The sequence below is a fragment of the Neomonachus schauinslandi genome, chromosome 12 (assembly GCF_002201575.2).
Source record: "Neomonachus schauinslandi chromosome 12, ASM220157v2, whole genome shotgun sequence".
Taxonomy (NCBI): domain Eukaryota; kingdom Metazoa; phylum Chordata; class Mammalia; order Carnivora; family Phocidae; genus Neomonachus; species Neomonachus schauinslandi.
This window is the reverse complement of record NC_058414.1, coordinates 64,978,313-65,050,401: the sequence shown is the minus strand read 5'-3', so window position 1 is coordinate 65,050,401 and position 72,089 is coordinate 64,978,313. Positions and strand designations below refer to the sequence as shown.

Genomic DNA, 72,089 nt, shown 5'->3' with positions numbered 1-72,089 from the left:
CTTGTCAACAATAATAACTTATCACATATGGTATAAGAAAGGAAACTGTATAGTGTGTAAAGAGAATGCTATCAGTCCCTTAGCTTTCTCCTTATGTGTCTGTCAATTTCAACCAAAAGTCGTGTCTCAAAAACCATCTGAAATTATCTGAGACTTGGAAATAGACAAAAGATTACAGGGTGCCTGTGAGGTGTGCCACGCTGGGCTTACCTTCCTATTGAATGAGCCGTTTCACTAATCTCTCGGGGCAGAGGTTAATTTGTAGATTTTTGTCTAGTGGAGATGTAAATAATTTATGTTTAGTAGAACAGATAACCCCAAGGGTTATAGTTTATTGCCCTGTTGGACATTAACCAGTTTTGTATCTAACCCAGCAACCTTACCCAAACACTGGGTCTAAATACCTTACTCCCTGAGTGCTCTTTAAACTGGTTTTTGTACGGTACCAGTTCCCTCATTAATTAGTGAGTTACAGAAAACCTTTGACACGTGCTTATTTTATAGTCATGAGAAAGTCATGGTTTTACTTCTTTGGAAAATATACTTTATCAGTCCCCGTGTGGAAAGTGGGAGAAAATCAGTAGAATGACCACTGACTGGGGAGCTGAAACACCTATATTCTATCACTTGCTAGCTACGTGATCTTCAGCAAACCACTTAAGCTCCTTGAGACTCAGCTTCTTCCCCTGGTAAGTGGAAATAATAGGAGGGCCTTCTCGAGGTGCCGTTGAGAGTCACACCAGGCCTGGAACAGACTCGGCGAGGGAATCGCCTTGTCCCCAGGTGAGTGTTTACTGCCAGCTCTTCAGCTTTCGTAACAAAAGCTGCTGGATTCAGGGAAGGGGGGAATGGTAATAGGATTCCACAGAGGTGTTGAATTTGAAAACTGAAGCTGAGAACCAACCTTTCACCCGCAGAAATAAGTCCCACCCAAAAGAAGCAGGATGCACAGTAGCTCCGGGGAAGTAAACATGTGCAGCTTCATACTCCACATTTCTGTATAGGAGTTTGTGTGTGCATGCTTGTCTTCTGGCTAAACAAGAGAACGGTAATCTTTGCATTGTTTTCTTTTAAGATTTTATTTATTTATTTAAGAGAGAGAGCACGAGCGGTGGAAGGTGGGGGGGAGAAGCAGAAGGAGAGGGAGAAGCAGACACCCTGCTGAGCAGGGAGTCCACCCTGAGATCATGACCCAAGCTGGGGGCAGACACTTAACCAACTGAACCACCAGGTGCCCCATAATCTTTGCATCTTAAGTAATTTGTACGGAAGCCTAGGGAAGTCAGAGCAGAAGACAAATCCAACAGGATTCGCCATGAATTCCCTACAATTTCTCCAGCCTGCCACGGTTCCATACTGTAATTAAAATGTTTGTCTTGTACTTTTCAGATCATACTTTACACTTAGTAAGATGATCTGAATTCTTTTTTTTTTTTTTTTTTCCACTTTCTCATCCAAATCTGTTAGCTAAACAACTACCATGAGACCTCTCTCAGCCAGATCCTGAGCTGGAGCCAGAAGCAGGCATGAAGAAGCCCAACATCTGGCCTTCAGGAACCTCCAGCCAGCGGTCAGGCACTGTTCAGTATTTTAGAACACAGATGTGGTGCTGCTAACACTTCTCTGCCTCCAAATTGGCACCATTTCATAAAGAAGCTCAGAGCTACGAGGCGGGAAAGCCCAGAATAGGGTAACTGTGATACTGTCCCCTCCGACCGGGACAGAGACATTGATTCTCAGCCATAAGCACCACCTGCCAGGAATCTGTCATCAGCTTTCTTTTGCAAATGGACTCCTAGGCTGTGAAAAGCCATCAGGTTTTATTTCAAAAGGCACTGGACAACAGAATAGTGTGAGGGCTCTCGGGAGGGAGACAGTGGCCACAGTGACTCTTCCTCCATAACTTTTCTATGTTGAGGACCCATAGCTGGAGATACAAGGTAAAGAAAGCTCAATTGCCCCACAATTGGATGAAGCATGTTTCGGTATCCAGATGATTCTCTCATTCCTTCTTCTACATGTGACTCTGAAGAGAAAAGAAATTTCAATTCTGAAACACAGACGTCTGTCTTTAACTACCTGAGGCGAAGGTAGAGGATTGGGTGCATCCTTGCAGAGCTAAGACCCTGTCGTAGTCCATAGCACATCGCCAGCCCAGGGCCCACATCTCCCAGCTGTTCAGTAAGAGTTTGTTAAAGTGAATGAAGAAACAACTATCAACTCTTTCCCCAGGGTGGTTGAGTCAGAGAATGATTTTAAGTAGGATAACCAACGACCCAGTTTTGCCCAGGACAAGGATTCCCCAGGATGTTTAATGCTACAACAAGGGAAGTCCCAGGTAAACCGGGACAAATCAGTGATCCTACTTGAGGCTTTCCAGGAATATCCAGGAAGTCAACATTATGGCTCAGATGTTTTTGAACTGACTTGGTGGAATTTAGTTAAATTTGCAATATTTTGGAAACAAAGTAAATATGTCCCTACATTAAGTCAACAAAGTCCAGATAGCCTTGCTATTCACTTCGTAACACTGCTCTCTGGTGTTTTTCCTTTCATACCTGCCCCACACCAATGCTAAAGCTTCCTTCTAAGCCACACGCACTCTTGGGCTGAAAACACTTAGGAAATGTCTTGACCGTGGTGCTCTCTGGACCATGTAAAACACAACTTGGAAATTCAGAATAGATCAAGATGGAAAAAGGATGTCTGCAATTCACTTTCAAATGGTCACACAAGGGGAGCCTGGGTGGCTCAGTCGTTAAGTGTCTGCCTTCGGCTCAGGTCATGTCCCAGGGTCCTGGGATTGAGCCCTGCATCGGACTCGCTACTCAGCGGGAAGCCTGCTTCTCCCTCTCCCACTCCCCCTGCTTGTGTTCCCTCTCTTGCTGTGTCTCTCTCTGTCAAAAAAATAAATAAAGTCTCAAATGGTCACACAAAATATGTTGTTCTAGATACAGACTTAATCTTTAAAAATCAAGAGGTAGATAGATAAAGCAATATGGCAAAATGTTTACTGAATCTCAGTGGCAGGGATAGGAGTACAATTCATTGTGATGTTTTGAACTTTTCTGCATGTTTGAAATTTTTTTTATTAAAAAGTTGGAGGCTGGGGAAGGAGTGAACCTGGACAACAGGCCATTTTCAGCAAACACTAAGAATTCCCATTAAAGGTCTTACTCTCCTACATTGACTTTGATAAAATGATTTCAAATCTTTGCTTAGATGCCAAGATTGTGTGCACATTTTCCAAGCAGGAAACACTTCCACAAGTAAAGGGTAGAGTTAATGAGTGGTACTTGGGTATTTTTGGTAGATGCCAACGGGTTGAGTATGTGGGGTTTGGAGTCTACAGCCATGGATATTATTATAACCTTTAACGAAACAATGGGCTGTACTTCTGCTTCAACAGCAGAGATGGCAGCAATCCTGGGGCTATATCACCATCAATACGGGCGCTCCTCTCCCTTTCAGAGGTGGCAACGGCAAGATAAAAGTAAGGGAAGGGAAGCTGTTGGTATATGTTTGGGTTGGGTTTGGCGACATATAACAAAACCCAAGGAGACAATGGCCTAAACCCACAAAGGTTTATCATCTCCCACAAAAAAGTCCAGAGATAGTCTAAGAATGTGTGTTGGCATCATTAAACTATCAGAGACCTATGTTTATTTTATATTTATGCTTTACTATGCTCAGGACATGGTGCCTATCCTCTTGATGCAGTATGGCTGCTGTAGCTCCAATCATCATGCCTTTATTCCAAGGAGCTGGAAAAAGAAAAACAGTTCCCTGGTTGTAAGTCCTTTTTGAGTCTTCCTTACATGTCATTGATCAGAACTAAGTCATATGGCCATATCTAGATACAAGGGACATTAGGAAATGCAGTCTTAAATTTAAGCACATTGCCCTGCCCTTCTGACTCCCATACCTTGCCCAGTTATATAGTGATTCTGATGTAAAAAAAAGAGAGAGAGAGAGAGAGAATAAATATTGGTAGGCATCTATCAGTGTAGACCACCATGGGTTCAGCTGCCAGGAAGATAAGCCAATGGTCCCTCAGACAGACTCTCTAAGCATTAAGCTGCATGCAGCGTGTTCTACGTGGCTGGGGGTCTGGTGTGTCTCCTGGCCTGGCTTCGCCTGCTGCCCGGGCCCCACTCAGAAGGCCTGGGGAAGTCAAAATAGGAGGCCAAGTGAAACTAGGAAGGATGCTCACCTGAGGCAGCTTAGCCAGAGTAGAAAAAGTCAGAATTACAGCCCATAGAAGCCAAATAGAGCCAAGTACTATACCCAAAGAGGAGGCAAGATGCAACAGGAAGAAAAAGCAGCAAAAACAGCATTTGGGAAGGTTGGCTACGGGACAGAATATGGAGTTAGGAGGTGGTCAAAGGTGATTCATAATGTAAATGGCAAATCCACCCTGGAGCTTAGCTTCATGTGGTCTAAGGTATTTCCCAAGCAAATGGTGCCACTTAAAGGAATGACGCGGGACCAGGAATTTGGGAGAGGGGGTCTACAATATTCATGTCAAAGACAATAGGAAATAGTTACTGGTGCTGGATGCTCTTCTCTGGGCTGTTAACCAAAAATCCATCCTATACATGCCATGTGTGTGGCTGCAAGTATAGATCTTTACTAAAGTCCAAAACTCCCTGAGAAATAATAGGTTTTTCTGCTGTTATCAAGCACTATTTCATGGGATGTAGGGAAGAGATTATGAGGACACTGAGCACTTGGGAAGGAAGGTAGCAAATGCAGAAGATGAAGGCAGAACTAGATTGAGGGGCGAGCCATTCTGGCACCTGCTCAGGGTGCCAACTCATAATGGGCACCCAGATATCACTGGAGTCAGAGGAAATGTGCCAGTTAGCTCAGATTTTCACCCGTAGTTCCTTGCTTTATTGGGAAACTATGATGGGTCCTGCTCTCACCGACTCCCTGAGAGTAGAAGTGGACGTTTGAAAAGCAATCCTTCTGTAAGCCAACCACACAGAGCCCGCCGCTTTCGGCCTCTCTGTCAGTGATGGAATGTGAACGGGCTCACAGTCGTCTGACGAGGACAAAGTGAGGTGGAGTTCTGGCACCTGCTTTATTCTATCTGTTGTAACCCTCTAATACACCACCCAAAACACTGTCTGATTCAGAAAAAAATTAACACCGAGGGAATACAGGATCTACCCAAAAAATGGAAAACATTTGCCAATTATGAAAGTCACAAAAAGCTTTTTAACATATTTTAATAACACTTTACGACTACCTTCGTTTGTGATCCTTTATCCTGAGGAAGCGTGAAGAATGTTATAGAGTTATGTGGTGGGAAGATTGTGAAATAAAAGACATTTCTAAGAAAGTTAAAATATTATATTTCATTTAGACTAAATAATAAGCCCTTAATTTGGAAGAAAGGGACATACAATTTTTTTAAGAGAAAATCCATCTCTTTTCTTCAGCCACCAACTAACTGAATGTGGAGCAAACATGGGCAGTCCATTGGTTTGGAGGAGAGCCGCATTCCTAACCTGCCTTGGGCACCACATGTTTGCATGCCCCCCTGGCTTACAATACGTACTCCCAGTATTGTTTAGTTCTGGGTGAATGCATTTTATTCCTTCATTCAACAAGCATATCAGGTGAATGTCAACTGCATGCCAGGTGCAGTCCTAGGCACTCTCAAATATCATCACATTGTGGTCCTATTCAGATTTTTACAAATGAGAAAATGGAAGTCATTTTGGAAGCTAAGTAACTTCCCAGACTCCCAGTCACAATTTAATTAATTTATTTAATGAGGTGATTTTTTTTTCTTCCTCGCCACATTCCAAAAGGGGTTTAAGGCTTTTCATTTAAAAATAAAACCCAGGGGCGCCTGGGTGGCTCAGTCGGTTAAGCATCTGCCTTTGGCTCAGGTCATGATCTCAAGGTCCTGGAATAGAGCTCCACATCAGGCTCCCTGCTCACTGGGGAGCTTGCTTCTTCCTCTCCCCCTTGTTCGTGCTCTCTCTCTCTCTCTCTAATAAATAAATAAGATCTTAAAAATAAATAAAAGTAAAACCCAGGGAGCCTGACTGGCTCAGTCGGTAGAGCATGCGACTCTTGATCTCTGGAGTCATGAGTTCAAGCCCCACATTGGGAGTGGATTCTGTTAAATAAGTAAATCAGGGGTGCCTGGGTAGCTCAGTTGGTTAAGTGCCCAACTCTTGATTTCAGCTCCATTCATGGTCTCAGGGTTGTGAGATCAAGCCCTGCATTGGGCTCTGTGCTAGGCAGGAAGTCTGCTTGGGATTCCCCCTCTCCTTTTGCCCCTCCGCCCACACGTGTGCTCTCTCTTTCTCTCTAGAATAAATAAATCTTAAAAGAAAATAAGTAAATGCATGAATAAATAAATAACCCTACATATGATGGTGAAGCTTCTGATTCATGATGGTGCATTATGCCAATGTGTTTCCCTTGGCTGTCTTCTGGAAGCCCACAAAATGACAGCAATGAAGTTGTAGTAAAGAGACAGGTAGTTACAGAGTCAAAGTGAATGAGAGAAGAAATAGCAGCAATGGCACGTGGAGAATAAAGTAGAACAGCAGTTGACTTGGCCAACCCAAACCAGCAGAGAGGAAGCCCAGAAGCATCCTGAGTTGCCTCACAGAACTTCACAAAATCTCAGACACAAGCAGAGCCAGGTACCTTAAAATTGAGGGTAGGGCGCCTGGGTGGCTCAGTCGTTAAGTGTCTGCCTTCGGCTCAGGTCATGATCCCGGGGTCCCGGGATCGAGTCCCACATCGGGCTCCCTGCTCAGCGGGAAGCCTGCTTCTCCCTCTCCCACTCCCCCTGCTTGTGTTCCTGCTCTCGCTGTCTCTCTCTCTGTCAAATAAATAAAATCTTTAAAAAAAAAAATTGAGGGTAAAATCAGAATTGAAAACAAGATGGGGGCTTGAAAATCTAGTAAGAAATGGTAGATCCCCAGATCCCCTCCCCAACCTCAGCAAAATGGTATAGGTTTATTTTCAGAGAATGGTAAGCCAAGGGATTCTGCCCCAGAACACTGGGCAGAGCGGAAGTTTGAGAGGCATGCTGCAAACAGGAGGATTTGGGAAGGTGGTCCATTGAATCTGGAGATGCCCCAACAGCCCCTCCATCTTTGGCAGCCGGGTCTTCCACCAAGAGACTGAGACTTTCTAGGGATTCCAAATGGTCCTAGAAAGAAAATTCCACATGTACTAACATCGTAGGTTCCCCAGTGAAATGCCCCACCTGATGATGCCTCAGTGGAGCCCGCCGTGCAGAGTTTGCATTCAGCAGTGAGTTCGTCGTTATAAGCATGGACACATAGCCACGGATTGACATTGAACACTTGGGCAAAGCCTTTACCCCTGCAAAAGGGAGCCCCATGCTAACAGACCAAAGGAAGAAACCTAGGGGAAACAGGAAATGCAGAGGGAAGAAACCTTTTGAAAAAACTCACTAAGACTCTCAAAGGAAGAGAAGATATTGTCTACAAGTCCCAAGAACAGAACACTATAAAAAGAAATATTCAGGAAACAAGAGTGTTGCAATGTAGAGCTGAGGAGTGTGATGAACAGACTTCCAAAAAGTGTCCTAAGATCCCCATCCCCTAGGGATGCAAATGCAAACCTAGGTGCCTTGGAGGGATTTCAGGTTACTAAATAATCAACTGGTCTTAAAAGAGGGAGGTGATCCCAGATTATCAAGTAGGGCCCAGTGTAATCACATGAGCCTGTAATTGCAGAAGAATGAAAAAGACAGAGTAAGAGATTTGAGGTGTAAGAGGGTCTGCACTACAGGGGCCTCGGGCAAGGATGCTACCTGAGAAAGGCCTCTAGGTGCTCATGGAAAGCATGGGAAGGAATACCGGCAGCTTCTAGGAATGAAGATCGGCCCGTGGCTGACAGCCAGCAAGGAAACCAGGACTTTGACCCTACAGCCACAAAAACTGGATTCTGCCACCAACCAGAACGAGCTTAGAAGTAGGTTCTTCCCCACGCCTTCCCCAAGTTCAACACCTTGATTTTCGCCTTATGAGACTCTAAGCAAAGACCCAACTGTGCTACGTTGTGCCCAGACTTCTGACTCCTAGAAACTGTGAGGTAATAAATGGGTAGTGTCTTAAGCTCCTCAGTTTGTGATAATTTGTTATGACAGCAATAGAAAACTCATACATAATTCAAGAAACAGAATTAAAGAGAAAAGAGAAGGAAAACCAGGATCAAGAGATGCCATGAGAGGACTGAACCAGAAGATCCAGAACCTAAATAAAGTCATTCAAGAAACAGGGGACTTAGAAAATGCAGGAGAGGAGATTATCCAAAAAAACAACTCATTTGAAGGACATGAATTCCCACATTACAAATGCCCAACTCAGTGGATGTAAAAAGACCCCACAAAGGTGCATCATCTGGATCAAAGGATCTAGAATCAATCAGAATGGCTTTGGACTTCACAAGTGAAATGCTGGAACCCAGAAGCCAATGGAGCCAAGTCTTCAAAAGTCTATGTCTACGTAAAACTATGTCTAGTCTAGAATTCTGTAACTGGCCAAATCACCAGTTGAGCATGACGGTAATGACCTTGTCAGACAAGTTAGCTCCATGAATGTGTTTCCCAGCATCTTTCCCAGATGGGCCACCAAAATGGAGCTCACACCGAGGGTGAGGGAGAGACAGGGTTCGGGGGCCATGGGAAGGGGGAGGTGGGGGCAGGGAAGTGTTGGTTTTGTAATAAGTTTTATTAAAATGTCAGACCCTTAAAATTTGATTAAAATAATTTTAATACATACATTGCAAAAATAAAAAAAAAGAAATGTGGAAATGAAGAAAATAACCTGGTGTAAATTTGGTACCCTCAGATGCACACTGTCTGGCCTCAATTAATTCTAAGAGCTGGATCACAAATGTGGCTCCATTCTTCCAAAATGCTGAGACAATAGAAATATACAATCAGTTATAAGATTTATCGTGTCCATAGGACAAACACACCACAGATGTTCAGCTGGAATGCAGCTTTTCCTGATACCTGAGACAAATTTCTCCCGTGGGCCCTCAAAAAAAGGACACTGCCTAATGTCACAGTCGGTGTCCTTGAAACTATCCCAACGATGTTTACAACAGTAAATTTCACATTCCTTTTTCTTATCGTGTCCATCGAAATAGGCAGATGGCAAAAAATGGAAACACAATTTAGTACAAGTCCCAGAGCCAAAAGTACACATTCCAAGAGTAACATTTAGAAATGGGTGTCCTTCAGTCTGTCCTCGATGAGCATTGCTTCTCACAACCTGGGCTTTTTTTTTTCCCCCTTGCATCTCCATATTTACCCCACGTGGCGGTTAGAACCAAGAGGCAGATCAGACCAACTCAGGTAGGTAAAGGGGCTGAGATTTGTCCTACTGTCAGGCTCCCCAAGTGGCCTGCCACAGTTTCATGGATGCTGACGGAAGATACAAGACTTCTGGGTCAGAGACGAAGGACTGTATTACTCACAGCAATAGCAGTAGTCAAAGTATCAGCGTGTGTGCTGGTTCCCTGGGCAAAGCAAAGAGGGCTGGGTGATGCCTGCGAGTGCTCGGCAGTACGTTACAAGAGACAAGCCCTTGGCTGAAGAAAACTGCATCTTTGGTAAGGAGCAGTACGTCTGCCTTGTGCACTTGAGAAACATTGTCTCTGTCTTCCAAGGTTGTAAGCAAACTTGCTCTTTGCTCCAGAGACACTTTATCTTCCAAGGCTGTTCACTATATAACATCCCTGAAAGGAAAGTCTAGAACAAAGGTAGTCAGTGCCTCTCCAAAATTAGTGCAAGTTGTGCAGAAATGCAAGAGAACCGTGGAAACCGCCTCCCAGCAGTGGGTGGGACAGAGCAAGGCCAGAAGGCAGTTTCCAGAAGAAGTCCCAAGGGAAAACTTTGGAATCCCAAAGAGAAGATGCATCCCAGGCCTCAACAGGACATGAAGTTCAGATCATAACAACAGTTGCCACTGGTAGACACAGCTGGAGCAGAAAGGGTGCACGGTGAGGAATGAGCCTAGGGTGGCCACATGTATCCAAGGAATCATGTTCCGGTCACCACCGGAGGAAATCCCAGGAAATCTACGTAGGGATCGGTAAACCTTGCCATTAAACGATACAGGGCCCCATGTAGCAAAGGGCTGCAGTTTCAGAGTCATGGAGAAGAGGAAGATGGCATTGCTGGTCACCTCATTTATTAAAGATGAGGTTACATTTGTGAACATAAAAGAAACCTCACTCAAAACGGAGTCAGCAAGGCCTGAAGGGGGCGCTCACACGCACGTACCACTCCCTGCAGCCTGCCTAGCCAATAGAAGAAAGAACCGCTTGAACAAGGGAGGGCACTTTTCACACAGGAATTCGTCTCCTGCCCTTAAGAAAAGTAAGGAAGATCCCTCCCTGCCTCAGCATCAAAGCACCACCCACCACCCGTTGCCAATGAGAAACCATCACCACCTGGAACTCTCGTTCTTCAATGACCTTTTGTTCGGAACAGCCCTCCCCAGGTTCCTCCTAGAACCTAATAAAAGCTCACCTTCCCTTTGTCTCATTCGACTTGCTCAAGGTTCGCCACAGCTTGCTTGTCCCGAATTGCAATTTCTCTGCTGTTCCCAAGTAAACTCATTTTGCTGATAAAATAGGCTATTTTATTTTTAAGGTTGGCACGTTTCAGTTAGGCAGAAAAGTGACCCCCTAATGTCTACATCTGGGGTGCCAGAAACCACCAGGTCAAACTGAGCAAATAATCGTGGAATTTTCTAGGAATCAACATGTTTTCTGCACAGGTCTCCAGTCTGTTCTGTCTTCAGTATCACTTATGAGCGGGTCAGGCCTCCACCTCATTTCCATTAGGTCCAGAGGTTCTTTATTGAATATCTTCCATGGCAGCAGGCTTGGTATTCCATTCAAACCACTTCCCTGCCTCTGGAATGGCAACCTCCCAGCTAAAAAAAAAATCTCCTTTCTGGCCTGATCCTGGCTCCCAGTATTCCTTCTCCCATGGTAACAACAAAATGAATTTCGAAGGAAGGTACAGCAACCTTAAATGACTGTCCATCAAGAGTAGAGGTAAGTCCAATGGTGTGTTGGTACATTATGGGAGGGGGCTGGGGACTTGATTTTTTATTTTTAGTGTTCTTCCATTCCCCTGGTATGAATACCCCCACCATGCTGGGTTTCAAGCTACGAGTTGGACATCATTGAACATGGACTTGGGAACAAATGCATGCAATTTCCAATAAGAATTGGCTCCAGCACATTACAAGTATACCCCCTAAACTCCTCACGTCCAGACCGACCCTCATTATTCAGGGGTTGTGCGATTTGACAGTGCTAGAGTGAGTTTGAGGGAGAAAAAGAGAGGCGGCAGGAAAAAAAAGCCTAATTCTAAAAAGCCAATTTGTGATTAAGTGGAAGAAAAGTCTCTCTCTCTTCTTCTGAGCCTTTTTTCCCCCCGTGGAAGTTGTTTTCTCTTCAATTTCTCCCCGCGCCCTCTCGCTCCTGGTTTGTGTTGATATTCTAAGAATCACTCAGGTTGAACTCAAGACTCTGAGAGTGGTAATGATGGCATGGAAGCTCAGTGGTCAGCAATAGTTTGCAGGTCATGTACAACTGAGATAAATTTGGCTTCATTCACGTGTCTCTGGTGCCTCCAATGCTCTCAAGATTTCTGCATATTTCCAAGGGCTTCCGTTTTCTGGGCACCCGTGGCAATTTCCTGTTCTTGCTGGACTCTCAATTTTCCTTTCTTTGCACGTGAATTCTGTTTGCTGTTCTCCTAGTTGACCTGGATGCAGAATTCAGTCCCTTTTTCTTAATTCCTACCTAATTCACAGAAGGAGAGGAGGAAGGAAAAAAAAAAAGAAAAAAGAAGGAAGGGAGGATGTGAGCCACTGCTAAACACATTTTTTGAACCTTGCTACACTAGAATTCCGTGTAAAGACCCTTAGAGGTCTGGTGTTATCTGCTAATTTCCTAAACTGCCTATATGAAGCCTATAGAATGTGATTTATCCAAGACTGCATTCAAATTAGTGATAGATTGTAATTGGTTTACTGCACCTTCATTTGGTAAACATTTACTAAGCACCAATGTATGTATCACATGCCATGATGAGTGTGATTCTCTCCTCACTTAATGAGCAATACCTCGTTCTTTCCATTAAGGGGCTCACAGCTGCATGCCCCAGGTCAAGAAGCAACACAAAGGATTTTTCACATCACAAAACCTCCAGAGCTTTTTTTCCATTTTACAAATCAGAAAGCCGGAGTTTCAGAGCAACAGAGTAGTTTGAAAAAAGTTAAGCACAGAATTAAGCCATAGAAAAGGAGCTCATACCCAAGTCTTTCTTTACATTCCTCGTTTGGTGTTCTGAGCCAACGTGTGCTCTTTCGTTATGCTATTCCGTCCTCAACTGAGTAACCAAAAAGTGGATGAATGATTGGATCAACTTCTATTTTTCCGTTGGTTTTTATTCTCAGAAGAGTTCTTATATAAGATTTCCTGCATTTCTACAAGTTTTTGTTTGGTACAGTTAAAGCTCTTTGCCCTTCTTTCTCATCAACTTTTATATTTGCTTTGATTTAGACAACACTGTTTGGGGTTTCATATTCTAAGATTTCATCACAAATCTTCTACTACAGTCTGAAACCAGAAGGGAAAATGCTCTCCCTATAATGCTTATTCCAAATGCACTGTGGGAAATGGAGTAAAGCAAACTGGACCTTGTGTATCAGTCTCAAGGGGCACATAACATTTCTAAATGTTATGAGCAAAACCATAGGGAATATGGAACATCTATAGTATGCGCATAATAACAAATTTTCTATCCCCTCCTAGTCTTCCTCTTTCCAGCCTGGAGCCTCACGTTTTGTTAAATCTCCTATACTACACCCAAACCTCAGAATCTTGTGAAGTGACTGTTATTTTTAAAAATTACTTCACCCATGCAAAAAATTAACTTTATTGGAAGAAAAAAAATTAAGTCTTTTTTACACATCCTTCTATAGAAGTAAAAGTTGTTTTAACTTCTCAAGGAAGTCTTGAAAACATACACAAAAGCATTATACTGCATGTAGGCAATTCTAAAGTTGTAGTATTACAGTTATCGATAAATGCCACAAAGTGTTATTCTTTGCCAAGTGAATTTCTAGCCACTTTCAAATTCCCAGTAATCTCTAACTTCAGATGGAGTAGAAAGCTTGGTGTTGGGAAGACAGCTAGCCCAACCAGATTTATATCTGCCTCTGTCCAGATTTTCTTGGGCAGCTAATTCCACAATGAACAATCAGGGTCACTTACTAGGAATTTACTCTTTGCCTTTTTACTGGTCTGAGACCTTAACATTGCTTGTCTTATTTAATGTGCCCAACAGATTTTGTGGTAGGTACTAGGATCTCCAATTTGTAGCTGAAGAATGCACAGCTAATAAAGGAGTTGATTACAGATCCAGCTACATATAACCAAGCATTAATATCCCTAACATATAACCTTATAAATCAGTTAATAAGGACAACTGAAAAATAAACAAAAGACACAACATGAAATTAACAAACGAGGGACACCTGCGTGGCTCAGTCGGTTAAGTGTCTGCCTTTGGCTCAGGTCATGATACCGGTGTCCTGGGATCAAGCCTTGCATCAGGCTCCCTGCTCAGCAGGGAGTCTGCTTCTCTCTCTGCCCCTCCCCATTCCTCGTTTTTTTTTCTCTCTCTCTCAAATAAATAAAATCTTAAAAAAAAAAAAAAAGAAATTCACAAATGAATAGGACCAATAAACACATGTAGTTTGAAAAAAGATAGAAAGATATTCAACCTCACTAGAATCTACCAAAATTGCCTAAGTAATTAAAAAGAACTCATCAGCTTTGGGACACTTCTTGATAGAATTGATTAAAGAAAAAAATTTATTCCATAATAGAGAGGATCATTTAAATTAACATAATTAAACCCCACAAGATGTGCTTGAGAACTCTGGAAATTACAGACCGTTAAAACTCAATCAGTGGCACCAAGATGGAGTAGATGTATTTCTCCCTATTCTTCCCTCTATGTGCAGCCAAAGCCCTGGGCATTATATGAAACAAACATCAGAAGACTCTGAGAGGTGGAAAGAAAAAGAAGGCCCATCTAGAGAACTTGGGACCCAAGGAACAGCATGGTGAGTTTTCTGTGCTTTCTTTTCATGTGATGTATTCTGGACCGAATGCCGTGCACAATTGCCTTTCTCACTTTTTGCAAAGGAAAAACACACTTCCTGCTTCTCCCTACAGTCACTTTCCTGGGGTATAAAAACTTCCCAATACCAAAAGAAAATGACAATTCAAATAGTGGTTTCCTGGACTCTCAAGACAGAATAACACATCTTTGCAAGGTGGGTAGCTTTCTTATCTTCGCTTTCAACAAAAGTGAAGGAGTTAGAAGCAGTGGTTAGGGCTTGCTGGCGGCCCCGAATGCCCCTTGGCTCATGCATCTCAGCAGGGTTTGAGGGACACTCAACGAAGACTACCTTTCCTAGCCACAAGGTATGGCTATGTGATTAAGTTCTTGCAGGTGGGAAGTGAGAAGTGATGTGTGCAAGTTCTGTGTCTTGATCTTAAAATGACCAGTGATGAGCGCCCCTCTCTCTCTCTCTCTCTCCCTTCCTGAAAGCTGACTCTGGATGTGATGCCAGGGAGCTAGTTTTGACTATGAGGGCAAGGCCACATCCTAGGCTATCTTAGGGGTAAGGTCCTTGGTCCCTGGTCGCCCTGCAAGTTCACCTCTCTGCCCAGATTGACCCCTTTACTAGACTCTCATATGAAAGAGAAACTTCTATCCTGTTTGATCCACTGTGGTTTTGTTGTTATTTTCCATTTTTTATGGTAGCATAGTACATATCTTGCCTACTGTATCAGCTAAAAATAATTGAGTTTATCATTAAAAATAATTCTTGGTAGATCACTTGAAAGTCCAGAGAATTGAGTGATTTTGCAATAGCAAAGCTTTCATTTTCATCTAGTTATAGGTTTTCTGTAAAAATGAAAAAAAAGAAATAGGATTGATGCTGAACCACATCTCATTCTAAAAATAAATGATATTTATCCATAGATACATAAGCCAGTTGATAAAAAGTCTATCTGTTTCATTAAGAAACATATTTCCTATAAAGTTTTACTCGTTATGCTTAAAATTTTTCAAATGTCTTCTGTAGTTTTGATCATTTGTGAACTAATAATAAATGTAATGATAATTCAGTTCAAAATAATCTTAACATTTAAAATCTTATGGTCACAGAACATTTTTAAAAATTCCATTTCATTTTATATACACATTTTGCTCAAGCACAAAATATAAATTACATTAGTATAAAACTATGCGAGAGAACCGAAGTAAAAAGAATGCTATAAAATTTCCAAAAATATCCTATTCGTGAATGTTTAAATTGACAGTGAAGGAGGGGATAAAACTGCACTTGCATTTAGATTCTGTTGGATTTGATTTTTAAAATAATGTTAAGGGGTGCCTGGGTGGCTCAGTCGGTTAAGCGTCTGCTTTGGGCTCAGGTCATGATCCCAGGGTCCTGGGGTCGAGCCCCGTGTCGAGCCCCGTGTCGGGCTCCCTGCTCAGTGGGGAGTCTGCTTCTCCCTCTGCCCCTCCCTCCACTCGACTCTCTGTCTTAAATAATCTTTTAAAAAATGTAAAAATTTTAATCTGAAATGCTAATATTTCCAATATGATAGAAATTACATCCTCTGCCACTTTTTAAAGTTCTAGTGAAAAATGTTAGGTATCAACTTGAACATGGGAGGGGCATATATAGTTTCTTCGGGGTAGACCCTTTGGTATGAACCCTCCTAGAGATTACTGCCCCAGACGCCTTGGCAGGCTCTCCGCATCTGCTGCGGTTGGCCATGCTCTGGCTCCCTATTGGGACCCCCCCCTCCCCGTGCAATTGTTGCTCGTGGTTGCCACCCGGCAGCACACATCCTGAACAAGGAGGAAGGCCTGCGCATCACTCCTTGGCACCTAGTCCTGCATGACCGCCCAGTTTGGATGCCCCATTTCTTCAATACTGACTCACATTCCCTTCACAAATGCTGACTCCTGGGAGGGGGTCTGGACTCTCGCCCTTCATCGTGCTCCACAAACGCATCCTCCCTCATCTCTTCCCCTCCTGTTTACCACTATCCTCAGATCCTCCCTTCCCTCTGCTCTTCCCCTCAGGGGACTAACATACTCAGTTCCTCATCCAAACCACCCGTCCCTCCACAATGCCCCACCATACTGTTGTCACATTGGTGCTGCCCCCTTCCCAACCCCATAGCCTGTCCTCTCTACTCAGCCTTCTTAAAAAAAAAAAAACACTATCGTAATGGTCATCCTTTTATGTGTCTCTTTCCTCACCTGCAAGTTCATCTGAGGGGAGTAGAAGGAAGGAGTTAAAGCAGCTGGCTCTTGGTTCCAGGAAAAGAAGTCAGGGACACATCTAAAGCTTGTAAACCTGATGAAAGTGGGACCTCCTGGTTAACAGACTAATGATATTTGCTAGATCTCTTTTTTTTTCTTTTCCCCATGAATCTGTCTTTTTATTTTTATTTTTTATTTTTTAATTTTATTTTATTATGTTAATCCCCATACATTACCTCCTTAGTTTTTGATGTAGTGTTCCATGATTCATTGTTTGCGTATAACACCCAGTGCTCCATGCAGTACGTGCCCTCCTTAATACCCATCACCGGGCTAACCAATCCCCCCTCCCCCCTCCCCTCTAGAACCCTCAGTTTGTTTCTCGGAGTCCATAGTCTCTCATGGTTCATCTCCCCCCCCCCATTCCCCCTGCCTTCATTTTTCCCTTCCTTCTCCTAATGTCCTCCATGCTATTCCTTATGTTCCACATGTAAGTGAAACCATATAATTGACTTTCTCTGCTTGACTTATTTCACTTAGCATAATCTCCTCCAGGCCCATCCATGTTGTTGTAAAAGTTGGGTATTCATCCTTTCTGATGGCTGAGTAATATTCCATTGTACATAGGGACCACATCTTCTTTATCCATTTGTCTCTTATCTGTGGAATGCTCTTAGAAGGATGTGGCTGGTTAAGGATAGTTTGTGGTAAATAAACTGAGAATTTGTGGATCTGTGAGGCACAACTCCTGATAAAAGGCACACATGGTATATGACCATATAGGGTATAAAATGGCAGCACTTCCTCACCGACAGCTTCCCTCCGTGTGAGCTGTCCACAGACCTCACGTGACACCCTACCTATTCCCCTGGGCCAAAGACAGCATCCAATGTTGGGATGAAAGACCTGGGAGGCACACAGGGTGATGCAGACTCCCTCTTTCACCGGGGCCGTGACGGCTTCTGTCTGTGAAATTACAAGCAAAGCTTTGTATGGATGAGATCTCTGATGCGTGGGAGTCAGACCCTGCGTGCGTGAGCAGAGATCACTGGAGGTGGCCAAGTGACCATCCACGAAGGCTCTAACACTTCCTGTCCTCACCAAGAGTCTGAGTTTGTTTCTCAGCAATACTGACTACAGATAGTTTTCCCAATCTGGGGGCCAATGAGGCAGTTAAACCTGTTTAAAATTATATTTTTCTGTTTATTCATTACCTAAGTTATCTAAGCTTTCGTGTCCTCATTAGATGCCTATTTCCTAAGATCAGGTGAAGATTATACAAGCTGATCCATGCAAAACTCCCAAGAATATCACCTGGTACATAATAAATGCTCAAACAGTGATAGCTAGGCATTGGAGCTCTTTATACCTTTTTGATTATTAAATGTCATAAATATTTTCTCCTAGTCTGATGCCTTGTGTTTAAACTTTATTTATAGACATTTATCAGGCAGGAAATTTTTTTTATCTGATGAAATCTGTCATTCTTTTCCTCCGTGGATTTTGTCATAACTTGAATTTTTTTATCTGAATTATTTTATCAAAGTGACTGTTCCAAATTTCAGTTCCCATTTTCTTTACCCTGCCCTATGATCTTGTGGCCAGATTTTAAGATTATTCTTTGGTCTCACTCTGAATTGGTGTCTCTCACAAAATTAAATGACAGGAGGTGACGGAATTTAGTGTTTATAAATGAGATTGTCAATAACTTTAATAATTCAGAGAAGAAATTCAAGACATCACTCTTGTATTTCTTTCATGGGCCACTCCTTTTTCTCCTTCCCCCTCAAGAACACATTCCTTTTGTTCTTGCTTCTCTTTCGGGACCACACTCTCTGGACCATCTTGCCTACTCTAATGGTTCCATCAACCCCTTGTGGGCCAATGACAGAGCAGTAGTTTTTCACTTTTACCAGGTATCTCGAACTTGATGTTCCACAGCCATCTTAAATCAAATTTCTTCTAAAACTAGACTTCACATGCCCTCCCTACACCCTAGGAAGGAATGACTGAAAAGGGACACCCTGTTGCGTTTTTTTGTCTTAACTTAAACAGTATGTATGGAGTATCTTCAATGAAGGAAAGAATATAAATATGCCTATGTGTTATGCTTAGAATCGGGCTAGGAGGACACACAAGAACTTAAACGTGGTTGTGACAAGGGGTGAAGGCATACTTTTCACTTGAACTTCTTTGTGCCTTTTGAATTTTGTGCCAAGATAGGTAATTCCTCTTCCAAGACAGTACATGTTGGTCACGGGGGAGACGGGAGACATAGGTGAAGGGGATCAAGAGGACGCTTATCCTGATGACCACTGAGTAATGCAGAGAAATGCTGGCTCGGGGTATTACACAGAAACTAATATAACATTGTACTTTAACTGTACTGGCATTACGAATATACAGACAGACAACCCCAAATAAGTACAAGTCTATAAATAAATAAAAGGGACCCTCTCATCAATCCCATCAACCCCACTCCCAGTTTGGGAGGGCAGTGTCACTTACCCACCCAGTTTCTGCTAAGCACTCTCTGCTAACTATCTCCACGAAGGCACATCTAAGTACCATATTCTGTTGAAATGCCCTGGAAATGGATCCTTCAGCCACCTACTCCTTCAACAAAGACCCTGAGGACACATAAGCTGAGCACTGGGCTGGAGATAAAAAGATGAATGCGATCCTATCCGTACAATCCCCTCAAGAAGCCCTATAGCCCAGATACAGCAACCACACACCACGCATTTACATAGTATTTTGTAAATAACGGATTCCTTAAGTCCTTTGCAAGCATTTATTTGGGTAAGAGATCATAAAATATATTTTTATAATACACATAACAAAAAACACATTTGAATGAATACAAAATTAAATGACAGGAGGTGACAGAATTTAGATTCTGACAGAATCAGAATTTAGTGTTTATAAATGAGATCGTCAATAACTTTAACAATTCAGAGAAGAAATTCAAAGTGGATTTAAAAGTTGTGACCATGCTTTATAATACTTTATAATTAAAAAAAAGAATTGGGCTTTCAAAGGTAATGCATGACTTAAGTTTTTCAAAAGAGTTCATAATGTGCTTCTAGACACTGTCATACGCGGACAAGGAAAAAAAAAAAAAAAAAAAACTTTGGCAAGCAAAGTATTAGTCCATAGCAGCTTGGTGGAGTTTACTTTTATACAAAGACTCTTCAATTTACATTTATTCTTGTTATGGGAGCTGAAAGAACTGATATGCTAAGTGGAATCTTAGCTATATAGTAAAAATAATTATTTTTTAAAAGCCTGTACTCTATGAAAATGAGCACCACACAGCATCTATAGAAACTGGGTAAATGTAAACCATGTGATTAAGTCTTCTAAAGAAAACTAACCCCCAAATCTCACATAATATCCCATGTCCACATCTCTTGTTTGAAGGCAGCCTCAAGCTTTAAACTAATGTACACTGGCTATTTAAAAAGTTCTTACCTCCATTACTAAAAATGTTTCTAAAGTCCCTTGGAAGTTTTCTTAGTATTCTACTAACAAGACATATCGTGATCAATAAACGATCACAAACTTTAGAAAGAAGTAGTGAGGATAGAGAAAGGATGACCAAGTTGTAGGTTTCTGTCTCCAACCCCTGGAAAACCTTTCTACTTCAAGACCCACAGCTCCAAGAAGACAACTCAAAATTCTTACATTTAAAAAAATACTTTGTCATGAATAACTGAATAATTAGATTTCTAGGAAAATGAGGCTTTTAAATTAAGATTTAGCAAAATTGACTATAATGAATTTTCCTCCAATCATTTATGAATGACAGAAGAGAAAGTTGAAATTTTACAAACAAAAGATATAAATACTGCATAATATGTAGTGAATATTGGCACATACCCTTTTGTATTTAAAGCATAAAATGCAATCAGCAAATCTGATGCTCTTAAGATACATTTATGACACAGCTCAAAAAACCTCTAGACGGCCTGGCAACTTCCAACAGTTTAAGGCTTCCCAATAGGTTTGTAGCAAGCGTCAGGTTGCCAGAGGCGAATATCAACAAGAATTTGATTGAGTTTTTGCATCCAGAGATCCCGCTCTTCCTTGGTATCTGCAGACAGCCAGTTCCTACAGGAACAAACAAACAAAAAGTCAGGATCCTTTCCCCCATTCCATACTGCCCTGTTCTCACGCGGGGGGGTGGGGGTGGGGGCGCGGCTAAACAAACCAGTAAAACAAGTTACTCATTACCAATTTTTAACAGATGCTAATCAAAAGCCCTATAGTGAGGTGCTTCTTCAATTGCAATAAAGGAAAATAATCCCCATAGGTTGGTTAACTGAATCAAAATTCACAGTGATCACGTTTGGTTAATGATGGAGTTTCCACGCTAAAATGGTAACTGTCTTGTACAGGTGGTCTGTCCTGGGTAATCTGGTGGTGCAGGACAGCCACTGAGTGTGGACTACTTCCTAGCAAGAGTTAGCACACCTGGTCTTTAATCTGGGAGCTTCCCAAATTCCTCAGACCCGGGCTCCCTGAGAGCTGGAAGCACCAGCTTGTGGACCTTCCCCTGGCTCTACCAGTAATACTATTTGGCTCGGTCTCCCATTATTTTTGGGTTAGTACTGTTAGTAGAACATGATATCTACATAAGTGATCTGAAGATCCTAAGATTTTTGTCTATCCTAACCTCTCCATCCATATCAGGAATCACTTCTCTGCACCCATATTGAGCCACAAGTTGAATAACTAGTTGATAGGGCAGGTGAGGGTGAGGAAGAGAATTCCCTAACTCACAAGCCAGATCATTCTTCTAGAGAACAGCAGTTGTCAGAAGGTCTTTATAGTGTACTCATTCTGTGTCTTTGTAATTTCTCCCCATTGGTACTAAAAATGGGATAAGCAGTGATCTGATCATCTATTAGTCAAAGGAGAGAACACAACACGAACAACAATAATAGTGACCATTTGTTGAGCTCATTCCATGAGCTCGAGACTGTGCTAAATGTGTTTACTCATCAATCTCTATTGTCACTCTGTGGAAACCGAGGTTTACATCCTGACTCAGTGTCTTATTACCAAAGGTAACCATGGCAAGTTACTTAACTTTGCTGGCCCTCACTCCCAACAGTTCATTCTCTTAATCTCCAACCAGAAATTTGCAGAGTAGCCTGAGACTGTTTTTTGTAAGTCACCTGATTTCATTGAGGACATTTTTGGGTTGGAAAGGAAGGGACATGTAAAGTCTCTTTCAATAATACTTGCCTTCTCAATTATACACAAAACCTTCAGACTTAACCCAAAGTACATTAGCTAACTGCCTTGAAAATGGCTCCACTGTGAGTATACTGGAAAACAGGATTAGCTAAGATATAGTTTGAACGTTAGACTTTTTTTTTTTAACTGTATTAATTTAGTTATTAGGTTGTTCCCTTAGTGATTGTGTGGGTTTTCTTTCCTCATTAAGATTGTACTCTCTTCAAAGACAAGGACCATCTCTGATATTTCTTAAAGTGGCGGGAACACAGTGGGCAATCAATCCCTTACTGGATGGAAGTACTTATGTTTGTAGCCTACTACGTACCTGGTGACACAGAGCGTGTCCCTGCACTGGCTGACGAGAGTCTCTCGGTCATCTTCTCTTTGTGGACGGACGGTAATTAGTTCAAACGTGTTGCGTCTTGCACAAAATTCTCTGTTGGCCGGTTCTATTTGATGACTTGTACAATTGGCCAGATTTATCCTTCCTATGGGATTCTTTAAAAACAAATTAAAAACAAACTAATAAAAAATAAACAAGACCACTTACATCAATAAGCATTAAGCAGTATTTGAGTTGGTACAAACTTAAAAAGCCATTAATTTAAAAGTTAAAATTTAATTATAAAAGGTTTAGAGGAACATATTTATCTGTTATTGTTTCTTGCTAGGAAAACAGAAACCACAAGTGTCAACTGGAGCTTTTAGCCAACTTAAAAAATAAACTCTTTGTTATGGAATACTTCAAAGAGATGCAGAATTAAAAGAGCAGTGGAATGAACTTCCATGTACCCATCAAGCAGCTTCAACAATTAGAAACACACATCATTTTGTAATTCTGTGTATTTCTATTTCCCAGTTTGGGGATAATAAATAATCATACTTGAGCAATAATATTAAATTCTTTGAAAATGAGATACAATTTATCACATAAAATCCTATTTTCAAATTTTAGAAACAAAATCAAAATCACTATATTCCTGTGATGGTTTTCCATTACTGTTTTATCCCAGATCTAGGTAAGTCAACTATTAATAAAAACAAAAGTGAATTCAACATATTTCTGGCTAAAAATGTTATTAAAAAATAGTATGAAACATTCTAGGAGAAAATAAAGACAAATATATGCCTTATGGTATTTTAAGAGTGGTCAAATCACAGGGAATGGAAAAGACATGAAAGTTTTACTTACACACACACACATACACAGGTCTTGCAACAAGAACATTTATAATGGCTTAGTAAACATACTCAAAGGGGCATCTGGGTGGGTGTGGAGACCAGTGGGAACCTCTGCATGAAACACTACATGGAAGTCAGGGCTTTCACCACTGACCAGGGCTATTAATATTACCTTTCGTTTCTCATCATCTGGGTAAGTCCAATAAGAGATACAATTTCCAGAAAGAACACACCATCTTCGATGCCAGGCACCAAAACCACTAACATCTTCAAATATGGTCTGAAAAGTCAATGAAATGTTAACTTTAGAAACTTGAGGATTGATTAAATGATAAATCTGTATGTTAAACTTCAATATGTTGATATACTTCATAGCTCAAAATCAACTTACATGATTTTCACCACCTCTTACCCTAGTAATGAAACTCACCGATTGCTAATATCCAGAAATTAACCCAGATTTTCAACATCATCTATAAGCATATAGCATTTAAGAACTTCCAGATATTAACCCCAAATAAATATCTCTATCTAATTTAGACCTTTTTAAAGCACACCTTTTTAAAGCATCATGTCCCAAACCAAATGCTCCTTAAACAAGAGAAAAGTGCTTTAAGTGTTGTGGAGTAGAATAATGGGAATATCATACCTTAAATGTTGACAAAACCAATGATAGCTTATTAAGTTAGACTTATTTTATGTAAAAGACCAGCATTTAACTTTTATTCAGAACAAAATGGGATTGGAAAAGAGTCAGCGATGATTCTATGCCTTGACTGATTACTGTTGATAAACATCCGAGCTCCCCGCCCCCTGCTGAGCCATCAAGCACACTGAGGAGCAGCTCCCTGCAATCAGGCAGCTGGTCAGCACATGCCTTAGACACACAAGCTACGTTCTAAAGAGGGGTGACACAGTCATGTCGGTTAAGGTCAGGACTCTGGGAAAGGCAACTAACAAATGGGGCTTTTTTCCATGGAGTACTTCTACTTAAAGTGTAAGTTGGAGCTGCCCCCTGCCATACCTCACTATTTTTTACTTGTAGTCCTACTGAGTCTTAATCACATAAAAGTCTTCACTTTGGATTTAAAAAGGGAAAAGACGTCCTTTAGGAAATACTATTTTAAAGAACAAAGCAAGTAAAAATGTAACAATGCTAGAGATCAGAGGTTGGCAAACTTTTCCTGTGAAGTACCAGAGAGTAGAGATGTTAGACTGTGGGCAACCGGGTCTGTCACAACTATGCAATTCTGCTAGCGTAATGCAAAAGCAGTCATAGGTCATAGATGGTGTGTAAACAAATGAGCCCATGTTCCAATAAAACTTTATTTAAAAAAAGTAGCAAGCCACACGTTGCTGACCCAGCTAATATAGCTAATCTGAAAGCATCTTCGTGTCTGATTTCAGAATGCATTACAGCTTTTCCACCTCCACATGGATCAACTAAGCTTTACACCAACCCTAGGATAGTGGACATACACTCTTCTTGACTCACTAATTTGTGTGAATTTACCCAAAGTAGGCTTGAGTTAGAAGAGTACAAGCTCTAGCCATGGAGGAAAGTTACTTTGTGTGAAGATATATTTCTATGAGAGAAAGAAGTCTGAAATTTATTAGCTTAGTTAATTAACCCAAATTAATTAGCTTACTCTAACCATATATCTTCTTACGCCACCTTCATTTCTTCCTCCCCAGTTTATCCTCTTTCCTCCCCAAGGCATGTTTTTTCTAGGCAATACTGGCTCACAACCATTCAGGGAAAAAAGACAGGAATGTTGCTATTTTGATCTCAAGCACAAAATTAGTATAAATGACTCACCAGCTCCCTCTTATGTTTATGCTCACCCTTTACATCATAAAGCTAATAGACAAGGAAAAATTTGATGGGTAAGAATAACACATTATTATAATTATTACACCCGACTACAATCAGAGAAGAATAAAAAGAGGACAGCATTTTCATTTTTATAGCTGAGGAAAGTTCAGGCCAAGGAAACTAAATGACAACACATAATCACAAAGCAGAACTGGAACCTTCTAGCTAACCCTGAACTTCCCTCACTTGCTGTTCACCCGTCAAGGCAGAGCTAGACTAGCACCATTTTAGAATCATTTAGCAAGTTTCTTTGGTTGGTAGTCACCTTCCTTCCAGCTGTTCCTGGCATATCAGGAAGGAAAAACGGAACCAAGCAACTTTAGTTTCAATTACTATCTCTATTTTAGAGAGGGCAGAAGTAATTAAAAGGTACAGTTTGGCAGGGGATAGAATTTATTTGGGGGAGTTCTGAGCAGTTTCTTAGCACATTTATGTAAGTGTGGATGTGATGGGCTATAGGGTCCAAGACAGCAAACCTGAAGAGATCTAACTAACATTAACCTAGGTAAGAGCCCAGCTCAAAAAGTCAGTCAGTCAGACATCATATGCAAATGAGCTAGCGGCCATAACAGAGTCTGTTAGTTGCTAAAGGTATCTATAGTAAAATATGAAAATATTTACATTAAAAGAAAAAGTCAATAGGTAAACACTGCCTTCACATCAGAAATTTATAAAAACACCTTTTCAAGAACATCTAGTGCCATCTACTGGATGGACATGTGAAAAAAACTTAAGGCAGTCTGGTTTATAGTCACGTTGGCCACGGAACTCTTCTTTCTGTCCCCTCTGATAGTAACTGCAAACTGACATCCTCTGTATCATTCAAATTCTCGCTTCACAAAGAAAACCAGATTAGGTTTTCTCTACTTTGTGCACCATACCCACAGTCTTCTATGTATTCTACACACATACTTTTCTCCTCTGATAATGGAAAAAGTATATAGTTGACCCTTGAAACAGCCCAGAAGTTAGGGGTGCCGAAAATCCACATAAAACTTTTGACTCCCCCCGACCCCCCCCCAGAAGTGAACTATTTTTTTTTTTTAAGATTTTATTTATTTATTTGAGAGAGAGAATGAGACAGAGAGAGAGCACGAGATGGGGGAGGGTCAGAGGGAGAAGCAGGTTCCCCGCCGAGCAGGGAGCCCAATGTGGGACTCAATCCCGGGACTCCAGGATCATGACCTGAGCCGAAGGCAGTCGCTTAACCAACTGAGCCACCCAGGCGCCCCCAGAAGTGAACTATTAATAGCATACTGTTGACCAGAAACCGTATCGATAACAGAAGCAGTCGATTAACACATATTTTGCATGTTATACGTATTATAGACTGTATTCTTACAATAAAGTGAGTCAGAGAAAAGAAAACGTTAAGAAAATCATAAGGAAGAGAAAATACATTCACAGTACTGTATGTATTTATTGAAACAAATCCATATATAAATGGACCCACATAAGCGTTGTTCAAGGCTCAACCGTACTTCTGAATAAGATCAATCCCGTGAACGGTGGCTTGGATCTTATTTCTTCTCCCTCTCATGACCTCGTTCTGCATATTACTCCTTAATCCTAGTGCAAGTTCCCCAGTGCATCTTCAATCTCTCTGCCCTATTAGAAGCCACCCAATTGAATTTAAAGATTCTCAAATCTCTCTGATCTTATTAAAATGTTAACCAAGGGGCGCCTGGGTGGCTCAGTTGGTTGAGCGACTGCCTTCGGCTCAGGTCATGATCCTGGAGTCCCTGGATCGAGTCCCACATCGGGCTCCCTGCTCGGCGGGGAGCCTGCTTCTCCCTCTGACCCTCCCCGCTCTCATGTGCTCTCTCTCTCTCTCATTCTGTCTCAAATAAATAAATAAAATCTTTAAAAAAAAAAAAAAAAATGTTAACCAAATCCTTCTTTCACCCTACATAGCTCTGCAAGTACCACGCTCTATCTCTTCCTCCTTTGCAGCCAAACTTAGTTTCAAAGCGCTGCTGGCATTCTCATTCCTCACCTCCCAACCTGTCCATAACCATCTGCAATCCAGCTTTGTTCTCTGCCTTGTAAATGAGTCCCACGGTCTCTGATAATAGGTCCTGATCTAACTTGACCACTCCCTCTTTCAGATTCTCTCTTTCTTGACAACCATGACACACTGCCCTCCCTGTAGGCTCCTCTGAGAGCTTCACTTTCGAGGTCTGTGGTTTAAATATTAGTGTTCCTCCTGGTTCTGCTTTGCTCAACTCTCCCTGAACTTTAATTACAATCTCTATGATGCAGATTTCCAAATCTTCATCTCAACCAAAATGTCTATCTTGAGCTTCAAACTCAGATCTTTGGAGTCATCTAAAATTCAGATCATTTAAAACTTAACTTACCCAAACTTCCCACCTTGGGGGATGAAGGAACTGGCATGAAGGAACTTTCTGGGGCAATGTTTTAGACCTTAATAGAAATTTGGGTTATACAGATGTATGCTTGTGTTAAAACTCAGGGATATACACTTAAGATTTGGAGGAACACACTAATGTCTACAGTATACTTTAAAATTCTTCCCCCAAAATATGTTATTTTCAGCAATGGTCAGAGGGGTGGCTAGCAGGATGGCTAGGTAGTAGGTACATGATAAAGCAAGGATAGTAAAACACGTTAAACCCACAATCTAGATGGTGGGTATACGGGTGTTCAATGCTGTATATCTGCAACTTTCCACAAGAAAATTTGGGGGGGCAAAAAACTTTCTCCCCAAACACGCACACTTGTTCCTCCCCCAAGATCCCTTCTCTTGGCGGCATCACTGCCACCCCACAAGTTGTACAGGCAGGGATCTAGGGGACAGCCTCACCTCTGCTTTTCCAGCCCCTCTGCTGCACAGTCAAATCACTGCGCCTGCTTCATCTCCCCAGGACAGTCCCCGCCACCCCTCGTGGAGTGACCGTCTCCTCACTGGTCTTCTTCAGGGCCGCCAGTCTCCAACCTCCTTTCCACATGGCAGGGAGAATAACTTTTCTAAACCCCAAATATGATGTTATTCCTCTGCTTAAAATCCTACAAGCGTACGTCGCTGGCTTCAAGATACGATCCAAGTTCTTTCGATGGCCCTTTAACCCTTAGGCCCGTCTCCCCTAACCACACTGTCCTCCGCAACACTCTCCTCCTCGCTCTTCCTCCTCCCCACATACACCCGCACCCTAAGCGCCGGCTGAACTACCTGCCCCTCACTGTCTGTGCCCTCCTTATCTTTGGTGGGGGTGAGAGGGAGGGTGCAGAGAGTCCCTTTATCTGGAACACTTCTCACCCCTCTCTCTCCCTGGCTAACTTACTCAGCAGTTTACAAGCTACTTCTTCCAGTGGCTTTCTTTAAGGCCCCTTACCCATTTTCCAGACCTGATGTCCCACCAGTTACCCCCAGGCCCTCTACGCTCCCACCTATTACAGCACAGCATTGCACTTGCCAGTCTACTTGTGTTTCTCCCTACCATACTAAAAGTTTCTGAGGGGAAGGATTATTTTGTGTAGCCTGTTAGATTCCAGTACCAGAACCGTGACTGGCATAGAGCGGACATGCAACAAATCTTGACTGAACCAATGTATCACATAATCACATAGGTGGTCATTCCTATGTGAAACCAAGTCTATACTTGACAATACGGAAAAAGGAAAATATAGATTAAGCAATGTTACTTACTAGAAAACCTCTTTCTTCAACACTTGAATTCACCTGACATTTTATTTTTAAATAAATATGACCTTCCAAAGGAGATAAAAAGGGCACCTGCGGAGACAGAGGGTAAGTTATTTGCAAAACTGTTTCAAAGTGTGATTTTTTTTGCTTGATAAAACATGTATAAACCATGAATAAAGAAGATTATGCCTTGAAAGCACAGTATTTTCTAAAGCTGGAATGTAAAACAGGTGATCCCAAAGGCCACTGGTTCCTTAGCAACAAATGCTTTTGAAGAATAAATTCATTCAAGGTAGAGTTTGATAAAAACAGAACCCTAAGTTCCAAGTTAATGTGATTAAAAAAAAAATACAGATTTAAGACGAGATTACATGTGCTTATTCATTCTCCATCAACAGAATATACTCCACTGGTAAATTAGCAGCAATACTCAGCAATAAAGAATAGTGAGCTGCAGAAATGGAAAAGCTGATCCCCAAATTCATATGGAATTACAAAAGGTCCCCATTATTAATAACCAAAACAATCTTGAAAAAGAACAAAATTGGAGGAATCCTACCTCCCAACTTCAAAACTTAATCCAAAGCTACAGTCATCAAAACAGTGTGGTAAGGGCATAAGGAAGATCTATAGACTAAAGGAACAGAATTGAGAGCCCAGAAATAAACTCATACAGCTATGGTCAACTGATTTTCAGCAGGGGTGCCGAGGCCATTCAATGAGGAAAGAGCACTCTTGTAAACAAATAGTGCTAGGGAAACTGGATTTCTACCTGCAAGAGTAAAGTTGGTTCCCTATCTCCTATCATACACAAAAATTAACTGAAAATGGATCAAGGACCTAAAACCAGGAAACTCTTAGAAGAAAACATAGGAGTAAATCTTCATGATCATGGATTTAACAACAGTCTCAGATATGACACCAAAGCATGAGCAACAACATGGAACAACAAAATAGATAAACTAGACCCTATCAAAATTGAAAGCTTTTCAGTGAGGATAGAACTACTACATAGTCAAAAACAATCTCACTTCTAGGTATTTATCCAAAAGAATTAAAACCAGATTCTCAAGGGATGTGTGCACTCCCGTGTTCACTGCATTCTTCACAACAGCAAGAGGGGCAAACAACCTACATGCCCCTCAACAGATGAACGGATACAGACAATATGGTACTGAATCCTTTCTCCCCGCTTCTCAGTATGAAAACTACTCTAGGCCACCCAGATCTTGTTCTTCTCAAAGGAGGAAGTCTGTCTTCCAGGCTCTGAAATACCCGTTTATGTTCTCTTTTGTGCCCGAAGCCATAGCCTGCATTTTGCACCCTAGGTTCTTGAGAGGAAATATCGTGCCTTTTTCGTGTTTGTTCTCCTAGCTTACTGCCAACTTATATCCAGGCGTTTCAACAAACGTTTGCTAAAAGGATACTGTTTGGCCAAATAAATACCCAGTTTTCCTATTAAAAAAAAAGAAAGAAAGAAAACGTGGTACACAGGTAACCCCTGGATTTTCAAAAGTCTGCCCACTTCACTTTTACAAAAGACCTACGTTAGTACCTGTTTTTGCTAACTAAAAGAAATCTGAAGAGGATTTTCACTTTCATGAAAAAAGGCAAAAAGCAAAAATGGCATTTGGCATTTGTGTTTGCAGCTAGTGGTTGTGGAGGCAGCAAGAGTGGCCCCAGCTCTTTCCCCTGGGGACCACACCCAGCACCTCCGCGTCCAGCCGCTGGAGCTCTGAGGGGGTCTGGGAGCATCTGTGCTGTACCTCGATTTATTTTGTGCATCTGTTAGCAAAATGTGGCCTGAGGTACCAGAAAAGCCGAAGAGAAGTTACTTTTGAGTGGAAAAAACTTCTTTTAGGTGAAGACTGGTTTCCAACAATTCAGTCCTCCAACACAATAAAGATAAATTAAAGGGGGAAATCTTGGCCAGAAAGTGTAGATTTCCAGAGACTAATTCCATGAGACAAACCTCTAACTTTCTGAATTTAAAAGGCATCCATAAGGGCGCCTGGGTGGCTCAGTTGGTTAAGCGACTGCCTTCGGCTCAGGTCATGATCCTGGAGTCCCTGGATCGAGTCCCGCATCGGGCTCCCTGCTCGGCAGGGAGTCTGCTTCTCCCTCTGACCCTCCCCCCTCTCATGTGCTCTCTCTCATTCTCTCTCTCTCAAATAAATAAATAAAATCTTTAAAAAAAGAAAAAAAGGCATCCATAATGTAGAATCAAAACATCATGTGCCTCATTATCCTTCTTCTTATAAATTCCCTCGTTCTTTCCTTTTCCATGTGGTCAGGTTTTAAGTTCCTCAGGCTCTCAATGCTAATTAATAGATTTCCACATTGAACCCAAAGAATGCTGCTGGTAAAAAGAATCTCATAAAAACTAGAAGAAAATGTCCACTTTTACTCTACAGCTGTGAAAAGCTCACAATATTCTTGGGCAGAAGCTTGTCCTGATGAGGTGAATTGGGAATATTCACAAAACGGTCAATATCACTACCCCCCTGCTGAGTGTAGAAACATGTGAAAATGTATGATCCTATTCTGTTTTCTGTTTAACAAAAGGGTCTTTGAAGATATTCACACTTCTAAGATTATTGTTAAGAGCTATAAAATGTAACTTATAACCAGCATGGCTGTAATTTTTCATACAGTGGGATATTTCTGAGAGAGAGGGGTACTGTTAATAAGTATACTGGGCCAATGGGCGTACACCAGAATAGTTTTTGCACACAGGAGAACACCTAATCACTCTTCCTATAACCTTGAAATTCGACAATGCTAACTGGTTGTTTTACTTCACAACTGTTTGCCCTATTACTATTTAAAATGACATCTCTATTTTCAGTAGGGCATAAATACCTATGAGGTTTCTTTACGTCAAAAGATGGGCTGTGAGATGTCCTTCTCCCTTTATCCATGAAAGTGTAATAAAATCTATGACTATTTTGGATTCTTTATTCAAAGAAAGGATTTGAGAGCCTGTGACTCATTGAGATTCATAATTTAAATTGCAGGATGCCAGATTTAACCTCAAATAGGAAGGCCATCGCTATCAGTGGTATCCTAAATCCATAGAGCAAACAGTCTGGGTAAACTTCAATAGAAATTCCATTCTGAAGGTGATCTCAGAGATAACCTTTGTGACTGTTGTATTGTTGGTCACAGCACCAATAAAATAAGCAAACACTCCCTTATATCACTGGTATCTGGTAGGATATGGGTGACTTGTCTATTCTCTCAAAGTCAATTAGGGAGGGTTATTATATGAGTAGAGAAGGTCTTCCATTTTTCTCACCAACTTGAACACTGAACTTAATTATTTTAGATATTCTCCTACATCAACTATAAACTATTAGAATAAATATTTGCTTCCTCCTGCCACTCACAAAAACACATTTGGGACAAATTTTATATCTGATTATATTGTATTTGATTCAGAAAGACACTTCAGAGTATTAGACAGAACCAATTAAATTGAGTGATTTGATTTTGTACTAAATCATGTGGTTGGCTTTTTAAGTTATAATTTCAAAGAAATTAAGAGAATGGAAATACCAGACTTTTTTAAATTTGTAAGTGTGATATTTTGAATTAAAATGGCACCCAAACAATTTTTCAAGACCAGTCTATACTTAACATACATCATTGAAACCTCTTTCATTTTAAAGATTAACAAAATCTCTTACATGCAGAAATTGGCATTTTGTAAATTTCTATATACCCACAGAATGCTTGTAACTGATCTTTGCAAGGATATTAAAAATCCTAAAAACAAAAACCTTCTACAACATATGATTATATTTAGTATAATTTTAGTGTTAAATGCATTTTAATTTCAAAATCACTAAACAAAGCATAATCTACACGGCAATATACCTATTAGCCAACTGAGACCAGTTTTATCTGAAACATCACCAGTAGCTCTTTCAATATAGGGGAGGTCAACAATATTGAATACTAAAATTTTAGTTTTAGACAACTGAATACATTTTAGTGTTAGTTATTAATTTGGTGTTTTAGTACCCAGGAAATCAAAGTCGAAGTGAATCTTAAAGAATTGTAACGTGAAAAAAGAATATAGAAGAAAAGCCCAAGTACCAAACATGCATGAAAAAAAGAGGACAAAAAAAAAAGCTTTAAAGAACTATGAGAATAAAAAAAAGATGCCCACCTGCAAGAATCTAAAGAAAGAATAATGTACACCATGTCCTTAATTATTTAAAATAACCAAGAACATATAAGAGTGGTTAGTAAAATGAATACATATGAGCCAAACCTTCAAGATTGATTTTTTAAGCTCATTAGTTTCAAGCAAAGAAAATATGGCAACCTTTTCCTGGAACATATAGCCCAGTAGCTCTCGCTCTTTTACATCATAATTTATCTAAAACAAACAAAATAAAAGACAAAAAGAAAAAAAGACTCAAGATCACTCAATTTGTTAAACTAGCTAAATTACTAAATAAAAAGTTATATACATTTTTTTAAATTAACATGTTAAGAGAAAACACATTTATGCATTAACAATAATCAAAATTTCAAAGGTAATCTGTTCTTGTCTGTTAACTAAAAGAAAAATGTTTCATAGAAATTTCAAGGTAGATTGTTTTAATCTAACCTAATATTCTCTACTGGGAAAACAAGATCCCTGAGAAATGAAGTGACTTTGCTCAATTTTAAAAAGGAAATTACTAGCAGGGTCAATACTAGAAACTAGGCCTCCAAATGTTTATACTTCCTCACCTCCATATTCTGACTAGGAAAATCTCTTAAAATACTTAAAAATATCCCTGTATTATACCACAGGAGTTAGCCCAAGGACCAAAGTTTGCCACTAGTTCTCTCACTCTTTAAATGGTCTTGTTGGCTATTAAAAGTTTAGTCATATCACATTATGGTGAAAAAGCACTCAGTAGGGACAGAACACAGATCTGAACTTTGAAGCTTTTAACTTGGGGAGGAAAGTATGGGAAAGAAATCCCTTTGATTCATGAGTACTTCCTAAGAAAGTAACCTATCCTTCCCTATCTTGTCAAAACTAAATCTATAAAATAGTATTCATTTCAAAATATCGGTTCAAATGGGCAAGCTGCCATGTTTAAAACTGTAAGCTTAACATCTACATGCAAGAAGTAATACTCCTGTAGTCGGAAGTAACATTTAGAATAAATCAGTATACACTGCTTTGAAGATTTAACTATTAAGAGACAGAGAGAGAAATACTTCCAACATCAAAAATGTAGGGACACCCATGCCTAGTTAAAATGTACAATTCTAAGAACATACATTTTCAGCCAAAAATTTCAAATACTTGAAAGTCCTGGGGCATTTCCATTGACCTAATTTTTCTACAAGTAAATAAATACATAAATTTGGATTACCTTGTCCAGAGCAAATTTAGTGTTTCCTACTGAAGATAATGACAGCGTGTATGATCCAACCAGGGCAAAGTTGCTGGTACGCACAGCATTGAGACCACCTGGACTGGCCATGACTGTAGAGAAAGGAAATGAAGGTTAGTTCAGAGTGACTTTTTTTTTTTTAAAGATTTTATTTATTTATTTGACACAGAGAGAGAGAGAGAGAGAGGAATCACAAGTAGGCAGAGTGGCAGGGAGCGGCAGAGGGAGAAGCAGGCTCCCCACTGAGCAAGGAGCCCGATGTGGGACTCGATCCCAGGACCCTGGGATCATGACCTGAGCCGAAGGCAGATGCTTAACGACTGAGCCACCCAGGCACCCCCAGAGTGACTTCTGTGAGTATAAGTAACAACTCTTCACCACAGCCCAATAGAAAGAAATTAAGCTGTCACAGAGAAAACTGCCTCATTTTCCTCCATCTCGAAAGGATGAAAGAAAACTGTTGAGTACCTTATATTTAACTTAGGTGAAGTAGCATAGACATTTCTTATCACTCCTTTGGGATGATGTATTTTTAAGACACAGAACTTAAAAATGTATACATAAAGCAATTTTCCTAAAAGAGATGTGAAAAGTCTTCATTGCTCTAGTCTAGGATGACATAATTAGCAGTAGAGACTGTCTCTGCAAAGTTCTTCTTAGTTACCTTCTTGTGCCAAGAAGAAGAGACCAGAGGCCCAAAGGAGGTGAGTGAAACCAGCTCCATCCTAATCCCCTTTGGAAAACTCAGGCCTAAAGCCACTCTAGAGAATGCCTTTCCCAGATTCCTGGCAACCAGGTTCCCAGTGAACTAGAAGGATGCTTCTCTGACATGATACAATGCCAGTCATGATCAGTAAAGTTAAAAAGAAGTCCAGTCCACAGTGTGGAAAGCACAGAACGCCAGAAGCCGGGGTGAAGAGTAAAGCCACGGGCTGCAGCTGTGGCCGGGTAACGGGGTATCCCACAGGTACTGCCTGCTAGAGCCTGAATGACGTGAGGCCGGGCGGCCTATGGCGACATCTGACAGCATGCCATTCTGCCCAATAACCTTACATGTTACTAAAAGCCATACAGAAAATACTATTCAAAGGAGACTAAGGTGAACACTCATCAAGATGCCTGTGTGTATCACGTATGTGTGCCGTTGCTTAGCTTGTACTTGTTCCTTATTCTGTTGTTCGAAATAGTTCAAGATTCACTCACCTGAAGAATGAAGGCTGCTTTTCTAAAAAAAAAAAAAAAAAAAATGGTATAAAGAAGCATAAGTTATTTCCTTTATTCGATACAAAGATTTAAATATTAAACTCTTTAAAACTGCAAAGATTTCAGTATTTTTCCCTACTTGAAAATCAGAGATTTTCTCCCCAGTAGTATAAAGATTTCTACAGTGCTAAGGGTTTAAAAATGGCTAACCAATTTATAATCCTGTGTGTTAAGATGCAGATTTCTCAAGGGAGCTAAATTTTTTTTAAGAATTTACTTACTGTGGTTATAGATGTGAGAAGTCGCTTTGGAGTAATCGCCTAGAAGAAAAGATAACAGTGTCCTTCCTGCTAAACATTACGATTCAGAGCTTAAAACTAACCAACCCGGAGATACTCCCACATAGAAAATAATCCTGAAATAGGAATACATTATACTTGAGTCCTCTCTTAAGGCTTTCCCTATACTGTCATTCCCGTTTTTATTAGAACTAAAATAAAATCCTGCTAGATGATGACTTAGGAAAAGCACAACAGAGCAAAGACTGGGAAAACTGGAAACCAACATGCAGATACTACTGCTTTAGCCTGCACATCAGTCCTAAGTGCTGGTTAACCGAGGATGTGGCAGTTAAGAGTGCAGAAGAAAGGCTTGAGAGACATTTCGGTGGGCTATAAGAGCTGGTTGTCAAATAAATGTAGAGCAATTAAAACTGACATATCTATTGTTTCTGATAATACTCTTCCTGGGTTTTTCATTCTCACCTTGGACTTATATGCCTTTTTCTTCTTATCAGGGCCTGAGAGATCTTTCTTTTGTACCTACACACAAACCCAAAACATAATTAGTTTAAGATCTAGTATCTCTAAGAAAAACATAATACTGGTTATTTTGGAAAGCTTTCACTGCTTACCAAGCTGTAAACTTCAATATTTATTTCAAAGTCATTGGACACATCTTGCCTGGAAAAATAAATCATTAAATAAAACAGTAAGGAAAACATCGACTTAATGCCATTAAAAGTTATGCCACTAACAGTGTTATTATTCTGCAGTAAAGGAATTCACGGTGTTTTTTAACTACAGGCAGTTGTTACAAACTATTAAAGAATATAAAAATTGGTAAGAACAGTCTGTTTTTCCTATGATACAAGTCAAATCTTTTCTTCAGTATCTTACAACTCAAGATCTTTAATAAGTACTTTTTTTCTAACTAGATTTTGATTCTGTATTTTCACAATATATTTGTGACACTAAATACATCTTTTCAGTGAGTTAGAATAGTAAGTACATTTAAGATTTAAAACATATATATATATATATATACACACACACATAAAATTAAGGCCCAGATTTTATATATATTTTTATTTGTATTTATTTATATAATATATAATCTGGACCTTAGTCATTTTTATAATTTATTTATATAATATATAATCTGGACCTTAGTCATTTTTATATATGTAATGTATATTTATATTTTATGTATATATCAACACATTAAATACCTGTAGTCACATGGAAGAAATGTGCTACTCAACGGGAAAGAAATATCAGAAACGTACAAAAGATTGAAATCAACAAACTGAAACGGAGTTATTTGTCCATATAAGAATATAGCTACTGCATTTCAAAGACTATACATTCCATCTGTATTCTCTATTAAAAGAAAAATATGTTTAAACTGTCAAAAGCCTAATTTACTTACAGAGTAAATGTAGTAGTGAATGTCAGAGCATCACCATTAAGAGAATTTGAAGTACACGCTAATGGTGTGGCTACCATATTTTCAGCTCCTGCTTTCAGTATAATTAAGAAATAGTGATTTGCTGCATCTGCAAAAAGTAATCACATTACATAATAAGCACAAGCAAAATCAGATTTGGCTAATCAGCATTTTGGAAGACCAAAGGAAAAAGTAATACTGCGATGAATTTATGTAATTTATCTAAAAATTACTAAAATCAACTTTCCAGATACAAAAAGCTAGGTTAGACACATAAGCAGATAGTCATAATCATCATCAATAAGTTTCATCAAGGTCTCTTCCTATTATTGATTGTGAAATGAAATAATGTCACTCCATATCCTTCCATTTCTGCTGACTTCAAATTTTACCTATTGATCCCTAATCCTTTAGCTAACAGTATATTCCTCAAAAAGGGAAACTATGGTTTATTATTTCAAAACTGAGATTAAAATACTGTATTTCTGTGAAAGTTACTCGGAGATAAATTCTAATAAAAACATACTGTTTCTTCACTGTCTGTTAGTAAATACCCACGTCTCAAGGTACATACTATTATTACCGATAGATTTCTTCCAGACCACACCAAAATTAGAAAACAGCAACAATCAGAACCTACATTACCTTGTTCCTACAGGAATGCTCCAACTTTTAAACATCTCCATTCTTTATTTTCCCTGTACCTTAAATTCACTTCTCACCTATGTTTAACTCTCCTTCTCCTCAAAGAGAACGGCCCATGCAAATGAAAACATAAAGGAATCTTAAAAGAACCTCATGAAAATTTAATGAAACTCTGATTTTATTAAGCTTGCTATAATTACCCTGCCCTGTTTTCAGATCCTGGTGCCATATTCTCCTTTGCCCACTTTGCTATGATTTATCATAGAATACATGTTTAGAAAAGTTTACTTTTTCAATCTAGAGTGACAAAGGCAATAATAATTTCAATAGAATCATCTTCACTGCGTGGTCATCTTCACCTCTACAACCAATAATTCAAGATTTTTGGGATGAATTTTAAATAGAATAGAGTAAGTAAAGTAGATTCTCCTCAGAGTCCCAATACTTTCCACAGTAAAATTAAATAATGAAAGTTGAATGATCTGCTGTATCAAGATATCTCATCTTAGGAAAATATTTTATGCTCAAAACTATGTTTAGAGGCACCTGGGTGGCTCAGTTGGTTAAGCGTCTGCCTGCGGTTCAGATCATGATCTTGGGGTCCTGGGATAGAGCCCCGCAGCCTGCTTCTCCCTCTGCCTCTGCCCCTCCCCCCTGCTTGTGTTCTCTCTCATTCTCTCTCAAACAAAATCTTAAAAAAACAAACAAACATACAAAAATCTATGTTTAACATGCCTTCCTTTCAGTTAGAGCCATGTCTGTTCCCATGTGGATCAGCAACCCCATATATGAAATTTTCCCTTGGTTATTTTTACGTATATATCTTCATTAAAGGAACTAAAGGCCCAAATACAAGCTGTGCGTCGTTTTGCATGCTCTACTTGCTCCCATTTGCATAATTCCTATCTAGGTAAGGCTCATAATTTAACATAGGATCTAAAAGTGATGCAAATAAAAATCACCATACCTGGTTTCTGAACTGTACCACAGACAAAATCTGCTTTTAGAGGCAAGCGGATTTCTGACAAAGTAACTGATCCTTTGGATGGGACAAATTCACTTGGGGCAATGGGACCAGTCTTATTCTTCCTCTGAGGCCCTTCACTCTTCAATTTATTCAACTCCTCAATCAAAAGTGTTCTCTTCTCAGCTATGTAAAAATATGCAATATCACAAATATGAAAAATTGCAAATGTTTCTACAGGAGACCAATTCAAGAAAATGCACTGATGTGGCAAAGGTACTTAAGATCAAAGACAAGCAGGTGGTAGGTTGTTGGGTAAAACCTTGACCGCTCATCTGTTTAAAACATCTTGATAATTTCATGCTTGAACTTTTTGCCAGTTTTCTTGCGTGGTATAATTTCTGCACACTAACATGCCCTGTCATCCATCACTACACATACACAACAAAACTCACATACTTTTTTAGCTACATGTGGATAGCTAGGTGCAGAGACAGTGTGTGTATATGAATACACACACACATATGTAAATATATTCATATATTCATTTTTGGCATACTCTTCACAACTACATTTCTTCAAATGCATTCCAATTCCTTTCACCTTTTCTGCAAACTACAGTTTATTTTACGTGCAGAGTATTCACAAATGTTGTAAGAAACAAAAACATAGATCAACTGAAACAGAAAAAGCCCTTTCTTTAAAATAGAGATTTCTAACTATCCTAGACAAGAGTCTTTCCTGGTTTGAAATTCTGTTGGAATTGTTTCAAATTGTTTCAAGTGTATCACACGTACTTGCAATGAGGAGAAGTCTTTCCGCTTCAGCTTCTTCTAGTGACCCTTTTCCGTGATCTTCATCAACACAACAGTTAAGAGCCTGGCTAGCTTGATAGATTACTGTCTGCTGCAAATTTATTTCATTATTGAGTTCCTAGGGAAACCAACGAAAGGAGGAAAAAACTAAAATCTTTATCGCCATTTTTACTTTATTTTTTTTTTAAAAGATTTTATTTACTTATTTGACAGAGATAGAGATAGCAAGAGCAGGAACATAAGCAGGGGCAGAGGGAGAGGGAGAAGCAGGCTTCCCGCCGAGCAGGGAGCCCAATAGGGGCCTTGATCCCAGGACCCTGGGATCATGACCTGAGCCGAAGGCAGACGCTTAACGACTGAGCCACCCAGGCGCCCCATTTTTACTTTATTTAAACTTCAGTTCTTATTAAGCCTGTTGGATAATTTCCAAAATATCCAGAGTAAAGTCAAAATGTTACTGTTTCACAGTTCAAGTGTATATACTATGCACCAAAAACATTCAACATGCTGCTATAATTACGTTATAAACATTCTTTCTTATGAAAAGACTTTCTACTCATATCTATTAAAATTATAATTGGGGCTATGATCAACAAAGTAGTAAAGATTTAGAAATTATCTGATTCATTTTATTTAAATTACATGTATGTTATACTTTTAAAAATGCCTTCCTTAGCATAAAAGAACCTGTAAGGGCAAAACAAATTTCACACTTCACCACCATCCAACTTATACTTTAAGGATATTTATGACAAACATGTTTAAATATTTCAGAAATATCAAACAAGCTTCCAGCGTTTCCAACAAAGGAGACCTTCCTTTCTCAAGTTACACTGAATTCAAGAGCAATTTACTGAGTGTGTCAGACAATGCTCTAATCAGTCGGGATATAGAGATGAATAAGGCTGGGCCCTTGTCCTTAAGGAATGTACAGAAAACATTCCAAATCTCCTTTCCACAGAAGTACATACCTGCATTTTCTGTTTGATATTAACTTGACCAGGAAAGGCATTCTTTTTCTCATCTAACTTTGAAGTAACATCTTCCTTCCGAACAATCACCTGCTTTATTGAAGGACGTTCTGTTTCCTTGAATCTTTGAGATCTGTATGCATCAATGCTTCAGGAAACAAGGAATACTCTATTAGAAATCCAGCAACACATTGAGAGCTCTCTTTTATTGAACATGTGGAATGAAAAATGCCATTTGGTAAAAGAGAGGCTGACAAAAGTTATTCCAAAGTTTTATAGGTGAATTAATAACATAATTATAAATTGTAACACAACTTGCTATATCTAAACCATGACCCTTAGTGAGTGAATGCCTTCTGAAACATTCTTACCTATAAAGAAGATCACGATCTTCAGAACCAATGCCATCACCTGACTCAGCTCGAAGGACATGGGTTCTTTGGAATTTTCCCGGCTTTGGACTTTCATCACTTACACTGGTGTCTTCCAATTCCAATCTAGGTGAGGAAACTAAACTCTGCAGTGGAGCACATCAGGTATTAGTAGATTTTATGGATGACATGGATTCTAAATGATAATTCTGAGGGAAGGAATAAATTCTCTATTGTTAGGAATAAACATCCAATGAATCAACTGATTCATCATAAAAACAAAGCCAACTAAAATAAGTTCCTAAATAGTAAATGAATAAAAGTTCAAAGACTGCTAAAACCTACATTTGCAACTCTCTTAAAAAATATTTCTAATTGGGGCGCCTGGGTGGCTGAGTCATTAAGCATTTGCCTTTGGCTCAGGTCATGATTCCAGGGCCCTGGGATCGAGCCCCACATCGGGCTCCCTGCTTTGCAGGAAGTCTGCTTCTCCCTCTCCCACTCCCCCTGCTTGTGTTCCCTCTCTCGCTGTGTCTCTCTCTGTCAAATAAATAAATAAAATCTTAAAATATATATATATTTCTAATTGAATCAATTTCCTGAGCTACAGTTATTCAATTTAGGGTGATAGCTAATAATAATAGTCGGCTGTCAATAAATGTTAGTTCTCTGTCTGGTGCTAAATACTAATATACTAATGATGTAATATTCACATCAACCCGCACTAGTTTTAACCTTGTTTAACAGGTGAGGGAACTGTGGTAAAGAGGTTAAATAACTTGGGCCATAAACAGACAATGGCAGAGCCAGAATTTGAGCCCACATGTCTGGCCTTTTAAACCATGTCACAGTTTGGATTTTATCTAAGGTCACAGGAAACCACTGAAGCATTTTAAGCTCTCTTTTAAGAGAACTGACATCAGAGTTCCAGAACTCCCCTGGCTACAGAGGGCCAAATTCCCATGTACCAACTAAAACAAAAGGGGATCCCATTATAACTGTATGTGTCCCAGGCCTGATAACATTTAGTCTTTCCTTACCTCTGGACTTACCACACCAACTGTCTGTGCTAATGGAGCAAGTAAAGACATTGAGGAGATATTCAGTGCATCTTCCTGTTCTTCATGGTCCATCTCCTCTTCGCTCTTTTCCACATCTAGCTCACCTTCCACCAGGACATCACTGAAGATGTCATTAATTACTTTTGAACTATTGATATCATCATCATCATCATCCACACTCATCTCAGTTTCACGTACCACTTCTGAAAAAGATTTCAGTAGGTGGGTTCTGTGACTCAGACCTTTCAGAATTAAAGGGACAGCAGAGCAGATCTCAAGTTTATGTGCTTACTAAATAAACAGCAAAGCAATAAAAGTTGGAACTGTCTAGGGGCGCCTGGGTGGCTCAGTCGGTTAAGCGTCTGCCTTCAGCTCAGGTCATGATCCCAGGGTCCTGGGATGGAGTCCTGTATACGGCTCCCTGCTCAGCGAGGAGTCTGCTTCTCCCTCTCCCATTCCCCCTGCTTGTGTTCCCTCTCTTGCTGTGTCTCTCTCTGTCAAATAAATAAGTAAAATATTAAAAAAAAAAAAAAGTTGGAACTGTCAAAAGCTGATTCAATGCTTTGGGTTTAAGAAAGAATATTAACGAAGAATGCAAATGACAAGATAATAGCCAAAAGCTTCAGACTTACAAAAAATGTTCTTTCAAGTAACTCGTTTTCTATTGTTGGGGAGGTTCCCTTTCACATGGCAGTGAGTAATAGGGAAATATTAACATCACTTAAGAAAGGGGTCCCAAATAATCTTCAAGAGCCACTAATTCCTCTAAGAGTATATAAAGAGTGTGGAAGGACAGCACATTTCCTTTCCCCGTGAAAGTGAGTGACAGCCTTAATCAGATTTTCACAGGGGTCTGTGACCTAAAGATAACTGTTAACAGTGCTATCTCTTTGTGGAAGCTAGAGTATTTCCTAGTTAAAAAAGAGAGAGAGAATATTACAAAATCACAAGACATTTTGAAATATAGGACACTATATATTTGAATATGTGCTTCTTGAGAAAATCTGCTGAGGAGAAGGAAGGGGGTGATTTTTTTCTATCCTGCCCTGGATCCAGATCTCTCCTGGATGGTCTTGGGCACCCTTGAAGTCTATCCACTTTGGGCCACCACAGAAGGACTTCAGTCAAACCCGCAGACACAAAGGCTATTCTCCAATTCTAGTCACATTGGAGGTTTGGGCTTCAGCATATGAATTTTGGGGGTGTACAGTTCCATACATAACAAACGATGAGCTGAGATTTGTTTACTGCAGGCTCCCTGACACACAGCATGGTTGAAATGAAATAAGATGCTGGTGCAAGCAAGAAGATCCCCTGGAAACTCACATTCAAGAAAAGGGTGCTATTTAAATTCAAGGCACTGAGGGGAGTATCTAGTGAAAAACGTTGGGTTAAATGACTTTATTTTTACTCAGATCTGGTTATGGACCATTTATCATCTGCCGTATCAGGAACTGTAGGAGGCATCCTTGATTAATCCTAACAACACTCCTTTGAGGTGGCTGCCATCATTCTCCGTTGGAGAGATGACAGAGACTTGGCCAAGGTCACATTGCTATCTAGTGCCTAAGCCAAATTGAAAACCAGATTTGTTTAATGGTTAAGTCAGCACCCCTTCTAGTTGCAGACTATTTTGCAACAGTGAGTATTTTGTTTGTTGTTTTGTATTTTGCAAATTGAGAACAAGATGGGATTCATAAAAATTTAGATAATTTACTTCTCATAATTGTAAATTTCAGACAGTATCAATAAATCACACACTTTGGAAGCTTAGGGAAATTAAAAAAAAAAAAAAAGTATGTGCTTCTACCAATATATTAATAGGAAATAAACATAAAAACCAACCAGTCTGCTGCTTGACCTTTGGGTCTGATGTTACTTTTAAAGACTTATCCTCTTCTAAAAACAATGTGATTTTCAAAGGGCTAGACTTCATCATTTCACATTCAGTAAAACCTAAAAAAAAAATTGTAAGAAAAATCATATTCGTATATGTTAAGAACCTAGAATTTTTCAGTTAAGGAAACTTATTTTTTCTGATTATAAAACTATGCATTTCAAATCTAGAAATGTATAGAGAATCCCCCAAGTCAACTGTCTTCTCTTCACGGTCTCATTTCTCTCTTCCTCCCCAAAGAGAAAGGGGATGCCAGTATTACCAGGTTATTGTTTGTTCTGCCAGTTTTGCTGCTATGTATGCAAATGTGTACATCCTTTTGTCTTATCAGAAGGTGATCATACTATGTATGCTGTTCTGCATTTTGCTTTTTACTTTTTTTTTTTTTAAAGAAAAAAAAAGAGCCAATGGCAGAGCCAGGATTTGAGCCCAGTAGTGAAAGACAATGAATCATGGATCACTACATCAAAAACTAATGATGTATTGTATGGTGACTAACATAATAAAATTTAAAAAAAATAATAAAATAAACAGTGTCAATAAAAACACTTCACAAACTAGCAATAGAAGGAAACTACCTCAACATAATAATAGGAAAAACCAATGGCTAACACGATACCCAGTAGTGAAAGACTGAAAGCTTTTCCTCTAAGATCAGCAACAAGGCAAGGATGGCCACTCTCACCACTTCTATTCAGCATAGCTTTGGAAATCCTAGTCAGAGCAATAGGCAAGAAAAAGAAAGAAAAAGCATCCAGATTTTTTTTTTTTAAGATTTTATTTATTTGACAGAGAGAGACACAGCGAGAGAGGGAACACAAGCAGGGGGAGAGGGAGGGGGAGAAGCAGACTCCCCGCTGAGCAGGGAGCCTGATGTGGGGCTCGATCCCAGGACCCTGGAACCATGACCTGAGCCAAAGGCAGATGCTTAACGACTGAGCCACCCAGGCGCCCCAAAAAGTATCCAGATTTTTAAAAGGAGAAGTAAAATTACCTCTGTTCATAGAATAAAATACTTAGGGAAAAAAAAAGAGTAAAATACTTAGGAATAAACTTAACCAAGGAGGTGACAGACTTGTATGCTGAAAGCTACAAAACACTGCTGAAAGACATTAAATAAGACACAAATAGGTGGAAAGACATCCCATGTTCATGGACTGGAAGACTTAATATTGTCAAGATGTCAATACCACCCAAAGCAATCTACAGATTCAATGCATTCTTATCAATAGCATTTTTTGGAGAAATAGAAAAGTCCATCCTAAAATTCATATGGAGCTTCAAGGGACCTTGAACATCCAAAATAATTTTGTAAAAGAACAAAATTAGAAGACTGACATTTTCTGATTTCCGAACATATTACAAAGCTACAGTAATCAACACAGTATGGCACAAACATAGATACATATACTAATGGAATAGAATAGAGAGCCACAAAACAAAACCTCACATATTTGGTCAAACGATCTTTGACAAGGCTGCCAAGATGATTTGGTGGGGAAAAGAAGTCTCTTCAACAAATGATGTTGGGAAAACTGGATATTCACATGCAAAAAATGAAGTTGGACCCTTATCTGACACCATATACAAAAATTAACTCACAGTGGATTAAAGACCCAAATGTAAGACTCAAAACTATAAAGGTCCTAGAAGATAACATGGAGGAAATGCTTCATAACAATGGATTTGGCAATTTCTTGGGTGTGACATCAAAAGCACAGGCCGCAAAAGCACAAACAGACAAATGGGACGACATCAAACTTAAAAACTTTTGTGTATCAAAGGATACATTCAACAGAGTTGCAAAGACAACCTACAGAATGGGGAAAATATTTGCAAACTGTATATGGGATAAGAGGTTAATATTCGGAATATATAAAGAGCTCCTAAAACTCAACAACAAAAATAAAATATCCTGATTAGAAAACAGGCAAAGGACTTGAACAGCTATTCCTCCAAAGATGATATACAAACAGCCAACAAGCATATGAAAAGATGCTCAACATCACTAATTGTAAAAGAAACAGAAATCAAAATCACAATGAGCTATCACCTCACACCCCTAAGGATGGCTACTATCAAAAAACAAAAACAAAAACAACAACAAAGAAAATAACAAGTGTTGGCAAGGATGTGGAAAAACTAGAACCCCTGTGCTGTGTTGGTGAGATTGTAAAATGGTGTGACTGCTACAGAAAATAGCATAATGGTTCCTCAAAATACTTAAAGTAGATCCACTATATAATCTAGCAACCCCACTACTGACTGTATACCAAGAATTGAAAGCAGGGTCTCAAAGAGATATCTGCACACCATGTCCCTAGCAGCATTACTCACAATAACCAAGAGATGGAAGCAACCAAAATGTCCATTGACAGACAGTGGCTAAACAAAATGTATATATATACATGATGGAGTATTATTCTGCCTTAAAAAGGAAGGAATTCCTGTCACGTGCCAGGACATGGATAAACCTTGAGGACATTATGCTAGTTACAGGGCGCCTGGGTGGCTCAGTCAGTTAAGTGTCCAACTCTTGGTTTCAGCTCAGGTTGTGATCTCAGGGTCATGGGATAATGCCGTGTGTTGGCCTTCATGCTCAGTGCAGAGTCTGCTAAAGTTTCTCTCTCCCTCTCTCTCTCTGCCCCTCCCTCCCTGCGTTCTAGCTCGCTCTCTCTAAAATAAATAAATCTTTATAAAAAAAAAAAAAGCTTGTTACAAAAGGATAAATACTATAGGATTCTACTTATATGAGTTATCTAAAATAGTCAAATTCATAGGAACAGAAAGTAGAATGGTGGTTGCCAGGGGCTGGGAAGAAGAGGAAATGGGGAGTTGTTGCTTGATGTGTATAGTTTCAGTTCTAACGATGAATAAGTTCTGGAGATCTGTTCCACAATGATGTGTACGTACTTAACACTACTGAGCCATGCACTTAAAAATTGTTAAGATGGTAAATTTTAGTAATGTGCTTTTTACTATAATTTAAAAAAAAAATGTTTAAGTGTCTATGATACATTAAATGTCATTCCATACAAAGCTATCTTACTCTTTTAAGCAGCTACATAATATTTGGGGACATGGATTTAGCACCATTTATTTAAACAGTTTTCTACTGATGGACACTGAGGTCATTTACACCTTTTTACTATTACAAATAGTGCTGCAATTCATCTCTTTCTATATACATCTTTGCACACTAGTTTTAAGAATTCAACTTACAGAAACACAGAGAAGCTAAATTAAAGAGCATGCACACTCTATAATTCAACAGATCTTACTGGATCTTTTTCAGGGAAAAAAAAAAAAAGGGGAGCTGTAGTGATCTATCCTCCCATCAAGAGCATGAGTTCTGAGTCAGAAAGAGAACTAAGGAAGAAGCACATTGCACGGTAGAAACGAAAGAATGAGTAGCAATAAAGAAATTAATCTATCTTTTTACATTAAAGCAGTGTTTCTGCTTTCCGATGCAATTTCCAAAACTATAGTAGACGGAAAGCTACACGTAAGTGGAGCAGAAGTAGAAAATGCTGACCTGTAGGTTCTGTGTCGGAAGGTTTCCCTGCTGTCTGATTTTCTGTCACCTTTTCTGTTACTGGAAGCGATGGGGTGTTTGAAACAGCTGGATGTTTTCTGAGGGGAGTGTTCTGACAGTGAATTTCCTACAAAAAGCAAATGAAGATGTTATTTCTCAAAACTATAGATTTTTTTTTCTTTTTGCGTGTTATTAAATGAAACAAACACAAGTCATTATTCTATATAAGCTTCCTCAGAACAAAATAATGTATGTGAAAGATCCCAGCTATGTTTAGAACACAAGAAGCCCTCGGTGCAGGTTCAGTATTCTCAGTAATTCCCAGAATGTACTTTAAGAGACTAGGAGGCAAGAAGGAAAATTCCCATCAGAGTAGTTTTAGATAAACCGATTAAAGTGAAAGCCACACACAGAGAAAAGCAATTCCCCTGGGCCACTTATCTCATCCCACACCTATAAAATCTACTGACAGTTCCTACATCAAGATTCCCCTTAACATTTACTCAGTAGGTAAAAGGCAAAGAAAACAAAGAACAAAAACAGAATGTGGAAAAAAAAGGAAAGGAAAAAAAAATCCCTCATCTGAGTCTTTATCATTGACAAGGCCATGGAAGAGAAACATTCATTGTTTTTGAAAAGGCTCTATGATTAAAGCAACAGTAGAAATAATCAAATAAGAGTAAGAATAACAGCAACTAATGCTTAATAGAGCCTAATATGCGCCAGTCATTTTTCAAAGCACTTGACATTATTGCCTCCCCAGTCCTCCCAATAACCCTGTAAGTTAGGTGCAATTACTTCCATTTTACCGATGAAAAGATTGAGACACAGAGGAGTTAAGTGACTTGTACACTTGGCCAGTAACTGGCAGGGCCAGTTTACAAACCCACATATTCTCATTCCAGAGCAAGTTCCAGACTATTTTGACTCTCAAGTTAGAAGGAGCTTTTGATGCATGAACACAGAGTAAACGATCGAATGCTGTGCTGCAGACCCGACTCTCCTGTGAAGGCAGGACTTACCTACAATCTTCTGTATACAGGTGGTTCTCTCACCTTTCTCTCCCCTACACCCTGACAACATGAGGGACAGCCCCTCCCAGGTGTCTAACAATAGTTCCACGCTCTTAGTAATTCTCTCCTGCTCGCGCCATCCCCACCAGTCCAAGACCTGCCATCATCTGGGTGGTATGGGTAGCCGCAAGTACCTTCTAGCCAACATCCTGGCCCTCAGTTGCATAAATGTTTCAGCTGCAAAGACCTTCACCACCACTCCAATTCAGCCATCCCCTGGAGTCAGCTTCTTCCCTGAAACCCTCCAATCTCTCTAGCTTTCTTACTCAGGAATTTCTACCAGATCCTGTTCTTTGGCCTCATGAGAACTTCTGGTCGTTTGATGCTTTTCTTCCTGTCACCCCTATTTTCTTATGCCTCTATCCAGGTTAGATCTCATGACCCTTCAGTTCAACCACGATCTCACCAATACCTTCAACTCCCTCACCTCAACTGTACTTCCACTCCTCATGTCTAGCAAACCCTATCCCTGGAACCACCCACCTTCTCCATGTTTATATCCAGGCTCTTTGGACATATCTAGAGGAAAAACTCACAACTGAGTTTGATCCCATTAGGAATGTATGCTCTCATACCCCACCTGAGTCTCAACACTACTCCTTAGTCCTTCTCTTTCCGGGTCAGCTCTCTCTCCCATCCTCCAGTGTATCACACCTGTCATCTCCCCTTCCCTAAGGATGAACAAAACAGAAGTAACCAGACAGAAATTCTACCAGTTTTCTGTCACCATAGTTCTAAAACCACCTGCCGCCAAACATATTGCTTTCCTTCTTCCTTATCACACCTGGAACCTGTCCTAATCCTTTCCCTTCATGGTGCTCTGGAGTTCATCCAATCCACTCTTACCTCTTGAAAGGTTTACCCCAACCTATCAGTATCACTTAACCCTCTATCATAAAACTCTTAATTTTTTTTTTTTAAGATTTTATTTATTTATTTATTTAGAGTGTATGCACATGCACAAGCAGGGAGAGACAGAGGGAAACAGAGAATTCCAAACAGGTCCACGCTCAGCATGGAGCCCAGCGTGGGGCTGGATCCCGTGACCCCAAGGTCACCTGAGTCAAAATCAAGTCGGATGCTTAACTGGCTCAGCCACCCAGGTGCCCTATAAGCCTCTTACTTTTAACATTAAAATTGACTGAGGTCTCCTCAGAAAGAACAAAACAAACACAAACACAAACCATACTTCACTTCCTCATCCCCTTCCAGCTATCACCTCCTTTCTCCCTTCCCTTTTAGAACCAAACTTCTAAGGACTGCCTCTGCTCTCCCGCCCTGCTCCTCACTCACCACTACCTGTATTCTCCCCTCACCACTTCACTAAAACTGCTCTTGCCAAGTAACAACTAGCTCTTTCTTCCAAAACCCAGTGGTCTCGGACCAGTCCACATTTGACAACACATACTTGACAATATCAACCATCCCTTCCTTCTGAAAGGTTCTTTCTTCCTTTGACTCGAGTTAACACCACACTCAATTACTTTTTCCTCCCACCTCTTTGCTTCCTCGGTGGGTACCATAGATGAGTTCTGAGTGAGGCAGACTCCTGAACCTACTGTTATTGTGTTCAGAATGTTCTTTACATGCAATGTGCAATCATCCAGGGAGGAATTCCAAAGGTTTAGCAGGAATTATTTAGCACAAAATAGTTTAAGAACTGTTGTCCTGTATTTCCAGGGATGTAGCAGAAAAGCCATGAAATGATATACTGGTAACCTAGTGAAGAAGGTGCTTCAAACAGAAGGGAGTAATCAACAATGCCAAATGCTGCTAATAGGTCAAGTTAAATGCCTAAAAATTGATTACTCAAGATCCCTGGTGAATTCGATAAGGAGGTAGTGGGGACAGCCTGAGTGGAGAGATCCAGAGAGAAGGGACGGAAAAAAATGTAAGCGTAAGAGATAACTCTTTTGGAAGAGTCTTAATGAAAAGGAGGTAAAGAAAGGGAGGGGAATAGGGGGTCCAGAGAGTTGTTTTCATTTTAAGATGACAGATAACAGCTTGCTGTATGCTGATGGGAAGGATTAGCACATTCATTCCTTCCTTCAAGGACAAATTTATTGAGCTCCTCCCGTGAGCCAACCACTGAGAACACAAATAAAGACAGATAAGGCTCTCGTAGACTGTGGTGGAAAGCAAAGGTGAAACAGTTACAGGAAGATAAATACTCCAGCTGAGGTAAAGAACAGGATGACATGGTGAAAAAAGAGGGGCCCCTGAGGAAAAGGGCCAGGCAAGGATTTCCAGAGGGGATTAAAGTTTGACCTATTCCTAATGAAGGAGGAGCTCACCACGGAGATACTCCTTGCAGAGAGAAATAGCAAGGCAAAGACAAAGAGATCTGAAAACATGGGTCCATTTGAGAAAGTGCAAATAGTCTGCATGACTGCACTGATGCACACATGTGGAGGAGCAGTGAGAAGCCAGATTCTGGATGATTCTAGATGGCAAGCCAAGCACTTTAGACAGTTTTCTGATGCTGGCTATGGAAAGCTTTCTAAGGACTTTAAGCAAGTGAATACACAGATCTCTGCCTTTTAAAAATATTTCTCTGGCAGCAGTGGGTAAGATGGACGGGAGAGTAGCCAGACTAGAAGCAAGGTTTTCAATACAAAGCTCTGGCAGTGATTAAGGTAACGGTGGAGGAAAACAGAGAGGACAGGCAGCTTGAGGTGTATTGGCTGTGTATGTGTTCATGTGTGTGTGCTAGGGGAACACGCAGTAATAAGAGGAAGGAGGCAAGGAAGAACTCCCAGACTGTTTTAGATGGTGAGGTATAGAATGAAGCCCTAAGTGAAGACAGGAAACATGGAGAATATACTACTGCTAAGTGCAGAGAGCTCTACCAGCCAACCAGGCCTGGAGTTCAGGAGAGAGGTGAACACTGCACAGTCAAGCACATTAGCATTTCTGTGATGACAGAGAAGAGATGTCCCAGGGCAAATGAGAAGAAAACAGGGTTAGGTCAGAACCCTGGAAAACACAATTTGTTAAGCAAGAGAACTGATAAAAACCAAAATCAATTAAATAGGTCTTTCTCAGAGAATACTGGTTAAATGTATTTTTCTATTTCTACTGGTACCCACTTTAAATATAATTCTATTATTTTTAACTTAAAAGTATATCCTAATACAGTATTTTGTACATAGTAGGCATGTAAATGAAACAAAGTAGTTTACAAGTAGGGACTTTGTTGAAGGCTGATTAATGCAATTTGACAGTAAGTAATAGAGGAATAAAGAGAAATCTGGGACATATTTGATGATCTGAAAGGATTATGGAGTGGCATCTAGGGAGAGTCTACCATCATTAATCAAAAAAGTAGATTCTGAGAAACATTTTAGAACTAGCAACTAACTAGAATATTAAAAGAAATATGAAATCAATTGAATAATGAGAACACGTTTTAAAATTTTGATTTTAAGTAGGTCATTACTGAATACGTTAAAAAGAAAGTATCACAAGAGAAAAAGCAGAGTCGGTATGACCATTGAAGGGGTTTATGACTAGGAAATGGCAGTTAACAGGAACAGGATAAAAAACTGTTTGACAAGGCAGGACCACAAGTTAGACCCCAGCACTACATGTGGTTCACTTTCATTTTTCTTGTTCACACTACCTGTTTGGTTTCTAGTTGTTTGCTTCTTGAGGTTTCACCTTTTTCTGCACTCCATAAATTACCCTTGTCAAATCGGCCACGAAGACATGCTAGTTCTTTCTCACGTTCCTAAAACCACCAAAAGCGCTATTTTATACAAGAGCCAATAGTATGTTTAAGAATAATATTCAGATACTACTAAATTTTGCTTGTCTTCAGCCTTAAGATTAAAAAATTCATGATATGCACGGAACACAAGACAATATTTTTAATTTGAAATAAGTGATACAGGGAACCAAGATGCTATTTATCTCTGTCAAAAAGACTGGTATTGGAATTCACGATTTGATTTCTAGATTCTATGCCGAGACCATGTAATGAATAATGTTGAAAGCAGTAAGCCAGACCTGCTTGAGCTGTTGTGCTAAATGAGTAGTAGATGAAGATGTGTTTTGCTTGAATAATCTTTCTTGGATGGCCCTTGTATTTGGAGTGATAACGGGGGTCCTATGGGGTGTGCTCCGAGCGGGACTTTGTTTGCTATGTTCTTGACAACGTTCTCCAAAGCGTTCCAGGAAAGGCTTAATTCCTGCTCCCCCTACAGAAAGCACACACATTTTGGAGCCTATTTAGAATAAGTAGCAATTATAATTTGTATTGAAAAAGTTCTAAAATCCAGCATGGCTCTAAAATGCTTTGATTCCACTTAAACTACTCATTCAGAAAGTAAACAGTATGAAAACAGCTTTTAAAAAGAAATTTACCATATTATTCTATTTAATTCCATGTCTTAAAATTCATTTATTGGATTTAGTTCTTTAAAGAAAGAAAAGGAGGAATTTTTAAAAGATAGCGTGAGAGGACAGTGGAAATTAGAAAACGCTTCAACTAAATAAGCAGAACCTAAATGACTGGAAATTGACTGTATGTGTATTAACAGTATTCCCTAATCACCAAAGTATTCTAGCCATGATAACCCAACTACTTATATTTCTACAGCCCAATTTATTTTATCTTGTTTTTAGGAAGCCCAATATAAAATCCAAGGATTAAATCCTTTTCTCTCTCAAAAGAAAAATTACAGATTATTGACTTTATCAAGGGATAACTTGGTTCTACAGTCTTAAAACAGTATTCATTTGAAATAGTATGAGGTACACTTCAAGTAGAACAAATGGGATGATAGCATTGTACTATTATAGTAAAAGAGGTTTATATCTATCAGAAATCAGCATTTTCCTACAAAAGGCCAGAGAGTAAATATTTTGGGCTTTGCAGGCCATGTGACCACTGTCATAATTACTCAACTCTGCACTGAAGCATGAAAGCAGCCATAGACAACGTGTAAATAAATGGGCATGGCTGTGTTCCAATAAAACTTTATTTGCAAAAACAGGTAAAGGGCACAATTTGACCCATAGGCATAGTCTGAAGACTCCACATGTCACTTCATACCATATTTCAAACTGGAATGCATTAAGAATACAAAGAAACATATAAATTAAATACCTCTGAGGCCCTGATAACATTTACTGGGCATAGCCAATAGCCAAGAATAAAAAAAAAAAAAGAAAAGAAAAAAAAGGCTTCTTTATCTATGCCCTAAGTCTTTGGAAAATTGAGAGTAACTAGTCCTAGTCCATGTGGGGATTCTGCAATTGTTTCCAGCTCATTTCTCATTTCGGCTATCTGGAAACTGACTGCTGGCTTCCTAGCCCATAACTAATGGATTCCCACTCTCATCTCTCTGTCTACTTCTCTCTTATGAGGAACTACAGTATTCAGAGAGATTATATTTTCAAGAAGTTAAAATTTTGAATTAAAAGTCCTTCCAAAAGCAATTCTATTGAAAACAGAATACAGTTCAAAGTGAACTATATCTGTATATTTGAACCATATTTTTTAATCCCATGTTTCTCAACCAACAGCATGTGAGGGTATGCCAGAAGGTGTAAATCCTCACAAAATGAATACAGATTTCCAGGAGCATCAATTTACTACAGGGAGTAATTTTTAACTTTCACATGTCTATACTCACACACAATATACACATATACAAATATAATTGGGAATGGAATCATTTGTATACACATTCACTTTCCTTTGTTATTAGGGGTGCCTTCATATTGAAGTTTGAAAAGCCTTGCTCTGCATACTTGGTTACAAGAATGTTTCTCCATTATGCCCTTAAAATGTGATTTCCAGTGGTATATGCTCCGTCTCCATCAAAAAGTATAGAAGAAAGTATCTACCATGGTCATTCTAGAAAAAACCCATGTTTAAACTGTCAAAATGTAACAAGTTACGTACCTTGACCAGTAAATGGGCAAAGTCCCCACTAATGAATATTCATTCAATAAATTAAAGCTAAATTTGAAGAAGTCTCATCTTATATATTCAGGCACTTGCCATGGCAAACCAACACTGTACAATTCACAACTGGATATTTAAAATGCTGAGAACAGACACCCTGAAAATAGTCAGCACTAACTAGATTTTTTAAAAGATACATAACCTGATGTTGCAGATTTGTCTTTAGATTGAGACTGCCGACAAATTTCTCTATTTAATTCTTCTTTGGGACGAACTGTCTGGGACACAGTTGACTTCTCAATTGGTTTCGATACCTCTGTTTTCAGGGGACTTACAGGAGTTTTCTGAAGTAGCTCAGGATTTTGTCCCTCACAATTTTTAGCATCAGTAATGGATATAGTAGAAGATTTCACTGGGGAAGAAGCAGCTTTCTGAAACACGGTAACACTTAGGGTAAATAACAATATTCACGATATCTAACGGTAGTCTTCTAACAAAACAAGTTTAATTGTATTTGCTTGGTAGCCTTTATGTAAACTTATGAAAAAAAATTTCTTTTTCTCTAATTGATCAAACCAATTTGAAAGGTTTGATAAAAAGTCAACTTAGAAAATGTTATTATTTAGGGGCGCCTGGATGGCTCAGTCAGTTAAGTGTCTGCCTTCAGCTCAGGTCATGCTCTCAGGGCCCTGGGAGCGAGCCCCGCATTGGGCTCCCTGCTCAGCGGGGAGTCTGCTTCTCCCTCTCCCTCTGCCTCTATTCCTCCCCCACTTGTGCTCTCTCTCTCTCTCCCTCAAATAAATAAATAAAATCTTAAAAAAGAAAATGCTATTATTCAAATTATGTAGTTTAGCGTGTATAATACACTGAGGAGTAATTTCATATAAGGGGTAGGGTCACTCCCTATTTTAAATAACAATTCCTTTCAGATTATCTAACTAGCACCTTTATAAATTTTAACTGTATGAGACCACATTGCATAATTTTTGTATTTTAATTAAGTCAATATTAAATTAACAAAATCATATCATGTACTTGATGGCTAATTATAACATTTTTTTTTTTTTAAAGATTTTATTTATTTGCGAGAGAGAGAATGAGAGACAGAGAGCATGAGAGGGAGGAGGGTCAGAGGGAGAAGCAGACTCCCCACCGAGCAGGGAGCCCGATGCGGGACTCGATCCCGGGACGCCAGGATCATGACCTGAGCCGAAGGCAGTCGCTTAACCGACTGAGCCACCCAGGCGCCCCTAATTATAACATATTATTAAGTGCTATGTGCCAAGCACTTTGCTAAAGGTTTCATGCACATTATCTCATTTAATCCTCCCAATAACCCCTCTTTCCCATTTTACAGATGGGAAAATAAGGTTTTGCAAGATTAAGTAACTTGTCCAAAGCTACATTTTTAATTATGTGGCAGAGCTAGAATTGAATGCAGGTCTATCTAATTCCAAAACCTGGCTCCACATTTAAAAACAATGCTCAGAAACATAATACCTTCCTTTTTTTTTTTTTTTTAAGATTGGTTTTGAAAGTTGATGACATAATTCATGTACAAGGTAAAACTTTCAAACATTTCAAAAGGATATATGGTAAAATTATCATAACCACCCTTAAAAATCCTGTTCAGCAATTTGCCTTTTGAAGGCAACTTTAGCTACTAGTTTATTACATGTCTTTTCAGAGAAATTCTACATCTTATATTTATACACATACATAAAGCACTCTACAGGGCAAGTGATGTTCAGTGCTCTCCCTGATGCCATCATTCCATTATACACCTTGAAATTGTATGAAATTAGTATAATTTACTTGTCAACTACTAATTTATCTTAAGATAGGCTACCAAATTTATGACTTTTACTTTCTATGACACCAATTTCTAAAAATACATATAAACACACCACGTATAGGTTATAAAATACTACACATACATATACATTACTCATAAGGAAAAAAAAAAGATTTCCAAAGACCAATACTGCATTGCTTACCACAGAGCTGGAGATTGCAGCATTATTCAAAGATACACCCACAGCACTCGAGGATGGAGCTTTATTCAGAGAGGCCTCGCCATCCCTTTGGGAACAGCATGTAGCTTCCCGCTTAACACTGCTGCTATTGATCCTAGCAGATGCTCCACTTGCAGAGGAAAACTTGGATAAACAAGTGGTACCAGGCTGTTCTTGTGCACTGTTTTGCTTTGCAGATGAGTAATTTACATCATCTTCCCACGAGCAGATAGTTGCAGCAAGGTTGGCCAGACGGCCCCTTCTACCAACTGGAGTTGCCGAGGCATCCGAGAGGGCTGGTTTGGGAGGGGAGGTAGCCCTTTCCTCTGACGGCATTGGCGAGATGGGTGAGCTTTCGGGTATATCATCTGGAAATGTTTTCAGAAAAAGAGTTAAAACCTGTGTTCAAGAGTTATGCATATGTGTAATACCAAGATGGCTCCAATCAGAACTTTTAAAAGAAGTTGGTAGGTTTAAGAACAATAAAAAAGCTCTCGAATGCATGAAACTACCAAGCTGCTTAAATTTGACAATATCTTTTCAAAACAGATGATACTTGATCCAAATTAGAAAAAAAAAAACAAACGCACAAACTTCTTACACCTATTTTTTCCAATTTTTAATGGATTATGAATGCTTAGGTCATAATTTTAGAATTAATTTAGAATTCATGATGTCACAACACTGCACAATTTAAGATTACATATTCCACAGGCATGTTTTGTTTTAAAATGGAGAAGACCAGTGCTATACAATAGAACTTCCTGCACTGATGGACAGGTTCTATATCCATGCTATCCAGGACAGTAACCACTAGCCACATGTGGCTCGTGAGCACTTGAAATGTGGCTAGAGCAACTAAGAAACGTCATTTCAATTCCTTTCAATTAATTTAAATCTTAAAAGCTATATATGGCTAGTGTCTACAGTATTGGATAGCACAGGGTTAGACAAAAATGTTTTCCCGTAGCTACTTCGTGTGGAGATAGATCTCGAATAGTAATACTTAACTTACGAAGGCCTGTAGGCATAAAGCACATAGAGGGAAGTCAAAATTCACAGCACCTTCTACTCCACAAATTCAGTCAATGGAAGAGGTATCCCTCCTACTGTCCAAGCCTTATACTTCTGCCTGAATTCTCAATTCTACCCCTCTAAAACCTCTTTTTTCTCTACACATAAATATGCTCATCTGTCTCTAGCTCTGTCTCATCTTAGAGCTAAAACAAACATCCTCTCATCAACATACACCCCTTTTTAGCTACCGTCCCTCTTGCCCTGCACAACATTCTCTCACCACTCGACCCACTTGAACCCACCTCTGCCTACACCGCTGCCCTGGGGTTGCTTTTGCTGCTGTCACTAGAGGCCAGGACACACTCTGCAGGCTTTGTGTTTCCACCTGTGACATCATCCTCTACCTGTTCTGCCCTTGGGCCATATCCTCCATGGGGTCCTTCTACCCAGCAACCACCTCCATTCGGCTATCCCCCAGGCACCCCAAATAACAGATGGGACTCTGAAACTGCCCCAAACATGTTCCTCCTCATCATGGCCTCCTTCTCCTTCCCCTCCTCCACCACCCAGACACCTAACCCAGAGATTCTCCCTCCTAAATCTTACAGATCCCGCCTCTGCTCTTCACTCCCACCGGCCTTCATCATTCTGCACCCAGATTATAACATTAACCTTCTAACTGGTCTTCCTGCTCCTGCTCTTGAGTCTCTGCCCTGTTCAATCCCTTCTCAATTCTGATTCTCAAATCTGATGTCTCTACAACATGTGCCTACTTAAGCTCTCCCAGTACCTCCCCATCACCTGCTGGTTAAAGTCCACATGCTCTGGACCCTGCTGCTTTCTCCAAACTTACCTCTTGCTTTTCCACCAGAAAATACCTACTCTTTGTGTCCGCGCCATGTTTACGGTACCTCTGTGCTTTTTATGCATTCTGTTACTACCTCCTCCACTGTCTGAAGCCAGCAGTCCCTCAATGTCCAGGCTGATTGCCTCTGCTTCCTCTAGAAAAGCTACCCTGACTAACACCATCCCTGCCCTTTTGCATATCTCTGTCGTGTTCCTAAGAATAAGCCCTGTCCTCTAAGCAGGTAACAGTTTTACTATCATGTTTTAGGAATGGGCTTAACAGACCTGTAGCTTTTCTAACTATTCTCTATCAGAAAAGAAGCTTCAGTTAAGTTACATTTTAGTATAATCCCTCATTTAACTGGTTTATACCCACAGTCCTGGAGAGCATCCACTAAATCATTCATCACAAACATTTTATTTTCAAGTTTCAGTGCTTAAAATTAGACAGGCTATGATGCCTTAATGAGACTTATTTTCAAGGCTGAGGTAAGCATTTGTTAACATTTACTTTCAAAATGTTCAAAATCCCTGCGGCAGTGCTTTCTGCCCTAGAATGTTTATGGCCTTGGCTGTTCTTCTGGCCATGCATGAAATCACAACCCTCTTTCTACTTCCCATAGAGATTTCTTACCAAACAGAAATGAGACATCCTTGTATTTAGGCACATTTACCAATTAGCCTCCTCAGGCATCATAAAGAAGCACGGTTAGCCCTGCCCACTACTAAAATCACTAGGTATAATAGACAACATGGTATAATAGGGTATATCATCTGGAAATGTTTTCAGAAAAAGAGTTAAATAGGGATACTAGGTATAATAGACAACATGGAATATCTGCACCCTGTTCCATACCCGAGAGCATCAGGTAGGTCACAGCAGGCAAGAGTTGAGCCCTAGAATCAAACAACTGAGGTTGGAATTTTAGCTGCTGATTCTGGTCAGGTGTCTTAGCTTCTTGGAACCCAGTTTCCTCTCCTATAATGTGAACAAAAAAGTGGTATGTATGTCCTAAGATTTTTGTAAGAATTAAATTCTATACTATATTAGAACAAAAGATATTTAGAATGCCTTAGCACTTTAGACAGTATTTGCTCTTGAAATTGAATTTGCTTTACACAGTATTTGAAATTACCATCACTGCCAAAAAGGGTAATCTTAAATGCTCTGCTGTCCAATACTTATCAAAATTTCAGACCAAAGAATTGACATTTACGAAAGACTGCCTAAAATCTATGTAGTCCATCCATTTCTTCAGATCACTTAGTCTCAATTCTGGCTATGCATCAGAGTAACATACAGAGATTTAAAAAAAAAAAAAAGATAAAAGCACACCTCAGGGCTCCACCACACTCCTGAGATTCCAATCCAATGGTCCAAATGTTTCTGTTACACAGGAGCCAGGCTGAAAACCAAAGCTTGAGGAACACTTCCTTGGGTAAGGCCCAGTTGCCACTGAGCTGTCCAGCTGTACTATGCTGGCTCTCTTTGGAACTGTGTTCACTGAACTGAGCTTGGAGACAGGCTACCTGCCTACCTTGAGTAACCTTACACATTAACTACCTTCTACAAAGTCATCTTTGAGGATCCAGGGAGGAAAGTTCTCTTGGGTCTTAGTTCCAGCCATGGTTCTGCTTTAATCTTATAGTCATATAAGTGACGTTGTTTCTCCTCCTTACCTTGGCTGCTAGCAAGTTCATAACTCTGGCAAGTGAGGTAGACCTTAACACCTGTATTTTACTTTGTTCTTCCTTCTCTTCACCCTAGAATTCCCTTATTTTTCTTGTTTTGTAATATAGTTGTTTTTGTAAGTCATCTTAAGGCTTTTTTGGTAACAAGATAGAAGACAAAATTGATCACAGAACACATAACCCTGCTGCATGACTGCTGATTTGCTCTTAGACTCTCTATCTGAGCATGAGCCCATGGGAGGCAAGCATCAGGTCACTTCATTGGTTCCCAGCACCTTAGCATAACATGTGTTGTAGGTGCTCAGTAAGTGCTTACGTTTTCTCTCCCCTCTATCAGATAGCACTGCATACCTTAGCCACTCAAATTTATTTAGTTAATCCACGAAATAGGATTTCTTGAATATAGAGCTGAAGATCAGCAATGCTAATAATGCCGAGGGTATAGTTTGTTCTCTATTGTCTTTTATTGCCAGTAAGAGCTATGGTTATGAGACCAAGCTTTTGTGAACTAGTCTAAGAACCTCAGCAGCATCTACTTCAATGAGAACACAACCAACTGATAAATACACTGTAAGTGATGGATACTGAGGAGACAGATACAACAGAAGCATCGATCTTTTGTGTGTTAACCGATACATCAAATTTTCAACCTACCTAGCTGAATCTTACTGAAACAGATTATCCATACCTGTCAGATCATTATTATCCCAGTGGCGCCGCTGCTCCGCCAGCTTTTGCATTCGTGTTTTCACGGAGGAGCCCGCAGCGGCTTCCAGTCTTGAGCTGAGCCCTCGCCTCACGCCTGGCACGGGTGCCGGGACAGCCTCCGCATCGCTGACGGGAGCAGGTGCTTGCGGCTGCGCCTGAGGAGGCGGAGGACTCGGAGGACGGCATTCGGCCGAAGCTGACGCAGCCGGTGTTTCATTTTCCAAGTCAGAAACTTCTACTTCGGTGTTGTCAGAGCAGTGCTTTTTGGATGGTGATGGTTTTGTACCAGATTTCTCTAGATTAAAAAAGACACCCCCCCCCCAAAAAAAGTTCAAAATTCCGTAATTTCTCATAGCCTGAAAAACTAGCAGTAGGTACTTAACCAATTATTAAAACATGATGCTTCTCTATTCGCTTTAAATGATTTTCCTTATAACAAGAAATATGTAAAATTCTACCTTCAGTAACTTAGGAATCTGATATGAGAGATTTCTTTTTAAGCAAACATATAATTTATGGTTTAAAACACCCAAATGAAAAGATATTCAAATAATATTCTCAAGATATAGGCCTAATACTTTATGTAGTCTTAAGACACTAGGAAATAAAAAGTGCATACACATAGAACAAATGTTTTGAGTGATTTTGAAGATCACACAGCCCAATCACCGCATTTTTAGGTAAGGAAAACCAAGCCCAGAGCAATTACATTACCTGCCTAAAATGAGAGAGCTAAGGGTAGAAACAGGCTTTCTATTTTTAAAACAATCTTTTATGAACAATAATAAGCAAGGTTAGAAGAGAACCTGGCTTGAGGTTTAGGAAAGGCAGGGAACCAAAACAGCCACGGAATTATCTGGTTAATACCAAGCCATGTGCAACCATGTGCACATGTGCAATACCAACCATGTGCAAAGCCATTGGCACAAATGTTTTCATATTTTCATAACATTTCACTTTTTTTTTTAAAGATTTTATTTATTTATTTGAGAGAGAGTGAAAGTGATCACAGAGGAAGAGGGAAAAGCAGACTCGCTGCTGAGTGGAGAGCCCGACATGGGGCTCAATCCCAGGACCCTGGGATCATGACCAGAGCCGAAGGCAGACGCTTAACCGACTGAGCCACCCAGGCGCCCCAACATTTCACATTTCAAACTGCCATGGACACCTATAAGATAAATTAAAAAGTCCTAAAATAAAAAGGAGCTACCCAAACGTAAGGTATATTATTTCTACCCAAGAATGAATTTTAATATATCTCCTGGGAAATTAACATTTTAGGATATAGGAATGTAAATTACATGAGGCCAGTTTCCCTGGTGGTCTGACCCAGTGTTCTCGCTCTGGCAGTACCCAAAGTTCTGTTAAGTGGGAGCCGTGATTGCCCTCATAGACATCAATCTAATCAAATAGACATTATGAAACTTTCTCATCTTCTGTAACTCACTTATAGATCTCTTTTCTATTAACTCATCTAATAATTTTTTGAAAGTATTCCAATTTTAACATGCATCACCATCTGGAAATACAGAATTCTTTAAGTTTATAGTTCTCATATAAAACAGTAAATATTTCCACTGCAAAATCAAAACATAGCTGCAACCACTAGTTTTAAAGTACACAGTAATCAATATTTCATTGTATAAACCTGTGTCACAACAAAAACAGAAAAAGATTCTGAACTGGATCTAAGCCTCTATTTTCCTGACCAAATACCATATGTATATAATATATATACCACATATGCAATATATATGCCATGTGTGTCTGATACATATACCACATATGTATAATATATATACCATGTATATGTAATATATATACCACATATATATGTGATGTATATGGTATTCCCTCTCTTCAAAATGTATAAATATATGAAAATAAATTCCCATTCTCTAGTTAGCTTACAAAATAATCGTGAGCCCGCTCCATGCCCTCATCACTTTTGTAATACTGATTTTACCTTCTGTGATGCTCTTTTCTGTATCCATTTTTAAATCTATGCTAAGGAAAATTATTATCTCCAGACTCTTCCACACTCCAGGAAAAGATTAAGGTGGCAACTTACTGATACAGGCTAGGGATGCCAGGATTTAGGAAAGAATAAGATAAGTTTCTAGGTGAGTTTAGGTTTGTTTGTGTATATTTATTTATTTTTGTCTAACTCACCAGTCCTTAGATTAACCGCCTATACCTTGAGCCTAGCTCTAGAGAGCTGGTTCAACAGAGGATGAAAAGGCTCATTAAATTTCAAGCATCTGCAAGCAGGTCTGCCTTTCGTTACCCTGCTCATGCCAGAGACCAACTGAAAACTTGGTCAGCTGTTCTGGCACTGTTGGGGTAAATAAACTCCACACCACCACTGGGCACTGTTCCTCTGCTCCTTTACTTTTCTCCCCTTGGGGGTTTTAAGGATGTCTTTGGGTTGAGGAAAATGAAGTTCGAGCAATTAATTTGATGTATTTATTAAATATTCTGCTCTGGTCTGGTAGGTGTAGGCCTAATACAATCAGCCTGAACTAGAACAGAAGGCTGATCTTTCCCCCAGAGGCTATTACTACATTTGTCTCCCAAAGACCTGGGTCTTTCTACACACACAGTAAAATATTTGGGGCTTATCTCCTTTAAAAGATGCAAATTTTGTTTTTCCCCCACAAAGTCTTTTACCTTCACGACCAGGTAAGGGTTGTTGGTTACTTGCTTCTGAAAGCGGCTCTCTGGCCCTCTTGGCGTGAGTCACAGACCTTGCAGCTGCCGCGGGCCTCTCGGCCATCTTTCTCTGGAGGTTCTCTCGCCTGGCACGGGTTCGTTCCAGCAGTTTCTACGTATGTAACACAGCGGCATTAAAACACAAGTCTAGTCAAAAGTTCACAAAACCTGAGGTACCTTCTAAAATCACCAGTTGCCAGGTAAGGTAACAAATACACTTCAAAAGTGAAATCCTATGTAATTTAAGTCAAAATTTACCAAATAAGCACCCCAAAGTCAACATTACTACAGATGCAACATGAATAAAATGTGTAAAGTTGGTTGTATGAGATTTAAAATGGCCAGAAGTTTTTTCTGCTTCCATCCAAAGGTAGGATCTATTTTCACAGCCTTGCATTGGGCTGGCCTTATGATTTACCTTGACCAACAGAATGAGGCAGAGGTGATACTGTGTGACTTTCGACCCTGGGCCTCAAAGGTCTTAACAGTTTCTCTTCTCATTCTCTTGGAACACTGCCACCAGGTGTAGAAGCCCAGGTCAAGTGTGCTAGAGACACCTGGCCCAGCTGAGAGCTAGCATCAACCACCAGACTTGTGACCATCCAGTCCCAGATCATTTGTCAGATCCCTGCAGCCTCCAGCATGACCCCAGGGGACACCACTGGAAACACAGCCTCGGGTGAGCCCAACACAGATTGCCAAGCCACTGAATCATGAGAAATAATGCGGTGGTTGTTTTAAGCACTTTGGTGGCCACAATAAGTCTCCCAAAGATGTTCATTTCCTAATCCCGTCAACCTGTGAATCTGTTACTTTACTGGGCAAAAGGGACTTTGCTGATGTGATTAAGGGTCTTGAGATGGAAAGATTATCCTGGATTATCTGGGTGGGCACAATGTAATCACAATGGTCCTTATGAGACAAAAAGAGTCAGGAAGGTCAGAGATGTGACAACAGAAGCAGAGCCTGGAGTGATGGGATTGGTGGCTCTGAAGATGGAGGAAGGGGCCACATGTCAAAAAATGCAGGCGGCCTCCAAAAGCTAGAAAAGGTGAGGAAACCGTCTCCTCTAGAGCCTTCAGAAGGAACACAATCCTGCCAATACCTTGATCTTAACCCAGTAAAATCCACCAGCCTTATGACCTTCAGAAGGTAATAAATATCTGATTTTTAAACCACTAAGAGTGTGGTAATTTGTTATAGCAACAAAACTAATACAGCCACTAAGATTTGGTATAATGGTGAATAGCAAGAGATAACACATATTTAGTCCTTTGAAAACATGACATTTCCTAAGATGACAAAAAAAAAAACACTAAAAAAAATCCCATGTTTTATTTAACTCAATATCAATATATACTAAAATGATTTTAAGTTGGTATCTTAACCATTCCATAAACTCATGACTACTCTGTTCTTACCCTGAATCAACTAATGCTTCTATTCGAATAAGCGTAGTAGAACAAACACAAAACCCTGTAAAACAATTCTTTTTCTTTCAAAAGTACACAACTAAAGGAGGGATGCAAATTATTGGTTGGAGTTTCTTTGCCCTGCACACACAGATACAGTATTAGTGAAGACTAAGGAATTGCACTCCCATTTGACCTTTTTAATTTCCTTAATTAAAATAGAATAATTATTCTTTAAAATTCCTCTGAGTATGCAAAAGAAACATGAACTAAATTTGGAAGGTACAACTCTCCACTTTTCTTAGGAATGATTTCCTCACTATAAGAAGTGCGGCTAAATCTAAATGCCATGTCACTGAAAGAGTTAATTTATGAACCAAATGCCTCCCAAGACACAAGACCTTCAACCTTTAAATAAAGTCTTCAAACTCAAAAGTGATACATAAATTCATGTATATCTAATTTCCCCATGATAAAATACATCACTCCCCAGATACACAACTAGACTAATTTTATTCATTCATGGACATGCCCACATTCCATTCTGGTCAGTTAGAATACTTGTGAGTCAGTGTATCTTCAGTTACTATGAGCAAGAGGTCAGTTACAAAAGAATGTGGCTTTGCCATTCAAACATACACAAGTACTCTATTGTCTATATTAGATTCAAAGATTTCAAAATTTAAAAAAAAATTGAAACAGATAAGCAAAAGTTCCCTAGTCTATAAAATAACTAAAGATTAATTTAAAAGAAATTATATATCTAAGGAACATAAACTCAACAGTTCAATAAATCTAAGTCTCTATAAAAATGCATCAGGAATTCAAGGGTTCTTTATAAGGTACATTCCTTCAAATATCACACCTCCTTCTTTAAATAATAGAGGCATAAAAAAAAACTACAATAACGTAACTGGGAAATAAGACATTCCACATGGATGAATCTAAAATAAATGAAGCTTTAGTCCTTAAGCAATTTCTGCCACATACACACCTGAAATCATTTGATAGAAATCTTTCTAGGAGGTATTACTGATTTCCCTACCTTCTTAAACAAAGTACACTCAATATAAATTATTATTTTCAATATGCTCTAGCAGCATTCTTTCCCAGGTCAATACAGAGAGTTTCATGTAATTCTCAAAAATAAGAGAAACTCCATTCAAAACAATAACAGCATGTTTATTTATTGCACAAGAGATGTTTTACAGACTATTTTAATTGTGGCTTTTTTAAGGATCCTACACAGAAAGCTCTGACTTAGGCACACCTAGCTCTGGGGTCCCCTATGACATTCTCAGTCTCAGACTCTCTCTCTCAAATAAATAAAATCTTTAAAAAAGATTAAAAAAAAAAAAAGAAAGAAATGGCAAGGCAAGATTCAAAAATCAGGCTCCAGAGTTTGGGCTCTTAATCAGTTTGCTATAAACCGTCTTTTAAATGGCTCAGTCCGTTAAGCATAGGACTCTTGATCTCAGTTCAAGGTCATGAGTTCAAGCCCTGCATTGGGCTTCACACCAAACTGTTTTTTTGACTAAATCCAATTGTTCTTTTTAAGAACTTTTTGTCAGGAGAACTAACTTCATATTAACATAACTTTTTAAATGTTATCAGCTGATCATAATAATAAACATCTGCCTTAACTTGCTTGTTTGTGCATGAATCAAGATGGCTTTTTTTTAATTTCTGGTTGGTCCAGGAAGAATATAGAAAGACACTGCCCTGTGGACCTTGTCTAGATCCTTATTCAAATTGCAAAACCATGAGACACTTAAGGAAATCTGAACATTGACAGAATATTTGATGATATTAAGAAATTGCTCTTGGGCGCCTGGGTGGCTCAGTCGTTAAGCGTCTGCCTTCGGCTCAGGTCATGATCCCAGGGTCCTGGGATCGAGTCCCACATCGGGCTCCTTGCTCGGCAGGAAGCCTGCTTCTCCCTCTCCCACTACCCCTGCTTGTGTTCCTGCTCTAGCTATCTCTCTGTCAAATAAATAAATAAAAAATTAAAAAAAAAAAAAAAGAAATTGCTCTTAAATTCTTAGGTGTGATAACAGCACTATGATTTTTTTCTAGGGCTTAATGATAAATACTGAAATTAAATGATCTCTACAATTTGCTTCCAAATAATTCAGTGGGAGGGATTGGAGGGGAATACAGTGAAACAATATGGCCATGTGTTGTTGCTTGGTGATGAGTCCATGAGGAGTTGTTATACTTGAGAATTTGAAATTTTCTACAATAAAGGAAAGAACATGGCAAAAATGTTCCAACAGTTACTGTTGTATATAATTATTTGTTTGTAAAATAATTTGCACCAAATGGCTCTTTTCTTTATTATTTCAGCAGAATGTTATTGGATGTGCTTGATGTTAGGGAAACATTTCTCTCAATAGGAAAGAACAGGCCTGCATTCATAAAGCTGACAATCTGGCAGGAAGTATACTCAACAAGTAAATGCAAGTGAGAGGAGCACTGTGAAAGGTGATCCACCCTCTGAGGAAGGGAAATCAGAGTGCGAGCTGGTGGTTAAATCAGTTTGCCAAGCAGCAGGGGCAGGGAGAGAAGAGTGTGCCAGAAAACACCAGTGTCAGCAGGAGGAGAAGCAATGCACAACAGCCTCGTTTGAGGAAGAGAGTGTAGGATGGTTGTACCTTTCTCAACTGGAGTTACCAAGAGAATTAGCCCTAATGCCCTGACATTAATGTAATGAATTAACATCTCTGCTATGCTTGTAGGATGGCATGGTTATGAATCACCTCTGGGAAAATTAACAAAATAGTCTCTCAAATCATTTTCTGTGGTTCTGATAAGGAACTCTGGTTGAGAAAATCACTTTAACTTATTTTCAGTCCTTTAAGACAAAGAACTGTACCAGTCCACTTCCGTGTGCAAAAATGTTATGAATGCTATAATTAAGCACCTAGTCATTGGAACCAATTCAAATAGTTCACTCATTACCAATTAAGGAAAAGATGTCAAAGCCGTTTATTCCAACTGCAACCGATCTTTTTATAATGTAAACCATACATGTTTCTGAGCACACTGTAAAGCGAAAGCTTTCTTTCAAACAAAAGTTTCTTTCAGCTGAGATCTGTACTAGCTTCGGAATGGTATTTTCAAGTAAAATGAAATACAATTTTCAGCCAACTTTCAAAATGCTTTGTTCCTGTCAGCTACTTAGGAGAATAAAAAGAACATTTGGGACACATAGGGCTAATGTTTTAAGGACTCTTATCCTAGCTTAGGAACATAAAATATCCTTTTTAACTTCAAAGTATGTGAAAAATATTTGGTGCACAATCACCCCTATTCCTTAAAGCTAATACAAAAATGTGTTCTGGGTTTTCTGTCAGAATCCTTAAGTAAGGTTAACAAATTAATGTTTTCCCCTAAAAGATTGAGAATTTGAAACAAAAATAGTGTTATGTTTGAATACAAGTAAACTGTAACTGTTGAAACTTTTAGCATCTTAGACTTATGGAATTGTAACTACACCTCCCAAAAAAGAGTAGAAAAAGTATTTCTATTCTCCATAGCATTTAAGTTTTTGAATCTGGTGTAGAGACATTTTTAGGCCCACTTTGCAACAACTCAAGAAATAACAGTTTGAAACTTGCACAACAACCTAAAGAAACAGGAACTGTCCTGGAAGAAAAGGAAGTGGACAATTGACAACACGAAAACTCCTAAGTATGTCCATGTATATTCTCAACAAGACTGCCCAAGGATAGAAAAATAATTGACACAATGACGCAATTAATCCACACTCAATTTCCAAAGGACAAAAGACAAGCATTGCTGTAATGTTATGCTCCATAAACACACACAAAGAGGTTTACTATTTCTTTACTCTGCTTTTTTAAATTGTCGGCTTTTAATTTTGTTTGTATATATTCGGCTAACACTGTTTCCTTTCCATTCAAGTGTCAATCCCGGGGATGAAACTTCTTCCCTACTTAACTGAATAATCAAATCTGAAGAAACCATTGACTCTGTAGGAACGGATGCAATGGTTTCGGGTATTGGCTTATTTTAACGTTTTGCTGTCATTTCGTTAACAGCATCTTTTAAATGCATAGCATTCTGCGGGCCGCATGAACCCCGCAAATCACATTCCATTTGCAGGCGGCGGCTGCACACAGCAGAGTCATTCAAGCACCCGACTCCACCCTACACCTTATCCCCGCTTTCACTTCCAGCAGGATCAGTTCCGCCAGGCCCCAACCTCCCCCTCGGAAAGGACAGGGCTCCACTACAGAGGGGCGTTACAGTAATCGGGGCTGATAGCAGGCTTTTCGCTACCGCCCTTTAGGACAGACTCAAAACTTTCCTCCCTGAGCTCCCACTGCATGCAGGACCGCAATACGTAAGCAGCGGACCCACCGCAGCCGCTCAGCCGGCTGCGTCCTCCCCCCACCCCCTTCTCCCCTACGGCTCTCCCAGGCAGACCCCCCGCAGCCACACGCTGCGCAGGCGCGCGCACGCGCCCTCCGCCCGGTGGGCTCAGAGGCCGACGGAAGGTGGGAAAGGTTAGGGTAGGGGCCGACAGTGGCGATGGCAGGCTGCGCCCGCAAGTTTTCTCACCTCGGTAAACGGGTCCATCGCCGCGGACTTCGCGTGTCGATTGCAAGACGACGGAAACGGTGGTTCAAATTCAGAAAAAGAAAAGAAGTGAGTTTCGGTTCAGTGTGTCACTTGGAGAAAACCAGAAGGCCGGGGCGGGGAGGACTCTCCCAAACTACTCGCCTCTGCCCCTCAGCCTCCAGTATCAGATTCGGCCTCCTGCGGCCGTTCAAATTTGAATTTCAGCGCCTGTACAGCGCGCCTGCGCGCGGGGCGGAGCGGGACACGCCTCTGCCCGCCCCGGCTCTCGGTCACGTGGCCGTGCCGGGCCGCGGGGGTTCTGCTGGGTAGCTGGCCTCCTGTCGGTCACACCCCAGCTCCGGAGGCCGGGATGCGGCGGAGGTGCGGCGCTCCCGGCGCTCCAGGCGCCTCGGGGCCCGAAGCCCCACCCCAGCGCTCGCCTGTTTAAGCTGATCGCTTGGAACCTTCCCGCCTTCCGTCATTCCTTAATACAGGATTAACAGCCCTTGTGTTTGAAATCCCACTGGCCTGGTGGCATCTGTAGCTTTCCGCCCGCCCCTGCGTCGCCCTAATGGGGACTGCGGGCTTGACCCTCACGAGGGGCTTCTCTAATGTGGGTCCCCGGATAATTGGGGCTAATGACCCACCTCGGGCGCTAGATACCTTTCTCATTGGGAAGATAAGGCTATAACCTTAACAGACTGTGTGAAAAGTTCATACACAAAACTCCTGTGGTGCCTTTCTATTTTAAATCCCATCCAAATTTATACAGTGTTAGAGCTGGAAAGATTAAGAAGCCATCCACCTTGATGCTTTTACAGCCGAGAGCGGGGAGACCCTGAGGCAAATAACTCTTGTCCAGGAGAAATGAAAATTCCATTCTCAGCTCATGGTCCTCTTTCCATCACGAGATCAGCTGTGTCTCACGATTGTTCTTTACAGATTACTCAGAATTGTAAAATACATTATGCAATTACTGTATCAGATTTCTTTCTTCAGCATGTGTGTGGTAGGGCTTGTAGAGACAACAGTTCTTGACTTGTTCAGCTGAAAAGCAACACCATGTAGATTAAGGAGTGACTGCCTAACGGCTGAACAAACCAAAACTATTTCTCCCAAGTAAGATGTTTTGGTATATTTAATAACCTTTCCATCTTAGCATTCAGTAGACATTACAAAAAGTATTTCACTAATAATATCTTTAATTTGAATTTTGATGCTATAGGTTGTAATAAAAAGAATTCTGAGTGTGGAGTAGGAAGAAATTGCTTGGGATTTTGGCTCCACAAGGACCATGTGACCTTAGGCAAATCATTTAATCCACTATTTTTAAAACCTTTTGAAAATATAGTTAAAGCTGACCCTCTACCTAGAAAAACGCCCATTTAATCATAAAGTATTTGACATAGAATTTCATGAAGTTCGTAGTCACCAAGTTAGCAACTTATGGTTTGGCTTCTCTGGATTTTAGTTTACTCATCTATAAAACAGAAACCATCAACTGCCCTGCATTCTTCAGAGTTGTTAGGAGGATCAGATGAAAAACTGAAACAGAACCAGAAGTATTCTGTAATAAGCCACTACTCAAGTGTTTGGTGTATCAAATTATTAATATTTAACTCAAAATATGCTACTTATGAACCAAAGAGGAGACGATGTTTGCATTTTTTTCACTGCTAGACAGGAAAGGTGTGTGTATGTGTGTTGAAGGGGAGGGAGGAGAGTGTTTTAAACAACACTAGAAAAGAAGTTACTAGAAATTTATGTAGTCAGTGTGCCTTCCCACTTTGGCTTCTGTGAGCCTTAGATTCTTTATAACCAGGTTCTAGTCAAGACTAAAAGAGATACATAAAGCACATAGTGCAGTATAACTACTCCAGATATTTAGTTTATCTTCTTTCATAATCCCCTTATGTCTTTGGTCTTCACACTGATAATGATGACGGTGAAGATGATAGCAACCACCAAAACAGTAGCTACAATATGTTAAACACCTCCCAGCTGCCAGAAACTGTGCTAGATACTCAAGTCTACTCTTCCTGGAGTACAGCCATTGTCACCCTAACATGTCTCCTTTTCTCCATTCTTACCCCTGGTACTTCATTCTTCAGTTTATAAACTGGAATTAACTTTTCTCCTTTTAAAACTTGTATTATATTTCCAGTTTACAAAAAAGTAATGAATAAAACATAACCATGTACACACCACCTAGCTTAAAGAGATATATAATTTTATACTTGAAGTCTCCTGTGTGTCCCTTCTTAATTCCATTCACCTTCTGCTCCCCAGGGGTAAAACTATCCTGATTTTAATGTTTATCATTCCCATGAAATTTATGTACTTTCATTACATCTACATATATATCCCTAACAATGTGTTGTGATCTACATAAAATTTTTTTACTATATGTATCTTTCTGCAATTGTTTATTTTTCTGCTCCGTATTCTTTTCATGAGATTCATCCTCACTAATAGCTGTATTACTTGCAATTTATGTATCTACTATCCTGTTAATGGATGTTTAGCTCATTAACAATATTTCATTCCAAAGATTCCGTGATACTATAAATTTTTTTATGTCTCCTTTATACACATGCAAAATTTGATCTACAGTAATGTACCTAGGAATTACTTTGATAAATATATTTCAATATTATAGCCAGATATTAAAAATAAATTTAATCTTCAAAATGATTGTCACAATTTTTACTTCAGTCAGCAGTACATGAGCATGCCTGCTACTTCAGTGCCTCCCTAACACGTGGATACTTTATTTAGATTTTGCCATTCCTGTCTGGGTGCACTTCTCTTACTCCTGAACTTGAGCATTATTTTCATGTGATTATTGGTCTTTCAGTTTTCCTTTTCTGCGAATTTCAACTCTTTATGCTTTGCCTATTTTTCCATGCAGTTACTTAGTTTTTTCTTATTGATTCATAAGCTTTTTGTTGTTTGTTTAGTATTTTCTGGAAGAATAACTATTTTTAGCTTGTAATTATCTTTTCTTAGTTTATGGTTTATCTTTTCACCTTGGGATGTCTTGGATGTAGAGAAATGTTTAATATTAATGTAATTAGATATACGTATATTTTCCTTTAGGAATTGTGCTTTTTATGTTTCAAGAAATCCTTCCCTACTCTGAGGTTATAA

General features: G+C 39.7%; 1 protein-coding gene across 3 annotated transcripts; it reads right to left on the bottom strand.

The window, feature by feature from the left end:
* Nucleotides 1–19,704: 19,704 nt before the first annotated feature.
* On the bottom strand, nucleotides 19,705–69,107 carry ANLN (anillin actin binding protein). Of its 3 annotated transcripts, XM_021699337.2 has the most exons (24): nucleotides 68,940–69,107; nucleotides 62,899–63,052; nucleotides 60,209–60,523; nucleotides 55,948–56,333; nucleotides 54,153–54,381; nucleotides 52,045–52,235; nucleotides 51,659–51,766; nucleotides 46,964–47,090; nucleotides 43,377–43,487; nucleotides 41,511–41,734; nucleotides 40,471–40,616; nucleotides 40,100–40,247; nucleotides 39,111–39,246; nucleotides 38,317–38,499; nucleotides 36,687–36,813; nucleotides 35,890–35,938; nucleotides 35,741–35,797; nucleotides 35,258–35,296; nucleotides 34,977–34,998; nucleotides 33,753–33,865; nucleotides 28,372–28,458; nucleotides 22,998–23,105; nucleotides 21,969–22,141; nucleotides 19,705–20,509 (listed from the first exon to the last, which is right to left on the bottom strand). In XM_021699337.2, the coding sequence occupies exons 1-24, from the start codon at nucleotides 68,955–68,957 to the stop codon at nucleotides 20,386–20,388; spliced, it is 3,375 nt and encodes a 1,124-aa protein (XP_021555012.1). In that variant the 5' UTR covers nucleotides 68,958–69,107; the 3' UTR covers nucleotides 19,705–20,385. The 3 variants fall into 3 exon arrangements, with proteins under 3 accessions (XP_021555012.1, XP_044775965.1, XP_044775966.1); XM_044920030.1 differs by lacking the exon at nucleotides 43,377–43,487; XM_044920031.1 differs by lacking the exon at nucleotides 43,377–43,487 and having other exon boundaries at nucleotides 41,511–41,731.
* Nucleotides 69,108–72,089: the final 2,982 nt, after the last annotated feature.

Excerpts from the sequence above, each read along its gene's own strand:
- ANLN (XM_021699337.2), bottom strand. Across the intron at positions 35,297-35,740 it reads AAAAGGCATATAAGTCCAAG|GCGATTACTCCAAAGCGACT; the intron begins GTGAGAATGAAA and ends CTTTTCTTCTAG. Across the intron at positions 23,106-28,371 it reads TTGAAGAAAGAGGTTTTCTA|ACCATATTTGAAGATGTTAG; the intron begins GTAAGTAACATT and ends TTGACTTTTCAG.